Genomic DNA, 72,089 nt, shown 5'->3' on the forward strand with positions numbered 1-72,089 from the left:
TCTTTGGATGGTGTACAGATTTCCTACTCACTTTCTCTACCTGCACCCTACTTACAATACATTGCAACTTTACACCTCACAATACAATATGGCAGTATGTGGCTACAATTCAAGGCCAGTAGATTGCGGGTAGAGAGTAGTAGGGGGGGTACATACATGCATACATACATACATATAATAAAAATAAGAATATTATACATAATAAAAAGTATTATATATAATATTTTTATATATAATAACTAATTTTTATAATTCTTCATTTTATATGTTAAATAAAAAATAATTATATATATTTTTATTTTTATAAAACATTTGACTTATAGTTGAACTTAAACCGAACTGAACTTGAACTTACGAGCTTTTAACTCAAGCCAATTCGAACTCAAGTCTCTATCTTGAATTGAGCTCAAACCTAATAGTTTATTGTCAAGCCGAACTTGAATAGCCAAATATTCGGCTTGGCTTGAATCCATCCTTATTAGAGTATGGGTAAGAAATCCGATTTGCTTTGGATGATCTCTTCCAATAAGTTCTTCAGCCCAATTCATAATAGATCACTAGCTATGAATGCACAATAAAATGGCCCATGCTCTACATGGGGAAATTCTTTTAATTTTTTATAGGATCATTTACTAAAATACACCCTATAATTTTATGAATTTACTATAACCAATCCTATAGTTTGTGTTTTGCTAAAACATCCCTTATATTTTGTAATCAATTTGCTTAGTTGACCTTCCCTTAGATGAAAGTGGAAAATGACAGTTTTAACTATAACATCCATTCAAATAAACTTAATCAAAAGAAACTAAAAACAAAAATACCATTTTTGCTCCTAATAAAGCACAAATAACCACTTTGTTTTTCTCTATAGTTTGTGTTTTACTAAAACATCCCCTAATAAAACCTATCCTATAGTTTGTGTTTTACTAAAACATGCCCTATATTTTGCAATCAATTTACTTAATTGACCTATATATCAATTTACTTAATTAACCTTCCATTAGATGAAAGTGGAAAACAACAATTTTAACTCTAACGTCCATTCAAATAAACTTAATCAAAAGAAACTAAAAGCAAAAATACCATTTTTACCCCTAATAAAGCACCATGGTTTTCAAAATCGGACCGGAAAAACCGGGAATCAGTCAGGTGACCGGTTTCGTTTTTCCAAAAAATCGGATTTTTCCCCAAAACCGTTGATTTTGGTCAGCAAATCGCTGACCCGAGCGGTTAACCGTCCGAACGGTTTTGACCATTTTAATTTTTTTGTCAAAATGGGCTGACCGTTCAGTTTGAATGATCGGACCATTCGACCCAGGAACTGGACCCCTGACCAGTTCATTCTCCGGGTTGGTTTTAAAAACCATGCAAACAACCACTCTATTTTTCTCTATTTGGTCCATTTTGTTTCTTATATGAAAAAGTGTTAGGGGTACTTCTAGAATAAATAACCATAGATCCATACCCTTGAATATTTTCCCACTGATATCTTTGGAATAAACAACCATGGGTTCGTGCCCTTGAACACTTTCCACTTAATTTAGGTGATTATGTTATTATTTTTAAATGGCAAAATAAATAGTTTTTACTAGGTCGGTTAAGTAAACATTTGCAAATTATAAGGGGTGTTTTAATAAAATAAAACTATATGACATATTTCATTAAATTTGTGAAACTATATAAGGGGTGTTATAATAAATTAACCTTTTTTCTATTTATTGTACAAATGAAGAAATTAAAAAAGTGACTTTTTTTTTTGAAGAATAACAAAATATATATTATAACAAGAAAGATGTACAAAATCTTCAGCTCTAATGCCTTCAGGATAGTAAGTGGGAGAGCTTAAGAAAGTGACTTCTTAGTTATTTGATCCAACACAACCGTGATGTGACGTCCAATCCAAATAAATCAAATTAATATGATGCATTTGCATCCCTACATTTGGGAGAGCTTATATGCGGTGGCTTTCAATTTTGGGAGGTGAGGCCCACCTCCCACTTAAAAAGCGTACAAGCAATCATATCCTTAAGTTACGGGGGGGCCTACTTCATCCTACCATCCTTTGTCATTATAATACTATCCGCAATACCGAATCATTCTCTTTCATTTGTTACATTACATGGATGTCCGAGTAATTCTCCTCTTGTTTCTAAAATTGCTTCTACCCATAAAAAAAGTTTCCAAAATTGTTGGTTCAGTCCTGTCGGAGTACATCTCAACCGTTCACTTTCCAAGGAAAACCGCGATACGTAGTTTCCAAGGACCACCCACTACCGTTGACTACAGCACTTTAATCGTGCGGACGTTGTTAATCCAATAGCACAACGAGAATTTGGGTGGGTACTCTTCTTCGTTCCGCGAGCCGAGCAGCGAGTCACGGTTCACGGATCTTGCGCTCTCGGACACCGTGCCGGTGGGATCCATGACCACGAGGAGGGCCAAATTGGTATTTGGATCCGTTTCGAACCGAACCCGAAACCGACGGAGGACGTTGATTATGAAGTTCTCAACTTCTCATTGAAGTAGGCGATGGCACCTGTCTCAGCTGGGACTGTCAATTCCGAAACGTATCGAGTAAACGAGAGAAAATAGAACTCCAGCAAACAATCGAAGTTCGTCCGTCCAGCGTGGAGATGGAGTGAGTCAAACAGTGAAAAACCACGTTTTTTTTTCTTTAAGAGGGGAATCTGAAAGCAAGCAATCTCTGTCTCTCTGCGTCGATTTATCTGAAAACTAGGGTTGATTCGGCATCAGGCTGCCTTCCAAGGATAATAAGAAACAACAAAAAATATAGAGAATTAAAAAGAGATATTTCTTTGATTTTTATTCGGAACTTTAGAGCTGTAGATGGTCGTCTGGTCTTCCGGGGACCGCTAGAGAATCTGGTACGTAATTCTTTTGATTTTTCTTTACTATTTTCTTCATTGATCGAGCAGGTTTAATTTTTCTGGACACGATTTGCTTTCTTTCTATTTTGCTATTTGGTGTTAAAGGGAGATGGGATTAAAAGGAACTTTTGTGATAATGATGGAATTTTATTGTCATTCAAGGTTGATTTTTGGTGATTGTGTAGCTCTGTTTTTTGGTTTAGATTATAAAGAAACTATTTTTCTTTTTTTCTTTTCCTTTTTGTATCATCATTTCAGTATTAAATTTTGGATTAGTTAGAAGTTACTTTCGGTGATTGTTCATATTTTTCCTTTTTCACGTTGGCACAAATTTTATGTTTTAATTTAGAAAGGTTCCCATTTTTTATGACTGGTGATGAATTAACGTTGGATGTTATTTTGTTGCTTTTTGTGTCTCATTGTTGCAGCGCGTAATTTGGAAGCTGCCTGAGTAGTCTATCAGAAGCTATAGTTATTTATATTGGATAAGTTTGTACAGATTCTTTTGAGTATTTGATTGAAGATGAGAACAATAACTCGAGCTGTTCGCCATGTTCGGGCTGCTTCACGGCTTCGTGAAAGAGATAATTTTCTTAGTAGTTTGTCGAGAAGGCAAACAACCTTGGTCAATCCAGTTTCAGTTAGTACCTACCGAGGATCCTATATTGATGAAATCGGTGGATACTCACAACCCATTATGATATCAAGAACTCTGTGCAGCCCTGCCGCCAGAGACACCAGTGGAGGTTTGTATTCCCGCTACAACTTAATTAGTAAATCTTCGAACATACAAAACACAAATTTGTCATTGTTTGTTGAATTTCACTTGGACAGTTCGATTGCAGATGTTGGAAAAGCAGGTCCTCTTGTAGAGTATGAACGAAGAATTGCTGCAGGGGAACTTGTGGATGGCGATAGTTGTCAGGTAAATTTATCAGTCTCCAACGGATCTTTCATATTTGTGTTGAAGTTTGTAACAAGTTTTTGAGAGAATGAATCTGGAATTGATTTTTATTTTTTATTAAGTGTTATTGGTTGCTTACATCCTTCTAATAGGCATATATGCCATCAACTTAGACTGTCCAATAATGGGTGATTCCTACAGCATCTTCAAAATCACAACAGTGATGATCCTAAATATGTGATGACAATGGTTTCCTTTTTCCTTTTCTTTTACTTTTCTTTTATATGAGCTATTCTCATGATGGCAATTTCAAAAATAAACAGGTAGCCAATTAAAAGGATCCCATTGGTGTGATTTTGAGACATGGGGATCACCCATCAATTTGAAGGTTTGCACCAAAGTGCTAGCTGTATGTTTAAAAGCTGCCTGTACCATTCACTGAATTATATGAGATTCTCAAGAGGCCTTATTGCTCAATGGTTTTTGCTGTCCTTGTTGGGAAAATATTCTTACAGCAATGTTTGCAGGTTGGAACCTTGAGAGAACTTCAAAGACTATATGATAGGCTTGTTGAATCTGCTGATGCCTGTCAGCTGGATCGCTATGCAGCTTCTGATAAATCTTCAAGGTGTACCATCCATTATCTCATTACCCTATCTTGCCACTTTCTTTACTCCAGGCCAGAACGTTTTTTTTTTAAAGGAAAAATATTTAGTTTATTTTTTCTTTCTACATCCATGTCCTGTTCTGTAGTGACTGTGCATTCCATCTTGTTCCAGGAGTAGGTGGTTGTGGTCCAGATTCATTCCACAGTTTTCGTACTCACCTGTCAAAGGACTTTACCTCTATGGGGGAGTGGGAACGGGGAAGACAATGCTGATGGACTTGTTTTTTGAACAATTGTAAGTTTGGTATACCTCTATGATTGCTTCGTCCATAGAACCCCAAAGCAAATTAACATTGGGAAGGGGAATGGGTTTGTATTCTAAAAAGAGAATTTTAGTATACTAAATTGTGCCATTCCTTTCCCATTTTGATCAAATATATGTCCTTTCAAGCTAAAGCAGATCCAATACTAGCAAGGGGCCCCTGCTTCTCAGGAAAAATGAGAAGGGAAATGGTACTGGCTACCTCTAAATATTGTTGTATTAAAAAATGATTTTTTATCCTCTTGAAGACATATTTGTTACATATACAAAACTTACAGGACTTATACCTTAGCTATAAGTCACCCCAGAATTCAAACATGTAAATGTAGCTCAGTGACTGAGAAATCAGTCAATTTGGTGTTTGTAATGGGGGGTCCTTAGGAGTCAGGCCTACCTTATTGTTGGCAGGTTTCTGTTTTGTATGCTTAAAGTTTTAGTCTAATAAATTTACCTTACCTTTTCAAAAAAAATTATACAAATAAAAATTCACGTCTAAAATTAAAAAAAGAACAAATGAAATTTATATTAAACCAACAATAAGTTTTTATATTAGACTAATAGTGAATTATACAAATTTACAAATCTAATAGAGATCCCTTTGATCAACTGGTCATTTCCTTTGTGTCCAGAAGCTGCAAAATAGCATGGTACTACTATTTTTTTTTTTTTTTTGAAAAGGTAAGGCAAACTTTTATTAATAATGAGAAAAGAGAATGATACAGGTCTCTCATCTCAGAATCTTAGGCTGCACAAAACCAGTTACAAGATACAAGAGCTGTAGAACTTATCCACTACAATATAGTTTATCCTTTTCCACCCCCTCTTCTACCTTCTTGCTAGGTGGAACCTCTGTGAAGGGTCCTATTGCAAAGAAAATGATCCTCTGTGACTCCAAAGGTGGCACATATTTTAGGGGGATAAGTTCTGTCTTTCAAAGGAAAAACATTAAAAAAATAAAAGAATACAAGGAAAAGTAAATAAATCAATATCTATATGTATGCTCAAATTGATGCCCACCTACCACCTCAGTCCCTGAAATTGTCATAAGTGACTCCAGAATGGGGGCTCAAGTGGATGCTCAAGTACACCCCACCCACCACCTCAACAATCATTCAACTTTGTTGATCAACATTACAATGGGGGCTGTTTAGCTTGAAAAACCTTGTAATCCTTTGTTTCCATCCAAACTAACAATGAGTAAAATGCAAGCTGTTTCAGAAAATCTTAAACAAATAACAAAGCTAGTTTATCTTTTTTGATGGTTCTCCAAGTACAGCATGAAATGAAACTTATTGGAGTGATAACCTGTGTAGTTGTATGATCAAAGTAGACAGGTTCCTTAGGTGTATCTACCAAATGAATTATAGTCAGATGGGTTGAGACTGCTTTTAAACAATGAACAGGTCATGTTCAGAGTATAATTGTATGAAAAAAGAAGAAAGTTAATAAAACATTATAACGGAAAAACAGTAGCTCAGGTGATTGAAATGCCAAATGCCCAATCCTTTCCACTGTAAATTCCAGGCATTTACCTTGGGTGACTAATACTTGAGCTTAAGACCTAAATATATAATAGTATAGGGAAAGTGAATGAAAAACCAGGAAAGTAGAACTATCATTGACTCATAGAGCAGGGCATTAAGGAAAACAACAAAATAAAATTTGTACAAGAAATGGATGAAATGATCATTATGACATGTAATGGATGCATAACCTGAATTTCCATTTCCAAGCAAGCAGTTCATATACCCAAGAGAAATGATCTTCATTGCAACATATCTAAGACTTTGATTGTACTAAATTGTAACCCTCATCTCCACCAGTGATGATTGGGAAAAGTAGAAAATCCACACCTTTCTTCTCCACTGAGTCTCTCTCTCTGACAGCAATGCGTTTCCATTTATTTTCTGGCACTCCTTTACTGAAATGGCTGAACTGAATGACTTATTGCTTGTTTATGCATTAAGAAGAACTGAAGAAAAAATGAACACACTATTTTCTGTTGATGATTATAACTTGAAAAGGTACTTAGAAATATGGTATTCAAGCTTGTCAAACACCACAACGTTTATGCATCCTATAGATCCATTGATTCCTTAAGATTGAGATGCAACACACTATACGTGGCATATATTGTGGGAATTGGTCTATAGTCTATACCATCCAACATTTTTTATTGGTCTCTAACCATAATTATGTTATAATTCATAAAAGTAAAGAAAATATATATAACCATAGAAACAGAATACTAAATAAAGAGACATCAATAGTCAAAATTTTAAAGTCTCACAAACCACATAGGTGATATATAAAAGATGGTCTTCAATTCAAAATAAAGCAGGGAATGCCCCAAATCAAATGAAATAAATTAGTGAAAAACTAATAGGCTTACATGGTTTCTTTATAATAGTATTACTCATCATTAGGGAAGTCAGAGCTTTGGTGTCCAATCTGAATTTGTCATTTAGGTTGATACCAAGGTGAACAGACTATATGGTCAGCAGTCTAGCAAGAGCAGGTGTGAGCAAATATGACCCAGCACCAGTTATTGTTCCAAAAGGGATCCATAGGTATCTTTATGCATACATGAAGGGCCACATATTGTTCCTCAAACAACATCCCAAGGACTAATGCGATAATAGGTGGCAACTAAATAGGTGACTTGTGAAGAAATTTTTAAGAATGCTAGAAATTTCTGGTCAAGAGCATCAAATCTAGATATGTTCAAGACCGAGTTATGAGTCTCTCACCAAATTAGATACTTTCTTTGAGTTCCAAGATATTACAATTGTAGGCTTCACTTGATGCATTCAGCAAACAACTACAACTATAATTTATGGGTGTAGGAGTACTAGAGTAGATATATTGCCACAGCGTCGCATAAATCTGCTACCATCCTTTAGTTCTAGATCTCCAGGACTTGCAATGCTCTGAGTTTGTGAACTATTGAATCCTATGGAGGGATTTGCCAAAGTGTGGTCTCACAATGCTTGTTGAAGTCGTGAAATGGTGAATCTCACAGTAAGACTCACGAAAACCTAGTCTCATGTTACGTGTGAGAGTTCTAGCAGTTCAGATTCCACCACATGGTGAGATTGTGTAGGAGATAGGGAAAACCATGTGGGATAGTACCTGGTCCCCTCTGGATACGTGTCTCCACCCGAGGTAGCCTAGGATTTGCATCTGTATTTAACAACTTTTAGAACATTCTGGAATATTCAGGGGATAATTAAGCCCACATGGACAACTTTTCTCTATAATTAGGGGATTTGATCTCCTTAGAGAGGACTTATCTGAAGCATTCTCCCTTTCAGCTGATTCCCTATAACCTTTTTTACCGCCATATCATCCTTGGCATCTGAACCCAACTTTCAGAACCTTACAAACCATTGTTGTCTAATCTTCTTACAACAGGGCAACAAACAAATAATTGTATTAAGACCTTGAAGGAAAAAAGAAGTTTCAGAATGGGGGTGTCTTCAGAGATTTAAGGGGCAGTATAGTTGCTTTGTTCTCTGGTCCTGTTGGTGAGGGGGACTCAATCCGAGCTAAGTTTCAAGCTGTTTTGCAGGGGGTACAGTTGGCTAGAGAGTTGAATATTGATAAACTAGTCATTGAGGGGGACTCGAAGCTGGTGATTAGGTGGAAAAGGAATCCAGACGCTGTTGTTTGGACCTACAAGGAAGCTGTGAAGAGGTTTAAGTGGTTGACCTCCAGTATGACAGTAAGGATTCAATGGGAAAGGAGATCGGCTAATGGGTTAGCTGACTGTCTGGCTAAGCAAGGGTTGCATAGGGATCATCTTTTCTGGGCTAAATTGTAATTTACTTTTGTTTTTGAGGCTGCACCTTGCGCCTTCATGTGGGAAGCTCATTGTACAAGTTGTTTCTGCTTAGTTTTAATAAAAGTTCCCTATTACCTATCAAAAAAAAAAAAAAAAAAAAGAAAAGGAAGTTTCAGAAGTAGTATGGTATTCAAAATTTAAAAAGAAATCTTCATAATTCATAAATACATCTTGATGTTTCCAGTTTTCACCAATAAAGCACAAGAATACATTGATACCTCATATTGAAGGTACAAGTAGATTCAAGGAAAGCTTTAAGTCCCTTAAACTCAAAAGGAAACATGTGGTTACATGAATACCTTTTCATAGTGAAATCTCAGAGCACAAATATACATTGATACCCAGTGATTTAAAAGGTGCACCTCAGGCGTGCCTAGGCGCACAGGCGAGGCATATTTTGGGGTATGCGCCTCACCCAGGTCCTAGGCGCACAGGCGAGGTGCATTTTGGGGTATGCGCCTTGCCCAGGTCCTAGGCGCACCCCTTTGAAAAGGTGCACGCCTGGTGCGCCTAGGCATGCGTCTGATGCACCTTGCACCTCAGCCCAGTTAAGAGCCTTTTTAAAATTTTGCGCTTTTTGCCTTTTTTTCGAGACTAATGGCTGGGCCGGGGGAGAATTTTAAACCCTAACATAGACTTGTTCGGGCTTGCCTCAAGGGGCGTAGTACAAAGGCGACTCATAGTATCAAGAATGCAATATGTTTTACATCACATTAGCAACTTGAAGTAATGCAATTAAGGGAAAAAAGAGATTGTGGGTTTTACATGCTTGAAAATGTTTTATATGTTTATGTTTATGTCTTTAGAGATGTAAGGGGCAGTATAGTTGCTTTGTTCTCTGGTCCTGTTGGTGAGGGAGACTCAATCCGAGCTAAGTTTCAAGATGTTTTGCAGGGGGTACACTTGGCTAGAGAGTTGAATATTGATAAACTAGTCATTGAGGGGGACTCGAAGCTGGTGATTAGGTGGAAAAGGAATCCAGACACTGTTGTTTGGACCTACAAGGAAGCTGTGAAGAGGTTTAAGTGGTTGACCTCCAGTATGACAGTAAGGATTCAGTGGGAAAGGAGATCGGCTAATGGGTTAGCTGATTGTCTGGCTAAGCAAGGGTTGCATAGGGATCATCTTTTTTGGGCTAAATTGTAATTTACTTTTGTTTTTGAGGCTGCACCTTGCGCCTTCATGTGGGAAACTCATTGTACAAGTTTCTGCTTAGTTTTAATAAAAGTTCCCTATTACCTATCAAAAAAAAAAAAAAAGAAAAGGAAGTTTCAGAAGTAGTATGGTATTCAAAATTTAAAAAGAAATCTTCATAATTCATAAATACATCTTGATGTTTCCAGTTTTCACCAATAAAGCACAAGAATACATTGATACCTCATATTGAAGGTACCTACAAGTAGATTCAAGGCAAGCTTTAAGTCCCTTAAACTCAAAAGGAAACATGTGGTTACATGAATACCTTTCCATAGTGAAATCTCAGAGCACAAATATACATTGATACCTAGTGATTTAAAAGGCGCACCTCAGGTGTGCCTAGGCGCACAGGCGAGGCATATTTTGGGGTATGCGCCTCGCCCAGGTCCTAGGCGCACAGGCGAGGCGCATTTTGGGGTATGCGCCTCGCCCAGGTCCTAGGCGCACCCCTTTGAAAAGGTGCACGCCTGGTGTGCCTAGGCATGCGTCTGATGCACCTTGCACCTCAGCCCAGGCGAGTGCCTTTTTAAAATTTTGCGCATTTTGCCTTTTTTTTTGAGACTAACGGCTGGGCCGGGGGAGAATTTCAAACCCTAACATAGACTTGTTCAGGCTTGCCTCGAGGGGCGTAGTACAAAGGCGACTCATAGTATCAAGAATGCAATATGTTTTACATCACATTAGCAACTTGAAGTAATGCAATCAAGGAAAAAAAGAGATTGTGGGTTTTACATGCTTGAAAATGTTTTATATGTTTGCTTTTATTTTTAAATTTTCATTTGAATATGCTTTACATGTTATGTTTATGTATTTTAATTTTAGATAATTGGTTTTTTAAAACTTTTATTTTAAAATTTATGTTTATATTTTTTATTAACATTATGTTAATATTTTTTTGATTTTTTTGCAATTTTTTGGCATTTTTTGAATTTTCTGACTTTTTTTTATTTTTTAGCTTTCTTTTTTGTAGTTTTGCGCCTTTCTTAAAAAGGCGCACACCTCGTCTTGTGCCTTGTGCCTCAGGCGCAAATTAGCCCTTGCACTTTTAAAACACTGTTGATACCTGGAACTCAAAAGAAGTTTCAGAAGTAGTTGGCATTCAAAATTGAAAAAGAAATCTTCATAATCACATCTTGATGTTTCTAGTATCCACTAACAGAGCACAAATATACATTGATGTTTCGTATTGAAGGCACCTACAAGTACCTTCCACTATCTGAGGAGAAGCTTGCCAAGCAAGCCACTCCCCAGTCCCCACCATGCCCCCCTCCATGTGCTTGGGCTGGCTGTTTCATTTTCCATGCGCAGAAATGCTTCAATTTTCTTGAACGCTTGATGCTCCCACATGTAGATTCCTTTTATCAAATCCTCACACAGCCATGTATCGGTGTTTCCTGCAGCCCCTTACAGAATATGGATACATATGTAAGAGAAATTACAGAACCTTGCTCCCTCACCTATGGGATTGTTTCCGTTTTTCTTTGGTGCCCATCTTTTCATTTTAATGATCATATCCACAGTGGGAGATAGCAGAATTGGAATGTTACTCTTTCCCATTTGTTTCTTTGGAATGTTTGAGAGACCGATTGCAATCACCATCTCTGGGTTTTATATTTAAGTATAATACCATAACCTTCAAAGAATTCAAAGACCTATTTGTTGGTCACTTTTTTATTTTCATTTTGTTCAATTCTGCAGAATTTGAATTTGCAAATTGTTTTTTACTTGTATTTTTCACCTGCTCAGGCCAACTAGCTGGAGGAAAAAGAGAATCCATTTCCATGACTTTATGTTAAATGTCCATAGCCGCCTTCAGGTAAGAAAACAGATCTTTGAGTTTTCCGTTATAGTGATCTATGCATCACTATAGGAATACTTGAGTCTTATGTCCATGCAATATGATGCCCACAGAAAATGCTTTTTTGGAATGTTTGGTTATAGGTGGGAAGCCACATTTATACCATTATAAAAGTAATTCTAGTTCGATAGTCCTCCATTCTCAACTGTCCAATGTTTCAGACTGCCAGTAACCTTTTTCAGCCACCAAGTTTCTCCTTATCTTTGCTTTTGACTGGCTGGCTGAGATGGTTGCAGGTTGCATCCTCTTGGTTGGCTATGGTTTCATCCAAGAAGGCATCAAAGATGAAGTCCTCTTGTCTTTGTTCATAGTGTCAACTTTCACATTTCTCTTGTAGACCCAAAATGGCTTTGCATTATGCATATGTAACCAATAAACTTGAACTCTGTACAATTGCAGAGGCACAAAGGTGTGACGGATCCACTTGAAGTTGTCGCAGGAGAGATATCAGATGAGTCTATCTTATTATGTCTTGATGAATTCATGGTGAGTTCAGATAGCATTGTAACCATGCTTAGTTATCTTGTATGGTAGCAAACAGTTTCTGCATTTGTTCAATTTCTTGCTCATGAGACTTATTACAGGTGACTGATGTTGCTGATGCATTGATATTGAACCGACTTTTTGGACATTTATTCACCAATGGTGTTGTAAGAAGTTTATATCCTTCTCTACATTCCAGATCTTTCCACTATTCCTTGAATACAACATTATCCTGTTGATTGTCTGCTTGAAAAATTCGTCAATCTTATGTTGTGTAAATTCTGAATTTTGGAGATTAGGTTCTTGTTGCCACTTCAAATCGTGCTCCAGATAACCTTTATGAAGGTGGCCTGCAAAGGGATCTTTTCTTACCATTCATTTCCACTTTGAAGGTACTTAACAGATATTGTTTTGATTATTGAATGACTGAGATTTGCATTTACATTTGTTATTATTTGATGATTGCATTATTTCCAGAATAATGTTACTATTCTTCCTCCCCTTCTCTGAATGTTTCGCCCTTTACTTACATCTTGTTATTTTAATGGCACAGGAAAGATGTGTAGTTCATGAAATTGGTTCCTTGATAGACTATAGGAAAATGACTTCGGTAAAATATTTGTTCCAATTATGGATATATTTGACTGAAAAATTTTGCTCTTTTCAGCCTCTAAGTCCTTTTTCCTTTTTAGTACTAATTTGATTTTTTTTTCATGTCCATACACTTCTGTAGGCTAGGCAAGGTTTTTATTTCACTGGAGATATGTCGTCAGGTCATCTTAAGGAAAAGTTTCATCAGTTAATTGGGGAACAAACAGCAACTCCACAAGAGGTGGAAGTTGTTATGGGAAGAAAATTGCAGGTTATAAAAGGAACTTTTCTCACAATTATTGCTTCACTTTGTTCTATGGCAGTTCATACCAAGTTCTGCTTTCTTTCCAGGTTCCACTTGGAGCCAATGGATGTGCATATTTTCCTTTTAAAGATCTCTGTGACAAACCTCTAGGAGCAGCGGATTATTTTGGATTATTCAGTGAGTGTAATCTAGAGTTTGTCCTATTTTATGATTTTTTTTTTTTAAATATCAGAGAAAGAGATGGTTTATGGCCTGAGTTCTGTAAGATCACCTATGGTGTATTAATAAACAGGGAGGTCTGCGACCAACTTTTCAATTGGGCAGACCCTCTTGTCTTTATGGTAGAAGTTTAAGCCAATATAATAATCATGTAAAGTAATTTACATGATTATTATAAAAAAAAATCATGTAAACTAATTGTGGTTTTTTTTTCTGGATATATCACCATTTTGTATTTTTCTTTTTTCCTAATGTATACCGAAAAGAATTTCTGAAAAAGAAATAGGAAATGTCTGAATTCTTTATTTGTTACATATGGTTTGATGCATATCTTAATGGTTTTGATATTTTCTTTATGTCATGATTATTTATTTAGTTTCATTTTTTTTTTCTGCCAGAGAATTTTCATACCTTGGCATTGGATGGTGTGCCGATTTTTGGGCTCCACAATAGGACAGCAGCATATCGGTTTGTGACTTTAGTTGATGTCCGTCACAGTTCTTCTCACTGCATATCAACTATTGTTTTAGATCTATGAGAGTACTTGCAATTTGAAAGGACTGTGCTTCCCATCCCTGATGCTACCAAATCATTGAGATTGACTATATGTGTTTGCATGCTTGCTACTTGTTTAGTCTTATCATGTGGAATTGGATTATGTGCTATATTTATTGCTGTTTAATTATCACAATACAACATTGTAGGCTGCTCTGCATCAACACCAAGCGCTCCTAGAAGAGATTATAGCTAGAGCGGCTCAAAGACACCATGAGCCACAGATCTATATTCGGCATCTACACTTGACTTGGCCACCATTGACTACTTACTTTTATAGGAGACTAGTACAAAAATCTGAAGCGGACTGCCTATCATCCAAACATGTCTATGATTGACATGTCTATGATTGACACACAATACATCTCAACCTATATGCTTCTTCAAGTAACTAGTATTCTATCAATGGCACCCAATGTGTCGCCTAAGGAGCATGAACGTATTGGCTTACCATACTTACTGCATAGCATGTCTCTAGCCATGTCATGCATAAACACAACGATTTTCCCACTAGTCTCTGATACCTCCCCACATCTTTAAACCAATTCCCCATCAAAAGCATTAACCCTATGATTTTGATCAATTGGAGTATCAACTAGTTTCACTTTAAGCTTCCCTATTTCTTGTAGTAAGTCCAAAACATATTTACGCTGAGAAATAAAGATCCCATGTTTAGACCTTGTCACATTAATTCCTAGAAAGTATTTGAGTTCTCCTAGATCTTTTATCTCAAATTCATGTCGCAAGGATTTCTTAAGAACATCTATCTCCTCAAGATCATTGCCTATGACAACAATATCATTAACATAAACTATAAGGACCGTTAACAATGATCCTCTACTTTTCACAAAGAGAGTATGATAGGACTTTTGTCTATATAACCAAATTTGCTCAAAGCCCCTTTCAATCTATCAAACCAGGCTCTAGGTGATTATTTCAAACCATATAATGAGTTTCTCAGTCTGCATACCTTCTTACTATCAACACCATTGTAGAATCTTATTGGCCAGTCCATATATACCTCCTCCTGCAAGTCCTCATTCAGAATGTAGAAAAGCATTCTTAACATTAAGCTGAAATAGGGGCCAAGAAAAGATGGCAGCAAGTGAAGGAAGCACATGAACTAAACTCATTTTTGCCACAAGTGCAAAGGTCTCAAGATAGTCAATACTATAGGTCTATGTCTACCCCTTTGCAACCAATCTTGCCTTGTACCTCTCTATACTACCACCAGCCTTGTGCTTCATTGTAAACAGTGTTTAAAAGGCATGGAAGGGTACGCTTGGAGGTGCACATCCAAGCAAGGCACCCTAAAATACTCTTAAAGTGTAAGCCAAAGGCGTTGACACCTCTGAGGCATACGCCTTAGGTGCAAGAGGCATACACCTCTTACGCCTTCTTCCTAAGGCATGCTAGAGGTGTACACCTCATGTGCCTCATGCACATCTCATATAAAAAGACAGAAAAAAAGAAAGAAAAAAAGAAAAGAAAGGAAAGAAATGGAAAAGAAAGGGAAGGGAAGGAAAAAGAAAGAAAGAGAAGAAAAAAGAGAAAAGGAAGAAAAAAAAGGGAAGGGAGCCATATAGTTCTCCTGCACCCATTTTGCATGTGATGCACTTGCATCCTTTGGCTTTGTCGTGTCCCCAGTGATATACCCCACCTTCTTGTATCAATAGCTATCCTTGTAGATTGAGCCCATTCCAAGTAGTTTGTAGTTTGTACCATTCAATTTCACTGTAGTTGTTAACCCTACATTCTGGGTGTCTCCAACACTTGTCAGAATCATCCCGTGATCAATGGAACACTTTTTATCACTCCCACCAGCATCATGGCTTCACAAACAATTTCAAGCACCAAATAAAGGTAATAGGAATACTCCTGGACCTAATTGACCCGAGTATGAGGTTGTTCCAAGGCAAAACCAGTAACCCTGGATCATGGTAAAAGGGAGAAGCTCCAATCAACCTCTCCAGATACACCAAAACAAGCTTCTTACTAGATTGATCTCACCCACAAAATAAAACTAATCAAATCAGATCGAAAAATTCCAAGGGAAAGTTTGGAGAAAAATCTGCTTTGAAACCGTAACCTGGGAAGAGATAAACAGGTCCACCGATCACTCCAGTAAAGTCAAAAGCTGCCCTGGCAGAAATTGATTCTCCATTAGGAGTCAAACAACTCCTGAAAAGTCAGTCACCTCTTCAAAAAGGATCCCAAAATTCAATTCTATCAAAATCCTTACTTTCCTCTCTTTGATCTTCTTGTTTTGGGCAGTAATCTAGGTCTGACACCTTGGACAGCAGAAAGAAACAACCGAACCTAAGAATTAGGCACAAAAACTGAGGGTGATCAGTCTTCTTTCTATTGCATGCAGTTGGCTGATCCTAAACTAGCATGAAGCCACACCAAAAGCTCCTAGCTAAGCTCTGATAACAAGTAGAATTATGTAATCTGTGAAGAAATAGAAATAAAAAAAGAAAACTAAGCAGAAAATAGGTTTCAGCAGTAGAATAGAAGAGGAAGGAGAAGAGGAGAATAGAGGAGAAAAAGGGGGAGCCAAAAAAGCATTGGGCTGCCCCATTCTATCTGTATTTATACTTAACTATGAAGTGGATGTACAAAGACAAATATGCCCCTCGTAGGGCGGCTGTTAAAAGAAATAAAGAAAAGCACTATGGACCAAGGCCTAACAACTGTAAAGGCATTACAGAAATAAATAGGGCTCAAAGAGGGATGAATAGTCAATGCTAGGAAAATATATTTATTTATTGATGCCTAATAGTTTGTCTGGTGAAGTTTAAAACATGAATTTGGTTGGCAAATAAGAACTACTGCACTTTTCATCCTTTATCTGAATCATGACCATGATGTTTCATGATGCTTATGGTGTTAATTTTAAAAGATCTAGTCTACTTGATTCTCAGAATGTGCTATTTTCAGGTAATAACATTTGTTGTCTCTCATGCTCTTTATTTTATTGTGTAGGCCTCATTTCATTAGGCAATATACCAGACAACTAAGAAAAAGGCCATTACACAAATGTTGGTCCCATCTATCTGGAGTCTTGTGAGGGGTTCACTGGATGTGGACTTAACTTTCGGCATCTTTTTGCACAAAGTGGCTTCTCTTAGACATGAACCCATGTTCTTATGCTTGCCAGCCCGAGATTTTACCATTTAACCAAGCAATGGCCCCTAGTGTACTAGATAATATCTTATATTATATAGTTAATCACAAAGGAAATAACGTAAAAAGCAGCAAATCATATGCAAATTAATAAAGAGCAACTATCTTATATTAATTATCCTGGACAATTTAAGTTAATGAAAATGTCATCCTTCATTTAACTCTTCTTAGAATGAGCATTGCCAAAAAATCTGTTTTAGAAATTTTATAATTGGGTCATTTATTATGCAAGTTAATTTTTGATCATTATTATTTATTATGCAAGTTATTTCGATTATAACAAGCCAAAATGACCTTTTTCTCCCCTTTTTTTTGTAATGTTTAACAGGTGATGTATGAAAACAGGGCCAGACTATTGTGTACGGCTGAGGGGACTCCAACTGAGCTTTTTGAAAGAATAGTTACCATCTCTGATGCCCAAAACATGGCACCTAGAACCTCTTCCAGATCAAGGAAAAATGATGATTTTGACCTTTGCGTGGACAATGAATTGGGATTTGCAAAAGATCGTACCATTAGTCGGTATGGTTCCATGCCATAAAACAGTTGCTTAGTTTCTGCAGAGCCATAGTTTGTCTTGATGATTTCATGGTTTCAAGAAGTTTCTTTCAAAGTGGAAACTGTGTACTTTCTATAACTCCTGCTTTTATTACCATCTAGAAATCTATCGCTCCTTCAACATTTGAATGGTGCAACAATGATTTCTTTAATTTAAGCCTTATATAATTTATAATTTCTACATATGATTGAGTGCTGGACATATAAAATACTCTACAATACAGGATAAGCTAAAATGCTTGTCTGTGGTGTGCAGGGCACAAAAGAAAAGTGGCATGATTTTATTTATTTGATTCTGAGATGGGGGATGCTTCATGATAAAATCCAAGTTGCAGTTTTACTGTTAACTTTTGACATATTAGACTGCAAATGGATTGGTATGTATCAGAGGAAAAAAAAGCTGCAAATTCTTAGCAGCCATGACTTTTAAAGGTGGATAACAAATCCATATCTCACGGTTCACTTCAGCAACCACTCTGACAAAATTCCTATCCACAAATGGAATAGGACTTTTGGTTATACCAGGCTCTACTTACAGTGAACCATGAATTCTTTGACATGCATGTTCTACTTGTTGAAAAATGGCATGATATTGTAATTGACATGTTGATTAACTACAGCTTTTCAATCAATGGGAAACTTGGACAATAAATATGGAAAGAAAGAAATCTTCATGTAGAGGGCAAAACATTCTCAACTTATTCATTTTTCTTCTCATATAATCTGATTCTACTGATGTTTGCCAATTTCATGGGTGTGGAACCATTGAGTGGCAGAACTTGAGCTGTGTTATACCCGTCATTCCAAAAGAATGATGATTCTTTGCCTTATATAATTTTGATTCAAGTGTTTATCCTCAAAGTTGATATATACTTTTCTGATGAAAAAAATCCTGTCATTTTCTAAATGGTACTTGGAACAATACTTTCCAGTTGCTTCTTCTGTCTTTGCCTTTTAATCAACTAAGAATTATATTAGTTTAAAAAATTGTCAGCTGACCATTTTCTAAATAGTATATGCCCATTCTTTCTTAATATAAATAAATTTTCATAGTTACCAATAAAAAAGAAAAGGAGAATAAAATTAGTTTAATAAAATACAAGCTTGCTATCCTGCCTCAGTTGTTTAGTCCTTAACTATTATTATTATTATTTTTAAATTTGGTTTCAAAAAAATGTTAAAGATTGTGGACATTTTCTGCTCGTGTGTCTGTTGATAACTTCAGGAGTGCTGCAGGTTAACAGAGATGAATAGCAGCGAGTACTTAGAGCAGCATGCTGCCATGTTGTCAGAGAAGCAGTTTGCGCAGGAAGAAATCAAGGAGGATGCTTTACAAGCATGATTCCAAGAAAAATATAATCCCCACCAAGCGCAAGTGATTTATTTCCATTGACAATGTTGTCTGTATTGTGGATTAGAGGTTTACTACTTAGCAACCCTGGTGTGTTGGTGATTTCCAACCTGGTAGACTGACTTGAGTCAACTGAAAAAAGAAGTAATTTATTGTATCAACATTTAGCTTACTCCGAGTGATTCCTTGTCATTAATAATGCTTAGTCTATGGTTGGCAATGTGGGACAGCTTGGATGATGCCCAGCTACATACACAAATATTGTAAAAGCTGTTTTGAGGTTATTGAATAAAATTGAAAGGAATCTTTTTTTTTCCTGTACCAGCCACTTGGTGTGGTAATAACCTTGAGCTGTATTTTTCTTTCAAGTTGTGTTTATAAATATAAATCCTCCATAGTTCTCATTGTTTTCTTTCGGTAAAACCATAATTGTTATTGTTTAAGATGCAACTTAGTAAACCTGCATCATAGCCAGAGATGCTGGAGCTTGTGGAAGCTATGATCATCTAATTGAAGCAATCACCCTTCTTTAGTAAGCTGGGAGATATTTTCATGTTGGGAAAAGAACTATAATTCAACAAGCATTTTATCATGGAACACCGATTTTGCATCATAACTTGTATGTGGCATTAGTAACAAAGAATCAATATTTTGATCTAGTGATTGATGAAAATTAGAGCTTGGGCTGATCAAACTTAGCTGCCTCGCATTAAGCCATATGGATTCGTTGTATTGTTTCCTCTGCTCACTAAAACTGCCTCACTCTAAATTTTAGTTGAGAGATGATCGAATTAAAGATGTGGCGTTCATGAATAGTCAATGGATTGTTTGTAAAGGGGGAGTTTCCTTTTGGTATGATAATTAGAGTGGTTCTGGTCCACTGATCTATGAGATTGAAGACACAGAGGTCTCCAATTTCAATCCAACTTAGAAGTCCCAATGCACATAAAACAATATTCAATTCAGTCATGTTCCTTAGGCTCAGTTTGGAAAGAGGATAAATACAAGGTTTTGCACTTTATATATTTGTATTTGTACTTCTTCCGAACTGAGCCTGAGGATTTGATAGAGAAGATCTCCCCAACTTGTGCCTTAGGCTGTGCAAATGGCTTGAGTGTAAATTCTGATCCATCTTTGATTCAAATTTTAACTTACTTTGTTTGGTTGCAGTGCAAATGAAGTAAATTAAGACATGAAGCAGAATAATGTAAAATCATTCGTACTAGTTTAAATAAAATTTCACTGCAACCAAACACAGTCTTAGGAACATCTCCCCAACTGTCATATAATTTTTTTTTTTTTGGTAAAAGACTTGAATATATCCTGAGTTTTCAGAAAGCGACTTGAAGATATCTTGAGATTTTAAAATGAACTTAAACATGCCTTATGACTTTTTTATCCTCCATTTTTTTTTTAAATTTTCAAAAAAAAAAAAGAAAAACCAAAGAGAAGATAAAACCATTTTCTTACTTATAATTTCAGTCATTTAGAACTCTTTCTATTGTTACTATTAGGTTGTGAGTTACAAAAGCCTAATTTGAAAAAAAAGTCATGAGAATAATTCTTCTTGATGTATTATACAGTTGTTATTGGAGCTGGGTTTTGGGTTTACCTGGGTTTAACAATTGAAGCGGCATTTTCTTTTGGGAAAACATGCAGCCTGATAGAAAACCTCTGGTTTTAGATTATTGATTGTTCGGCCTATTGTATTTGTATCATGAATAGCTGGGTTTTGTGGTTCACCTGGGTGGTGGGCATTTCATGGTTCACTTGGGTTGAAATTTACTTACTGTCCGGTTGAACTCGATCAGGTGGTGTATTATTTTGGGCTTTGGCAGTAAACATAGACAAAATAATCTCATGTTTACTGTAATTGGTGTGAGTGTGCGGGTGTAGGTAAGTCAATTTCAGATTTTCAAAATAAAAGGACTCATCTATTAAAAAACATAGAAGGGCAAAATAGGATTTTTTATTTATTTATTTTTTGAGTTTATATTTAACTTTCGCCAATGGAAGGTATGCTCAAGTCTAGTGGTATATTTAAGTTCATTTTAAAATGTTAAGTATGTTTAAGTGTTTTATCCATTTTTTTCTAAATTCAAAATTATTCTTTTGTGGTCAAATATGCCCTTCATTGATTTTTAAATTTTCAAAATTAAAATTAAATGTATTGAAATTTTCAACAATGCCTCTTACCTTTACATTGAATGTATCCGGTCGGTAATCGAAGGGGTGTAAATGCGATGCTTCTACCTGCTCTCAGGAGGCATTGGAGAGGTAGTTTAAGAGATTTTCCCAAAACTTAAATACGGTAAAATCAACAACATCAAATGAGGTAGTTCCTGCAAAATGTCTAATGGACAACTCTTTCCCAAAACTAAAGAGAATACACTAAAACTCATAAAATCCTAACTCCTGATTATTGTACATAACTCCAAACACCACCATATACAAAGTAGTCTTTCAGATTGCAGCAAGAAACAGTAGAGTTGGGATCACCTACCGACAAAAAAAGTTCCAACACCCTCCCAGCACGATCTGATACTGCACATCTTACACAGCGCATTGGCGCCCCACATTCACATCTAGCATGCATCCTGAGATGTACAAGTGGGGTGCCCTCGCATCCGCCCCCCACTAGATTGCCTCCCAAAAACATCCTACGGACTCACAGCGCGCCGCGTGTCCTTCCACACGCGATTTAGACTCTCAACGTGCGGAGCTAACCCACTTCGCCCAAAAGGTCATTCCCTCTCAAACTCTCACTCCTCTCTCTCTCTCTCTCTCTCGAATTTCATCCTCACCTGAACCTTCGACCTTCCGTTTTCAGAACTGAAACCCGCCGGAGCTTTCTCCCCTCGAGTTCTGCCGGTCGACGCCGACGATCATTCCGGAAGATTTATTTATCGGAGGTAATTTCCGTTCTCATATCTGTGTTTTTATATGCAGTCATATTTGACACTTATTCATTGACTTGCAGGCTCATCTGATCCGATTAACTCATCTTTGACACTTTTTAATCCTCAGAATGTTTGGATTAACATTCTTGCAGCTTCAACAGCAACCTGTATCCCAGGATAGTTCATACTCTCCACCTGTCCCTCCCTCTGCACCCAATACAGCTTCAGCACTTGTTGTTGCAGCAAGGCCAAAGGTCTTGCTCCTGTGGGATCATAGTACAGGTGGGGTGGGTAAGACTTTGGTTAACTCGTTGCAAAGGCCAAAGGCCTTGCTCCTGGCGGAACTCGAAGGGGGGCAAGCTCCGACGGGTTTCTGAGGACGGAAGATAGAAAATCAGAAAAAACAAAAAACAACGTAAAAAATGAGAAAAAACAGATATGAGAACTGAGAATAAAAACAAATCTGCCGGAACGATCGTCGGCGTTGACTGGCGGAACTCGAAGGGGGGAGTTCTGAGAACGAACGCGCTGTGAGTCCGTGGGATGTTTTTGGGGGCGAACCTGGGGGGGGGGGGGCGAACCCATATATGAAGCATGTATTATCTTCCACTTTTTAAATATTATTTAAATATTTTGTTATCAAATGGCGCTTGTCTCATTTATTATCTCCCACTACTTGCATTTGAATCATTTCAATTTTACTATTCACTTTCTTATTCTTCTCAGTCCTTCTGTTCATGCTGCATTTCTTCTACGGTTTATTACAATTTTACAAGTTTAAGTCTTTTTGATTCTTTATTTTTGAATTGCATTTTTTATTCCTCTCTCTTTATGCATTTTGTAGAGTTGAACATAGCAATACCAAATAGCAGAACACACCAATAGCGATCTCTCCATGATTGTTGCAGAACACACCAACATAGCAATACCAAATCGATGGCTATTATTCAAAAACATTTTTTTTGATTTGTATTTTCTTTTTTTTCTTGGAGGTTGGATCAATAGAGAATGAGAAAAAAATTTGAACAAGAATTCTTCTTCCTCATCTGGAGAAGTCAGAGAGATTTTCGATTTCGATATTCGATTATATAAACGAATTCGAATTCGATTTAGTGTTTTCAAAAACCATCGAATATCGAATCGAATTCAAATGCTTATATTTTTAATCAGTTTCAAATTCGAATCAAGCCTAATTCGATTTGAATTTGCTCTATTTACACCCCTAATGGGAGGGTTTGGATTCTCAAAATCTAACTTGCTATAGGCTTTGGACTAATTGTGTATGGATTGGGAGGTTTAGAGAGACAGGTAGGGTCTAGAATTTATAAAACCCTCCCCAAACTTGCCTCATTTCTGTTCTAGGGCCAAGGGTAGATTGCAAAGGAAATGGGTTTAAGTGCTCATAATTTAAGAATGAATATGCCATTAAATATTTGACTCAAAAGAATATGACATTAAATATATTGACATTTCAAAACAGGACTAATGTAGTCAATTTTGTATAATTGTGATAGCTTAGATGATGATGGTGATGTATTCTATAAAGAAACCAATATAAATTTCATTAATATTTATCATTACTTATTTTCCTTCTTTTCACTTTTATAGAAAGTTTAAAATGCGGCTTAAAATGTTAAAAACTTAAAATAAGTTGTATTATATGGCACTCTGAATCCAGTGCATTTGGACTCGAAGGGATTCCACTAAAACTTTTATACATCATTTGGTGGTCAATTAACCATCACCTACAATTGCCCAAAGCTTTAATGTTGCTTATGACTGAAAAAATTATTTCTAAATAAAAAAATGATAAGATATCAACAGAAAACTCCAAAACCCTCCCTTTCTCGGATTTAAACCTTGCTCCCCCAACCATTAACAACAACAAGCCTTCACCAATGTGTTCAAACGACAACAGAGTGGATTTTAACAACGATGAAAACGGTATTAATGGAAAGTTTCAAACGTCAAGAGTGTTCAAATTAAAGGGTGATTTGCTATTTGTATGTGTTTAGGGTTTTTCATCCTTCCTTCTTGAACCGTTGGCTTTGCCTTCCCATTAACAGTTGGGGGAGCAAGGTTTGAGTTGTGTTTGGACTGAGAACGTGAAGGTTTGTCTTCCATATTCAAAGCCACAACTGTGAGGAAGATTTTGTCTTCCCACTAATGGCTGGAGGAGAAGGGCTTAAGTCTGAGAACGTGAGGGTTTGGAGTTTTCTGTCAATTTTTGTTTACAAAGAGTTGATATCTTATCAATTTTTATTTAAAAATAATTTTGTTAGTCATAATCAGCATTAAAGCTTCAACTAGTTAGGTGATGGCCAATTGAGCATCAAATGATATGTCAAAATTTTAGTGGACTCGAAGGGAAAATCCCTTTGAGTTCAAACGCATTGGATCCAAAATGTATTGCAATATAGTGATGAGGATTTTATTTTTTCATGCGAGTAGTTGTGGTTGATTTGTGTTAATTGTATAGAAGTGATTTTCTTATAATAAAATATATAATTTCAAAAATACAATATTTATAAAAAGACAAATTTTAGTAAAATGTGCAGTAATAGCAAAAGTGCACAATAATTAATAAAACAAAAAATTTGAAAAAAATATAACGAATTAAAATAATAGATATAAATTCATAAGATCATTGCAGATATAATTAACAAAGGATTAAAGAAATTTCATAAAACACAAAATTGAATATAATTTAGAAAAATACTATAGGAACTTAGAACATGAAAACACAAAAATTAGAAATTGGTAGAAAATATTAGAATTTGTAGAAAATAACTAAAATTTATACAAACCATATATTTTTATAAAGTACTGTTTAACCTTTAGAAACATCATATATTCATGAAAATAAAAAATATTAGAACAAAAAAAATATTTCAAAAAATAAAAATTCATGAAAAAATAACTATAAATAATATAGGAAATTGAAGAAAATAGGGAAAATTCACAAAACCCATATATTTCACAAACATTGAAAAGATTGTATGAAACAACATAGAAATTATAAAAATATATAAAAAATCTGAAAACATATACTTCAAAAAATTACAAGAATTGCATATATTTATGGAAAAACTTCAGAAATTTTATAAAATACAAGATAAAAAATTGCATATAACTTAGAAAAAATATTTTGGGAATTTTACAAAAAACAAGAATTCATTAAAACCCTAAAAAACATAGAAAATCCAGAAATTTATAGAAAATAATAGAATTTTCAGAATAGCAAAAAAGTTCATTAAAATCGTATATTTCAAAAAATTGTAGAAATATTTAAAAAATAGAAATTCAAGAATCACAAAAATTGACAATAAAAATGTATAAATTGCAAAAAAATGAAAAATATAGAAAATGTATAATTTATAAATAAATTCATAAAAATTAAATATTTTAGAAGAATTAAAATTTCTTAAAAGTGTAGATACCACAAAATACACATAGATTATTAAAAACCATATACTTTTAAAAAGAAGTATATTATAATAACTGCATAATGTTTAGAAACAACTACGAAAATATCAAAAAATCACAAAAACTATAGAAAATAAATTTAATTCATAAAATATTGCTTGCTAAATTATGAAAACAAAAAAACTCTAAAAGTAACCCAAAATATAGAAAAACTAATAAATAATAAAAACCAATTTTTTATAAGAACAATGAAATCCTTATAAAACATATATTTCAAAATTTTGCCACGGTATTGATTTTAGGGGTCTTGGATTTAATGGTAATGTTCGGTTGGTTACAAAATGCCTCCAAGAGTGGAGTCTAATTAAGGTGAGACATATTTTAGCCAATGAGCGGTCATAATGGGATCTTGTTTTGATGAATGGTTAGATACAAGGTTTAAAGTATTGGAAACATCAAGTGTATCACAAAGATAATTTTAAAAGATGTATTGAGATATGCCTTGGATACATATGTGTATCGGAGAAAAATTAAGATATGCATATATACATGAAAACACTATAAATACTTCAATAAATCATAAAAATACATCTATAACACTAAATATAAGGCCCCAATGAGGTGTACATACATTAAATTAATATATTTTAATGGTTTTTTGAAAAAATTATATCGTAGTCAATTATAATTTTATTAAAAAACCCTATACTTAATTATAATTTACAAATTATAATTCTTAAGTTTTAAAGGATGAGAAAACCCAACTATCCTATCCAACCATAAAACATGGATTTGCATAATTTCCAAGTGCAAATATAATTAATAATTATTTCTTATTAAATAATAATTATTTATTATTTATTTTAAAAAATTATAAAAATAAAATACAAATAAACATTATATAATATATTAAAAAATAATTATTGAAGAAGAAATTTTAATTGCTCTATGGATATAGTAGATCATCCATAGATCTATAATATAATCAATCCTTGTGATTAGATCATAAAATATAATTAATTATTAATTACTTTTAATTCTAAAAATATAAAAAATAAAAAAAATGTTGAATAGAAAATTGCAATTGATCTATGGACATGATAGATAATCCATATATATATATATATATATATATATATATATATATATAATAATAAGTCTTTTTAGGTAGACGAAAAAATGATTTCATTTTTTTTTTATCTTTTTAGATTTTTTTCCAAATCTCTTCACAATATTTTCATAAATCTACTTATAACACATAACATAGATTCAAATATTTTCAAGCATTAAAGGAAAAAATTACCTATTTTTGTAATATTTTTCAAAACTTGATAAACTTTCAAAAAACATTAATGATTCACACTTTTTTTTTTTTTGCATATCTAGCACTTTATGAATGAGATTTGGAGTTTTAGAGCCATTGGGGGGGGGGGGGGGTAAAAGAAGGCTTGTGTCAAGGGAAAGATGCCTTCTTTCCCCTTTTATTTTATTTTTTCTTGTTTTTTGCCCATATCCTTTTCTTAGCATATCGGTTGATACGCTATCAATACATTCAATACACTTCCAATGCGGCCCAATATATGGATCCGATACGGTGAAAAAAAAACGATACCATCGATTTTCCATCATATATATCTTGTATCAGAATTTGAAAAATACAATACGATACGCTTTAAACATGTCGAAATTTCAAATTTTGGTTAGACAAACAAGATTGTGGGCAAAATTGGAAGAAGTATATATTTTTTTAATGTTTTGGATTCAATGAAGTATCTAATTAGCCTAATGGTGGGTTAAAGAGATAGAATTGGGGCTTAGTGTTTTAGTTAGTGAGAAAGGTTGAGATGGTATCAAGGTCCAACCATTTAATTGAGAAGATTGTGAGTGAAATTGGTGGATGGTTTGTTTAAGGCAATGTTTTAAAAAATGACTTGGAAATGGAGCCACTTTTCCTTTGAGGCCATCGGTCATGAGCTGTTCAACCGTTTAGGGCAGAATGGATTAACCCATTATGAAATAAATACAAACAAAAAAAAAAATTAAAAGCTTGGTGCGGTTTATATCCTTAATAAATTTGGAGGAGGATTTGCAAACCAGGTTAAAGGAGGTTTTGGTCTTTGACAAGCTTCAAAGATGAATAAAGCTCGTTTTGCAAAGCAATTGTTAAACCCTTGAGTGGAGAAGAGGCCCTTTGGTTGATGTAGATGAAGCCAAATATTTAAAAGAAAGAAGTTTCTTTAGTTGCATAGCAAAACTTTCAAACTCATTGTAGTAGAAATGCATCTTGATCATTAGAAAGGAAATTGGTGACCGTTTCTTCTAAAAGTTGGGAAGTGGTGGTGAGAACAGATCTTACAGATGGCTTAATGGCTTTGTACTAACAGTAGTAGCTAGAGAAATAGACTTTGTACTTAATGGCTTTGCATCTTACAGATGAAAACAAAGAGAAATAAAGTAAAAAACAGATCTGCAAGATCTAAAGGATCAAGTTATTGCATTTATGAGAATGTTAACATAAAAGAAAACAAATTGAAAATTAAAAAGAAAAAAAACAAAATAGGAGATACATAAGGTTTTTATAGAGGTTCCACCAACCTTGCCTATGTCCTCTACCTTAGACCACATTAAGGGTTTCTATTAACTGACTAGACTTTTTGGGTGCTAGCCAAACATTTACAACCAGCAAGACTTCATGGGTGCCTATAATACTTGAAACTAGTTGGACTTACATGGGTGCCTATAATACCTAAACCAACAAGGCTTCCAAGTGCCTGCAACACCTTGTAATTGGGGTTATAGAGGTGCCAACAAGAATTTAATGGCATTCAACAAATTAAACACTTACGTTCTCAAAATATCATTACATCTTTAGCACTAGAGCAAATTTTTATGTAAGAGAAACCTTTCAATTGACAAATTTTATACAAGAACAAACTAAACTTGAGTTATCAACAAATGCTTAGCCTAAGGAAGGAGATCACAATAAATGGATAAGACAACACAAACTCTATGACTTCTCAAACAAGCTCACCTTTAACACTATTGAAGCTTAGGGATATTTTCTTCAAAATGGCTCTAGCCTAAGTTGATTTTTGGAAAACAACTATTTACAATATGTACAATGAATGCACAAGTTATTTTTTACAAGCCTTGGTTCAAACTCTTACTTTTGCATTTGCTTCTTTTTAAATTAAGTTGAACTTTTTTATTTATAGAGGATTTAATAGCAAATGACCATTTTTTAGCCATGGGAGGGAATTTACTCTCTAATGGTTTAAGTTTGTCTAACATGATAGAAGGCTTCCCAAGAATAGTAATAACTGCTTTAGAGCCTTCTAATGGTATCTTATTGCTTATAATATGACTTGTTAATTGGTATCTTATTGTTTTTCTCCATCCATGATCTTGCCCAAAATTTATAATTTTTGACATAAAACAGATTATATTTTATGATCTCTAGTTTGGCAATGTTATCTATCATTTTTATGCAGATGTTGCCTTTCATTGTTGAAAAGTTGGCAGAGCACCAAACCATGCATAAGTATTTGGCTAGTTACCATTTATTTCTACCTTTTATAATCAAGAACCAAATGAAATCATAGAAGTCATTTGGATGGTTTGGCTAATTACCTCTAAAGCTAATATATCCAAAATTATTAGTATGCATCCATCAATTGAAATATAGACAAGCCGTTTCACGGGGCGGATCAAACCTCCAACCGGAATCCTAAAAATTAATACAGATGGTGCGTGGAGTGTTTTTCACTCGGCGTTAGGAATTGTTATCCGAGATCACAAATTTATAATGGAGATTTCATTCTAGGAAGATGTGCTCCCCTCCAATGTTCTTCCCCTACAGAAGCTGAAGCCTTAGCAATTTTGGAAGGTCTGAGATGTTCCATTGCAATGGACATCGCTTCTTTAGTTCATCATTGAAAGTGATGTAAAGCACATTATTGACATTCTCTCTTCGGGTGCAGACCCTCCTTAGCTTGGAGATTACATTCTACCATTCTGGAATGTAGGCATCTTGCTTCTTGCTTTCTTTCAATCAACTATATTCATACATCTCGCTCTTGTAATTGTTTAGCCCACGGAGATACAATTGTGCTATGACCTGGTTGACTACTCTAGATTTCGTTAGATCTATTACTCTGGATGAGATGTAACTTGTTCTATGATATAAATTTTATTTCCTTTGGCTTCAAAAAAAATAATAAAGTAGAAAGTAAAAGCTTGAGGAAAGATCACATAAAATAAGTATTGACCTAAGAATTAAAAACATAGCATTGTGTATAGGAATGAAGCTGAAGAAATCATTACATTAATAAGATAAACAACTCGTGGGAAAAGGAAATAAACTCCCTACTCCACACTAATAATATAGGAAGAAGCAACTAAAAGCTACCTTGAAAACATATAACCTATTATGTGGAGTACAGAAATATATATATAATTAATTCATATAAAACAAACTAAAAGATTACAACAATAGAATTCTTTTAGAAAAGGAGGGAAAGCATCACACTCATACATTTTTATAATGGAATAGCTTGAATCACATTCCTAACACATGAATTCAACGTCCAAACACATGATAATCTTGTCAACTTCCATCTAGATTAACCATGGAATAGCTTGAATCACATTCCTAATTTCTGCATCGATGGCTCTGTCAACTAGGGGTGAGTAGGTAAAATAGTTTCCCTCTTAAGTCTTTATCTTAACTCCTAATTTCTCAAATCCTATTCTTAATAGAAATAGCAATTTGAAAAAAAAAATGCAAAACCCCTTCCTGCTTCCCCTTTGAGACTTTGTCTTCCCACCCAGGCGTCAGCGACCTTTTGGCTGGGCTTTAGCCTGCATCTTCTGTCATCTACCACCAGCGAGTGGCGATATCAGTTAATCCAGTAGTGGGCGGTAGTGGCGAGAACACAAAACCCCTTCCTGCTTCCCCTTCGAGACATTGTCTTCCCGCCCAGGCGTCGACGAACTTTTAGCTGGGCTTTGAAGCCTTCATCTTCTGTCATCTACCACTGGCAAGCGGCGAGCGGCGGCATCAGTTAATCCATCAGTGGGTGGCAGTGGAGAGAACGCAAAACCCCTTCCTGCTTCCCTTTCGAGACTTTGTCTTCCCACCTAGGTGTCGACGACCTTTTGGTTGGGCTTCATCTTTTATCATCTACCACCAACAAGCAGCGAGCGGCGACATTAGTTAATCCAGTAGCAGGTGGCAGTGGTGAGTTCCAGTTTAACTTCACTAGTGAAGAGTGAACCCACCTATCTCTACAACTGTACGCACCCTGTGAACATTTGCAACAGTGAGCATCTAAGAATCTATTCGGTGATGGTGGTTGCTTGGGCGGCGGCGATGTTGAGTCAATGAGTGACAAGAGAGGAGAAGATGAGAGATGACTGATGAAGAAGCAGAGGATGAGGGATAGGAGAATATGAGAGACGATTGACGAAGTGACGAGAGAGGACTGAGGAGAGGCGGAGTAGCAGAGGATGAGGGGCGGTGACTGGTGATGGTGGTTGTTTGGGTGGCATCTGGTGATGGCGAAGGGAGGGACGAAGGGTTAGGGTTTGAAAGATGGAGAGTGGAGATTGGAGAGAGGTAAGCTTCAATTTTGAATCTTCGAATGTTATTTCTCATTTTTTCAATTATGAAATTGTTTTTTTCTTACTTTTTTAACCTTCTTTTTAGTTATATACTTGTATAAATAATCGGTTGGGATATTTATCAAATAGAATCTATGCATATCCGAATTTGATATGATAATTTAATTGGTAAAAAATGGTATTCAAATTCCACCGAATATCCGATTCGATTATGCCGAATCTCAGATTCGAATTTGGGTTTTGGAATTCCATTTACAGGCCTAGTAATAGGTTTTAAACACATGGATGTATTAAAACACCTTGAAATGTAATTCATTTTTTCATGTTAAAATCTTTTATTTGAATTTTGAATTCGAATTCCATCTTTTATTATGAATGGAATATATCGTGCTTGTATTTGATATAGGAAAAAAATGCCATCAACCATATATCAATAATTTTAGCTACGAATAGTTAAGAGCTGTAGCTATGATTCATGTTTTTTTTTTGCTATAAACTGCCTAGCTGTAGCTATAGGTTCTTATTTTTATTAGCTACAGACAAGCTAAGTCCATAGTTATTTAATTTTAGCTATGGTCAAAGTAAATTGTAGCTATAGATTCAGATTTTTATTTTTAGCTATGGTAATTTTAAAACCGTAGCTATAGATATAAATGTTATAGCTTTGAGCACTTTGAAACCGTACCGTACCTATAAAGAAACATTTAGCTATGATTGTAAAATAAATTGTAGCTAAAGAGTCAATTTTGTAGCCATAATTAATTAAAAATCCGTAATTAAAACTTTAAATATAATTATTAAATTGGGCTTTAGCCACTGACATAGAAGGTAGTATAGGTTAGTTTTAGCTAGGGCTGATAGCATCAATAACTATTAGCTATAGCCACCTCCATTGTAGCTACTGTTTTCTGACCGTAGTTATAGACCTATAGCTACAGACAGTTTTGTGGATTTATAGTACAGTTTTATCCATAACCACAGGTATATTTTCTTATAGTGGTAGTAGCAAACTGAAAACATTTCCAAGATGAAACCCAGCCATAGCCGCAGGTGTCTCCTTTCTCCCCCACCCCTTTCCCACTTTTTCAAATTTTCGAATTTTCTTTTTTTTTTTTTTTTTTTTTTTTTTCCTACGTCTGTGTGCATTTATTCCTACATCTATACCAATGCAAAAATGTCATTTACTAAAAACTAACATCATGTCCACTCCGTTCAATGCATCTCTCATCTCTACCAAGTGATCTTTCCTCTTCCACTACATTTCTAAGAAGAAAACCAACAACGTTCTGAGTTGAAGATCTGTGTGCATGAACTGACTACTGGCATTTTCAAAACGTTTGAAGAGCAATTCCAAGCTTATTCGGTCATTGGTCCACTCTGTTCAAAGCATCTCCCATATACTAAGTAAGAGATCTCTGTGCATGAACGGGAGTACTGTCATTTTCAAAAAGTTTGAAGAGCATTTCCAAGCTTCTTTTCCAGTGTGGTTTTACGGCTCTCCTTCATTGATTTTCTTGGTTGTTTATCACACTCACTGAAAAGTTTCTCATCTCAGTGAACACAGAAGAATAAAGCCACATACCAGGTTTGTTTTCTTCGCTGGATTTTTTTTTTTTTCAGATTCATTTTCGATTTTTGCTTAATGGTTCTCATATGTCGCTTCGGGTGTGTTCTCTGGTGTAAAATACACGGTTCAATTTGGTTCTCTGGTGAAAAATACACAGTTCAAGTTGGTTCTCCGGTGAAAAATACAAGTTTCAAGTTGGTTCAAGAAAAAAAAAAAAACAGGTATGATTTTCTCAACCATTAACGTTTTGTAGTAAAAAATATATAAAAAACATACGAACTGACCAATTACACGTGAAAGAAATCCGAAAAAAATGAAAAAAATGCTATAAAATAAGATACGGCGTCGCATGACCCGTTTCACCGCACGGGTGGAGATGACGAACTAAGGGAGTCGTCTTCTACCCGTTTCCGAAAACACGTTTCGGGTCATATGGACCCGCCCGTGTAGAACACGGGTTAGTAATGCTGTATTTATTAATTAAGTTATTACAGTATTTAATTTAATTAAAGTATTTACTAAAATATTGTTTTCCAAAATCCTGTATTTATTAATTAATAAATACTGTCATTATTAATTAATAAATATATAATAAATATTAATTACAGTAATTAATAAAAGCAGTATTAATAAATATTAATTACAGTATTTACTGAAAAGCAGTTTAATAAATATATTATTTAAATACTGAAAATTAATTACAGTATTATTAATTACAGTAATTATTAATTACAAATTGTTGAAAATACTACAAATTACTGCAATTAATAAATATAATTCCCACTAATTATTCATTACAGTATTTACTGAAAATAATAAAAAAGTATTAAAAATTTAAAATTAATTTTTTATTCTGAAATATTATTATTTTTTAGTTATTAATAGTAAATAATATTAATTTTTAATGAATAATTAATACTGAAAATTAATGAAAAAAAACTAATATGCAAAAAAGTCTAAAAATACTGAATAATAAAGAAAAGTTACTGAATTATATTGAAAAAATACTAAAACTTGTATAAAAATATGGAAAATTATGAAAAACCTAAATGTTAATTTAAATACTGAAAATAATAAAAAAATAAAATTATCTGTATTTATTAAAAATAGTATTTTATTAATTAACAGTATTTTCAATACATACAGTATTTAGTTAACTCATTTGAAAGTTTTTTGTTTATTTATGTCATTTACGTGATTGATATGTTTCTATTTTGTTGTTGGAATTTTTTTGGATATTTTGTGCTTTTGATATGCCATGTATTTGAAAACGTTTGGATTACTGTTTGTACCTTAAATTAAAATTACTGTTAATTACTGAAAATTAATGAAGAAAATACTAATAAGCAAAGAAGATTGAAAATACTGAATTATATTGAAAAAAATGCCGAAACTTATATAAAAATATGGAAAATTATGAAAAAACAACAAGTCAATTTATATATTGAAAATAATTAAAAAATTAAAATGAACATATTTTTTATTAATTACCTTATTTAATAAAAAGTCTATAACTAAAAACTAATATTATTAACTATTGATAATTATTAATTATAATTGTTTACTATTATTAATTATATTAATAATTAAAATAATTATTAGTTATAATTTTAAAATTAATATTCTTTACAATTAAGTAAAAATTAATTTTTAATGATTAATAATTTTTTACTTAGTAATAAATTTTAATTATTAATAATTATATTAATTATTCATTTAATTAATAATTATTTTTAAGTAATTGATTGAACTCAAGAAATGAAGAGAAGGTTGTTTAAGATTCTCTTCTCTAAAAAAATAGGAGTATCAGTAACACTCAACTATTTACATCAATTTTAAAAAATTAACATGGAATTGGAATCATTTGGCCACTGATTATGCCGTCAGTGGTTTGACCGTTCAGTCTGAATGGATGATTCACTGCAATTTAAAAAAAATAAAGAATAAAAATGGCTAAAACAGTTTCTTGGCTCAAGCTGATTGATAGTTCAGGAACTGGTTTTTAAGAAAAAACATTCATGCTTTCAAGACCCGTTTTTCCCAAAAAAAAAAAAAAAAAAAAACGCTTCTGTCACATAGGCAATTAGCAACACTATACTGTTTCGTAAGATGATTTTCATCACTGTTTTTCATGTATGTGCTGACAAGTAAGTATTACATAGGATACACATTAATCAACTGTTGGGGGAAATGGTTCACCGATATATGGGGTTTCATACTGCAGTGGGTCCTGATTTTCGAGGCATGCCCGAATTTTTAATAATCAGCACCAAACAATGAGATACATGGGCATTTGTTGAAATGGCTATGTAAATCTAACGTGACACCATTTTTTTGAAAAATGACCATGATTCTAAACATCCCCTCAATTACCCAGGTCAATGGATTACTGACCAAGTCAACAGTTCTTGAAAAGATTATGATTTAGGATTAAACGAAACCGGTTGAGTAGCTAAACGATTTCTGGGCCAAACTGTCCAACCGCTGAGGTCAACGATGATTAAAAAACCATGATGAATTGAATGATACAGCAAATATGGATGAGAAGTAGATGTAAGATGTCTTTCTTTTTTTATTTTTTTTCACAATTTATGATGTCAATTGATTTAGATTAATCTCCATAAAACCCTTCTACGTCCAAATAAATACAACCTAAGGCCGCTATGCTCTATGCTCTAGTAGATAAGATTCATTTATGGGAATGGGAATCATGGATTTGAAATTCGCACTAATAAAATTCTTTTGGTTTACGAGAGATAAAAAAAAAAGGAGAAAGGAAAGCAAGTCGCTAATGCATAACGTAAACTTGTAAAGGCTAAAACCTAAATATGTTTCTGAAAACAAAATTCTGTATTATTGAAAAGGGGGCTAAAAAGAGTTATCGGATTCCTTTTGATGTCATTATATTAATGGGGATGACGAAAGCCGTTAATGTCGCTAAGTGCAATTGGTAAAGACAAAAACAGAAGATTCAAATAGCCAATCACTTGTATCAGCGTCTATGTGATGATTAAGATTTGTAATCTGAACTACAATCTTAGAATTTTCTATAGAAAAAGAACCACTTTCATATATAAATACAATAAGATGATAAATACTTGATACAATGTATTTATATTGTGTTGGAGGGAGATTTAAAATTTTAAGAATATCTTTTCTTTCTCTTGTTTTTTTTTTTTTTTTTTGCTTTTTCATTTTTCTACCTTTGACTTCATAGGAATACTTCATGAGCGAAAGTAGAATATATTTGTAATTTTGTTTTTTTTTTTGTTTATGGGTAGGAATCCATAGGATGAGAGCAATATAGATATTCCATGCATGTGAGGGGGGAGGGGTTGGGGGTGGTTTTCATACATTGTGTTGGAGGGAGATTCAAAATTTCAAGATCCTCTCTCCTCTCTCTCTTGTTTTTTTTTTTTTTTGTTTTTTCATCTTCCGACCTTTGAGTGCATAGGAAGACTCATTGTTTCACATATTTTGAAAAATGAGTGGAAGTAGAGTATATTTGTAGTTTTGCTTTTTTCACACGCATACGTTGAGTCGGGCCAGGCCCAGGGTGCGGGTGTGGGCGCATGCACATGTGCGTGTGCGGGCTCCTAGTTTAACACAACTCATCCACTCAGATGAACTCTCGAACTGTCCCAACGTACCCAAGTTTTGACCCTTTCTAAGGATCTCATTGATTGGCATATCAAAAACAACCCAATCCGACATCTAGTGCAGTATCATAATCGAGTCTAGGGGTCAGGTGTAACATTCCAGTTTTGCCCACTAATCACCAAGGTCGAGGGCAATACTGAAATTCTGGTCCGGTTCAGGGTTTCAAGAAAACCCACACTGCATGTACTTCGGGTCTCACCCTACTAGTTGAGACAAGCCACCCCAACCAACTTGGCGGTACATCAGTGTTAGCCTTAGCAGGATAGATTTCCCTAGATTAATCCAACGGCTGTGAAAGTTCTAAACTAACACGAGTCTCATAAGTGTCCAGTTTAAGGGTATTACACAGAAACACACCACTATAACATGAATCAAATATGTACTTTATTCATTTACAATAAATGTCATAATGTACATCAATCTGATTGGAGCTAAGGGCATACACTGTCTAACAATACCGTCATCCCAAGAATCTGATTAATTGCCCCCAGATCCTTCATGTCAAACTCCTTAGCTAAACAAGCTTTGAGTGTTGAGATACTTCCTTTATTAGTACCTGCAACTAGCATGTCATCAACATATAACAACAAAATGATGAAGTGATCATTACTAAAGTATGTGTAGACACAATGATCTGCTCCGCATTTGGTAAAGCCTAAGCTCACAATGAAGGAGTCAAATCGCTTATACCAACACCTTGGCGCCTATTTAGACCATAAAGTGATTTGGTAAGCTAACAAACCATATCCTTTTTGTCGTTATCGACAAAGCGTTCAGGTTGAGTCATATAAATCTCTTCTTCAAGATTACCATGCAAGAATGCGGTTTTAACATCTAATTGCTCTAGCTCCAAGTTAAGTATTGCAGCCATACTTAATAGAATACGAATAGTACTTAATCGAACAACAGGAGAAAATATTTCGTTGAAGTCGATACTTGATTTCTGAGCATATCCTTTTACAACCAGTCGAGCTTTGTATCTTTCGATATTCCCACTAGTGTCCCTTTTGAGTTTGTACACCCATCTACAACCAATGGCCTTTTGATTCTTAGGTAGTTTGACTAAGTCCCAAGTTTTGTTTTTCTTCAGAGCTTCCATTTCTTCCTCCATTGCCATTTGCCAATGAGGAGCATTTGGACATTTGCATGCTTTCTGGTATGAACAAGGCTCGTGCTCTTCTGTAATGCAAGCATAAGCTGTTACATAATCCTCAAGCCAGACAGGAGGTCTTGTAGTTCTCCTCGATCGACCTTGATCACCGTGAGTCTCTCCTTCAAAATTTTCAATGTGCTCTTCAGGTACATCAATAGTTGTGTCAATTTGTTACTCTTGAATCTTTTGAAAAGATTCCACTTCAACTTTCTCTGTTGTCTTAGAACTTGATTCTTTTTGCATCAAATCTTCATTGAACTCAAGTGTGACCAACCAGTCCAGCTGAAGCTTCATCTCTGTTATTAACTGAATTCACTAGAAAATCATATCCTTTACAACTGATTAATTAAGTAAAATTAAAAGAAATAACAGGATGTCCATTTTAGGCTACTGCTCACCATAACGTACACCTCTCCCTCGAATTATTCCATATTTCACAACTTTGATTGAACTCAAGAAATGAAGAGAAGGTTGTTTAAGATTCTCTTCTCTAAAAAAATAGGAGTATCAGTAACACTCAACTATTTACATCAATTTTAAAAAATTAACATGGAATTGGAATCATTTGGCCACTGATTATGCCGTCAGTGGTTTGACCGTTCAGGAAGTCAGGAACCCTCCCCGTTTTAGTTTAAAACTTTTTCAAGGCTCCAGTACAAAGTGTGTGGTTAAGTTTGGAACTTGGGTTCTAAACTTTCTAAGACTAAGACATCAACCACACCAAGTTGTCTCTGATGACAACAAGATTGCAAATATAGTTCCACATATCAACCTACCATGTCAAAGCAACAAAATTCAAATCAAAGGAAAGTTCTCCAAATCTTACAGAATCTGGTTCGGGCGAAGATATGAGAAGCCCCAGACAAGGATTTGTAATATATTTATCCGACTCTTAAAGTCTTGACAACAAATCCTAATAAACACAAGTGATAAAAGATCTTCTGTATTGGCTCTTGCCTGTCTTCCACTTCATATGAGATGGCCTCACTTTTTTGGAATCACCACTCACAGGCCAATTTGCACTTTCAGTGAGACAAAAGGGAGACCAAGTGGGCTCTCCGGTAACATTTGAAAGACCATTAAAACAAGGTGGAAATGATCAGAATGCATTAATTGCTTGTTCATTTTAGACAGAATGTTCTTCCCTCACAAAAGGGCTTCTCCAATATTCTTCCCTCTCTCTCGCTGTTAACATAATCTGTTCCAGAAGAAACACCAATCTGATTGTTTCCAACTGAATTCACAGAATGTTGTTTGAGCTTGTTTAAACATTAATTAATTACTTACCAGTTGACACATGCAGAAAGAGCTTAAGGTTATTGCATGCATCTCTTTGCCAAGGCCATAAGTCGACAGGGTCCTTGTGTGTTTGTGTCCATAACAACATCATACCTGAATATTTTGTTTTTAAATTATGAACCCATTTGAGGACTGAATTAGATAACTAAATATTGATTTATGAATGCCATCAAAAAAAGACAAGCCAATTATATATATTAAAAGAAGACGAACCTTTCATCAAAGGTTGTTTTAGCAGCTGAGTTCAATATTACATCGACTTCTTCTGCAATGTCTTCAGCTAACTTTGTTTTTATTCCAATTAGATTCACAGATGTTTCCCACAACAGGAACTAATTTGCTCAACATGAAAGCTTCATACGATTTTCCACGGGCTTGTTGATGGCACTTGAAAAGTTGTGTTCTTAAGATCTAAACATGTTTAATGAAGTAAAGAAAAATTTGAGACACCATGATAATTAATAATACTAGAACTGAACTTAAAATATAGAATCCTTCAATAAACATACTTCAGCCTTCAATATGTTCATTGCAGATTCCTTGTTCATTACATCTGGAGACATCATCAAATTTCTAACTGGAGACTTCAGATTAAGCAAAGCTCGGTCAAATGGTCTATTCTGGGAAGCTGTTTGGCCCCATTTTCTAGCAAGGGGCTGGCATTCTGAGCAGCCCAAGTCTTTCAAGATAAACAGATGAGGATAGCTCTGAGGAGCCAACAGATGAGCCAGATTCTGCTGACGTGTTGTCAAATGATCAAGCAAATACCAATACTTCCAGCCCAATGAAGGTTATCTTTGACAAGGGAGTGCACTCTGATTTGTCAGATTGTGTGCTTAGTGTTTTGGTGCAGGAGAAGCTAATGAATAACCCAGTTCCTATGAATTTCCCAGAGAACAATCACAAGGATCTATCTGTCCATATGTCTAATAACAAACATCAGAGGAAGAACCCATTTAGCCGGAGAGTGAAATCTGGCCACTCAAACTATTTAGCTCCTGTCACAAAACGGCGGAGATTAACTGCTTGTAGTCGCAGTTTGAACAATTTCTCTGTAGCTCCAGGACAGGAGGAGCCCCATTGCCAGTCAGACTCACCTGATGGAAGTGAAAACATGGTTTCTCAAATGGGTATGTCTCTGGATAAGGCATCATCTACTAGCTCTTCTGCTAAAGACAATCCGGACAAGTGCTGCGACGGCATCTGCAAAGGCATTCCTGGTCAGAACTTTTTCGGCACAGAACTACCTCATGAGAAACCAAAACCCCGGACATTGATTGACCTGAACCTACCCATGTCCCACCGGATTTTGAAATTGATGAGCCCTTTTTCATGGAGGTGACAGACAGCCAGGATGACCCAAGTCAAGGGGGTCATCCATTCCATCTGAAAGACAGCACATGGAGGAGTGTTACAAACCTCAAACAACATTGCTACCACAGAAGAGCAGCATATTGCAAATGCTAGGAGGCATAGCACTAGAAACCGGCCATTGACCACTAGAGCCTTGGAAGCTCTTGCTTCTGGATTCTTTAACACTAAACGGAGGAAGAGGAGCCCTGATGCTCTGTCGCATGAGAGCTCAATATCATTGTAGCCATGTTTCATTTTCTCATCATTGACAAGAAAAATGAAGACAATGACAAAAGCTTTTTTGAATTGGCATTCTAATTTTATCTTTATTTTTGTAAATTAGGAAGGCGAAGTCCAATATACATGGGAAGATAACCTGAAAAGCTGTTCTGCATGAGATATATATATACCTCTCAGACTTGAGATGTGTCGTTAAATATATTATTAAGGAATTGAATGGGTCCTGTCAATGTCAATTGGTTGGAAAACAAAGCCAATTCCATTAAATTCATCAGCAGATTACGTACCAATAAGCTCCTTCGGAATACTTGTTCGTAAGATGTTGGAAAACAAGCGAAGCCTTCCTAATTACAATGATGTAAATTGTTACTCTACCCTTGTTCATGTCTGGTCTGTGGGTTATATATATTAATTTGCAATTTGCTGAGATGGTGAACCAGAGACCTTTTAATATTATTCCCTCGGGACACTTGAAGATTGATGAACTGTTCAAGATTTTCTGATATTTGGGCCGGTGCTCCAAATGCAAAAACATGCAAGACCTCGGTTGACCCTCATTACCTAATTTCAAGTCTCTACCATTACCCAAGTGGCCTCTTGCAACAGTTGTGTCAAACTTGGAAGCAAAAGAATTATTTCACGGAATGCACTCAAGCATGAATTAATGCTTCAAGTGCTGTGAGGTGGGTACGAGCGACCATCCTTAATTTGAGGAGGAAATTCAGATTAATTCGTTGTGTTTGAACTAGACTCTCTGTCTCTCTGTTTAGGGTATATTTTTTTCCTTTTAATTCCTCCTTTAGACATAAGAGTTAAAACAATATTTGATAGGAGATGGAGTTGTTAATTAATTAGTACTTTTTGAAAACAAATTAAGGAAAGGTTTTAGTATAAAGCATAAGCCTCAAGGGAGGTTTAATTAGTTTTTTCAAAAGTACTTCCTTTATTGATATTTCATTAAACCAGCAAATTAAAATGACAGCAATAACAACTAACTGAAAAGTGAAGGAACACAAACAGACTAAAGACCAAATACTATAGCACACAGGGCAGGAGACACAGTAGCAAACTAGAGATCTAAAACACTACAACTTAAGGAGGACTGTTAGAACTGGTAGCCCTGTCTTTATTTAAAATATAAAGATCAATGATCGATCCATAGCAATCACAGCATCAATCCACGTATTGAGCAATCGCATGCAGTTTAATCATTTCCACATTACTGAGGCTGCAAAAGCAAATTAAAGCAACATTAAACAATTAATAATATAATCAGTACTGCTGCATGTAAGTAATTACTAGGATCTGAGCAAGTAGTCATCTAATTTAATTTGTCTCTACTTTAATTTCTGATGCATATTAAAGTAAAGAAATGAAGAGTTTGGATCGGTGGGACTTATAATACGTACCAACTCCCGAAAGGATCCACTCGTCGTCATCAGTGACGTTCCAGGCGAAAAATCCACGTAGTCTTTCCATACTAGCATATTTAACCTTGGTTTTAATTGCCTTTACATCATCATAGCAAATCCAAGTTGATCCAGAATGACAGTAATTGGTCCCCAAGTCTGCTTTGTATAATATTGCTGCTTCGTTTTTCTGAATGAAGGCATCGATTTCTTTGTAAGACATTTTACCGTCAGCGGTAAAGGGGTCAATTGCTGGTGCACCCAGAGCATTTTTTGCAGGGTCAGCGAGCTTAAATGCGAAGCCATAGAAATTCAAACCCATAACTATTTTATCACGAGCCAACCCGGCCCTAATCCAGGATTGGATGCAGGAACTCGTGCAGAGTCGGCCATGCCGCTCGTATAGAGGGGCATGAGAACTAGTAACCTGAAACGAATACGGCATGTAATAGTCATAAGCCTTAACGTTGACCCAGTCCAGATTCTCCTTCATTGAATCAACTGGGTAAGTTATTCTTGCACGGCCTGCACGACGTTCTGGGGAGTGATAAACAGATGCCGTTAAGAGCAATTCCGCCGGTTGGCTAGCGGAAGTTGCCTTGGCTTTCACGTTAGCTCTCCACTCCTTCAAAAGTAGACCCAGGTTAGTCATATCATCAGTTTCGGTATCGAGGAAATTCCAGTCAAGGTTGAGCCCATCGAATGAATGTTTTAGAGCAATTTCTATGGAAGAATCAATGAATTCCTTCCGAGAAGTGACATCACTTGCCATGGAAGAAAAATAGTCAGCTGGTATTGTGAAGGAACACAATAGTGAGCAAGAGTGCAAGAATGAACTTTTATTTTCCAAGACTACACTGCAACGTTGAGCAAGACTGAACTGTTATTCTTTTTCTTTTTTCACTTTTCGGTGAATGACCCACCTGTTCGAATTTCAGTTTAATCGAAACAACTGAATTAACCAAAAAAATTCGGTTTGGTTTGTTCGGTTTAATCAAACTTCGGTTTCCAATTCCACTGGTTCATCTTTGAAAAGTTTGGTTTGTTCGGTTCGATTTTAAACCGAACAAACCGTTTGCTCACCCCTACTGGCAGCTGCATAAGTTTTCCTATACAGATGCAATAACAGGGCAAAATCAATGGATGTGAATGTTTTGGTGCTCTATTGATCTGGGACCATTTCTGAATTGCCACATGTATTGTTGGATCAAAGCCTATGTGGTCGATTGAATCGAATTTGCATGGGTAGCAAAACAATAGTCTCCTAAGCAAACACATGAAAATCTAAAATATGAGCACCAACCAACCCCAAATCAAGAAAACCCATAAAAATAATAAAGGCCTTGTGTTTTAACATCTTACTTGGCTTCTTTTGTGGAATCTAAAATTGCTCTGTTCATGAACTCCTTACTATTCTTTTTCTGATTTCTTAACAAAACTAGGTGTAGCCATTGGTTGTTGTCTTTTGATAAATTAATGTTCCCGCCAAAAACAGTTGCATTAGTAAGAATATAAAATTGAACCAATATATAGATATAATAATAATAATCATAAGGTGAATTACACCGTCATCAGCCCATTGATCACACAAAAAAAAAAAAAAAAAAAAATCGCATACCGAGTCTGGTACTAATTGTGGGAAATTATACAGTTCATTACTTCGATCCTTCTATAATGTGCTACAATGTGTATCACTTTATTTCACTTCTTTCTGGTCCTCTTCCTTCTCTACATAACACCGATTCATGCACACAGTCTAAGAGAAAGAAGAAACAAAGGTGAACAAATTGGTAAGTTGCAGATTGATACAAGCCAAGATGATATCTGCAAGAGATCTCAAGGATGGTATAACCAATGTGTACGCCAAGGTTTCTTTGAGCAACGATACTTCAGAGAGGAGGTTCGAAACTAAGGCAGACGAGACTGGTGGGAATAACCCCAAGTGGGTTACTGAAATGAGCTAATTCCATGTCGAAGAGTCAAAGCTCCAAGAGAACAAAGTGAAGCTCGTCATCGGGCTGTACAAGAAACGGTGTCCATGTATCTGCGATAAGAAGATAGGAAAGGTGAAGATCGCCTTGAAGGACCTCTTTAATAAGGGGAATCATCAAGAGTTTCGTCATGACCGTAACCTCTCGAAGAGAAAACGAATAGTGGAGTTTTCGTATCCTTTCTCACCAGATATCGTCACTGATTGTCGTCCTGGTCTATTGAAGAGAGGGATGAAATTCGTTTTCAAGGCAACCTTAAAGATTATCAGTGCAGGATTCTGTTCAGGATGTCTTTATTTTAATTTGTTCTCTCTCTCACTCACTCACTTTGGTGTGGTTATTTGTGGGAGAGAGAAACACCCTATATGCGATTCTCTCTCTTTCTCCCTCTCATTGTAGGGTCTCTCTGTAATTTGATTCGATATCTAATCTAGCGGATATCAAATATTTCAATTCGAATTAGATTTCTATTATATATTATCGATCATGACATTTGTGGAAATACGGGAGACGTCACTGAATTCATTACCTGTTCTGGGAAACCAACAATGCCTTTACTCATCGCTTGTAGAAAAAAAAAAGCTCAGATCAGCAACTTTGGCTTGCAATGTGGATGAACTTTGCAAAGTACAACAAAGTTGAGAGACAGATATTATATATATATATATAAGCATTCCACATTAGATTTAAAGAATAGAAGAATATGGCGTTTATGTTTTATATTTCATACAACACAAAATTGAAACTGAAATAACTCAATTTCCAGATTAGTAAATGATTTTACAATAAAAACTATGAAAAGGAAAGTAACTGCTGCATTTCTAACTAAGGCTTGACCAATTGAAGCTACATGCTGCAATACATAGGACACATTAAAGTTGCTATTTAAAACATGTTTTAAAGACAAATGCATCCTTATGTATTGATTTTTTCAGCAATTTGTTTGTCTTTTCACTAGGGATTTTCTCATAGAGGAAGAATTACTTCAATCATAGTAAAGAACATTTAATAATAATTGATATAGTTGAATTATTCCCATTAGTTAATTTAATATTTATTTATTTACATTATAGGTTTGATGACAATGAAGAAGCAGTCAAGATGGCTCAACTCTATTATAAAATGTGGAGTGTAAAGTAGTTTTTTTTTGCAGAGAAATTACATTAATTAAGTCTATTTTGTTACATTAATTACACTAATACATTAGTAAAGTTTGTTTTTTTGTTACATTATTTTATTTCACATTTTTACCAAATTCCGTGCATCACATAGGTCCCCGCTAGTATAATATAAAAAAGATACAGATAAGACATATAAGCTAACTCCTGTACTTATGAATAAACCAATAAGCACAAAGTTTGTTGAAAATTTGAAATCCACAAAGTCAAGTCCGAAGGAGGATGAGTGTAACCACCTCAGAAGCAGCCTGCAACGTAAATTTTTCAAAATCAGCATCCTTTTCTGCAATTTACACAATTCTATTTGGAATCAATGCCTAGTTGGGTTTTTGGACTTTTGGAGCCAATTTATTAGGAATGACAATTTTCCCAATCCCGCTTGTAATCTAATTAATTTGGTATATATTTGACATCGATGTCGCAGATACAATATTGTTTTATCATGTGTGGGTTGGAAGTGTCATTTTCTGAAAAAACAATATTTTTTTTTTGTTTGGAAGCATTGCTGGTATGATGTTTCCTAGAACAATAACAACGTTTTCTTCTTGATACCAATGCTACAGGAAACATTTTCATCATTGGTACCCATTATCCAGTGCCACGTCTCTGCCACCAAAGACCTCATGTCTTTGGTGGCAGCAATGAGCTGCAGATCTAGGAAATGCCAATTTTGACATTGCTCCAAATCATGCCTTTTCAATTTTCAAGGTATGACTTAAAGCACTATTTTTTATGAAAAAATGGTTACAAGGCGTTTTTTAGAGCACTATTTTTTCCGATGGCACTGATATGTTGCCGTTTTTAGAGTAATTGCATCGATGTCAAACATGGTGTTTATAAAAATTGTTCTTACAGCTCTACATCTACAAACCCTACATCTAGAAATATGTAGATGTTCCCTATACACGGCTAACAAGGGTTGTAATTAATAACAGTGTGATCATTGAATCTGCCCTCATCTCGCTCGGTACCCAGCCTCCCCAACCCGATCAGCTTGGGTATGGAGATTCCTCTGACCGGGCTGGGAGTGAAGTCACATCCTTGATCCGACTGTAATGTTTTAAATATTTTTATATATAATATATATTTTAAATTTTGAAAAATATAACTTCTATTAATTTTTTTAAATATTATTCATATGATATGTTCTTAAACAAATTGTATTCATTTCAATTCAAATAGACATTAACTAAATGTTAAACTAATTTAGGCTAATGAATTTCTTTTTTTTTTTTAAGTAAATCATTTTCAAAGCAAATTTTAAATTAAAAATAAAAAAAAATTGGGAAGTCAGCAATGGCGCTCCAAAACAAGATGTGGCCATATGATGGGTAGCCTTTTCAATATCATATTTTTCTGTCATTATAGATTTTCGATATGATTGAAACTCAGTTGCGAAAAATCACGGTGATTGAAACTCAGTTGCGAAAAAACTCAGTTGCGAAGTCAGCAAAAATGAGCATAACCAATAATGTAGATGGCTTAATAAGAGCATAGCATACAAAGTTGACGTGACTACAAAGTGGCCGTTTACTTTACGAGTTGAGTTGTTCAATATCCATACATTCTGTCATCTCTTTATCATCTTATTGTATTTAATATCTGAAATTGTTTTTTCTTTTATAGAAAATTCTAAGATCGTAGGTGAGATTATAAATCTTAATTATCACGTCGACGCTAATACAAGTGATTGGCTATTTGAATCCTTTTTTTTTTTTTTTTTTACCAATTGCACTTATCGACATTAACGGCCTTCGTCATCCCCATTACTATAATGGCGTCAAAAGGAATCTGATAACTCATTTTTGCTGTTCAGTAACATATTTAGCAACTTGCTTTCCTTTTTTTTCTTTATTTTTTTCTAAAGGCTGCGTTTGGAAGGAGATGATAAAGTGTTATCTTGTTTTCTCCTCTGATCACTAAATTCAAAACCCATTGACTAGACGGCTAATGTGGTTCCAAATTTTTTCTGGTTGTCTTCCTTCTCTCTATATAACACCGATTCATACACAGTCTACGATAAAGAAGAAACGAAGATGAACACATTGGTGGAGTGCAGGTCGATGCAAATCAAGATGATATCTGCAAGAGATCTGAAGGATGGTATAACCAATGTGTACGCCAAGGTTTCTTTGAGCAAAGATACATCAGAGAGGAGGTTCGAAACTAAGCCAGACGAGACTGGTGGGAACAACCCCAAGTGGGTTACTGAAATGAGCTTCCATGTCGAAGAGTCAAAGCTCCAATATAACAAAGTCAAGCTCGTCTTTGAGCTGTACGAGAAACGGTGTCCATTTATCTGCGATAAGAAGATAGGAAAGGTGAAGATCGCCTTGAAGGACCTCTTCAATAAGGGGACTGATGAGGAGTTTCGTCATGACCGTAACCTCTCAAAGAGAAAAGGAATAGTGGAGTTTTCGTATCGTTTCTCACCAGATATCACCGCTTATAGTCTTCCTGGTCCATTGAAGAGAGGGATGAAACTTGTCCTCAAGGCGACCTTAAAGATCATCTCTGGAGGAATCTGTTAGGAATCAGGTTGTGTTTATTTTATTTTGTTCTCTGTCTCTCTGGTGTGGTTATTTGTGGGAGAGAGAAACGCCCTACATGTGATTCTCTCTCTTTCTCCCTCCAATTGTCCAATTGTAGGGTCTCTCCGTTGTCTCTGTTATGTGTAATTGTGCGTGCAAGTCTGTAATATTATGATGTATGTGATCCTTCTTTGTAATTAATAACTAAGTTAAAAAAGTAAGAATAATAAAATATTTGTACTTTTAAAATGTTAAAAATTTTTAGGCTCCGACATTTCATTCAGTGTGACCAACCAGTTCAGTTGAAGCTTCATCTCTGTTATTAACTGAATTCACTAGAAAATCATATCCTTTACAACTGATTAATTAGGTAAAATTAAAAGAAATAACTGTTGTGTTTTAATTTCATAAGAGATTAAATTCAATGGGTTTGATGGATCAATTACATGAGAAAGTGCACCTACACACTTGATTAAAAAATTAGTTTTTTCTCTTATAAAATTCAGTTTTGAACTTATCCCACATTGGAAAATTATAAGTTTTGTTTTCATTATTTTAATATGAATTGAATTACACTTTTTAGAAATAGTAGATGAGAGTACGGGGTTTGATACTATGCAACACGCATGCACACGTGTGTGCGACGCTTTAGAGGCGCTTTAACACTCAACTATTTACATCAATTTTTAAAAATTTACAAGGAATTGGAACCATTTGGCCATTGATTGTGCCGTCAGTGGTTTGACCGTTCAGTCTGAATGGATGATTCGTTGCAATTTAAAAAAAATAAAAAAATAAAAATGGCTAAAACAGTTCTTTGGCTCAAGCTGATTGATAGTTCAAGGACTGGTTTTCAAGAAAAAACGTTCATGCTTTCAAGGCCCGTTTTTCAAAAAAAAAAAAAACGCTTCTATCACATAGGCAATGTGCAACACTATACTGTTTCGTAAGATGATTTTCATCACTGTTTTTCATGTATGTGCTGACAAGTAAGTATTACATAGGATACACATTAATCAACTGTTGGGGGAAATGGTTCACCGATATATGGGGTTTCATACTGCAGTGGGTCCTGATTTTCGAGGCATGCCCGAATTTTTAATAATCAGCACCAAACAATGAGATACATGGCCATTTGTTGAAATGCCTATGCGAATCTAACGTGACACCATTTTTTTGAAAAATGGCCATAATTCTAAGCATCCCATCAATCACCCAGGTCAATGAATTACTGACCAATTCAACAGTTCTTGGCAAGATTATGATTTGAGGTGAAAGGAAACCGGTTGAATAGCTAGACGATTTCTGGGCCAAACTGTCTAACTGCCGAGGTCAACGATGATTAGAAAACCATGATGAATTGAATGATACAACAAATATGGATGAGAAGTAGATGTGAGATGTCTTTCTTTATGTATTTTTTTTTCACAATTTATGATGTCAATTGATATAGATTAATCTCCATAAAACCCTTCTACGTCCAAATTCTGTATTATTGAGAAGGGGGCTAAAAAGAGTTATCGGATTCCTTTTGATGCCATTATATTAATGGGGATGACGAAAGCCGTTAATGTCGATAAGTGCAATGGTAAAGACAAAAACAGAAGATTCAAATAGCCAATCACTTGTATTAGCATCTACGTGATAACTAAGATTTGTAATCTGAACTACAATCTCATAATTTTCTATAAAAAAAAGAACCAATTAGATGATAAATATGTGATACAATGTATCGATATTGTGTTAGAGGGAGATTCAAAATTTCAAGAATTTTTTTTCTTTTCTTTCTTTTTTTTATTTTTGTTTTTTCATCTTTCCACCTTTGAGTGTATAGGAAGACTCCTTGTTTCACATATTTTAAAAAATGAGTGAAAGTAGAGTATATTTGTAGTTTTGCTTTTTTCTTTATGGGTAGGAATCCATAGGATGAGAGCACTATAGATATTTCATGCATGTGAGGGGGGAGGGGTTGGGGGTGTTTTTCACACATTGTGTTGGAGGGAAATTCAAAATTTCAAGAATCTCTCTCCTCTCTCTACTATTTTTCTTTTTTTTTTGTTTTTTTTTGAATGCATAGGAAGATTCATTGTTTCACATATTTTGAAAAATGAGTGGAAGTAGAGTATATTTGTAGTTTTGCAAAGATCCATAGGATGAGAGCACTATAGATATTTCATGCATGTGAAGGGGGAGAGGTTGGGGGTGCTTTTCACACACGTACGTTGAGCCGGGCCGGGCCCGGGGCGCGGATGCGTGCACGTGCGCGTGTGTGCGTAGGCTCCCAATTTAACATAGATCAATTCTCAACAAGTCTTCTTCTCTGTCCTCTCTGTAACCTAAGCATCACCTTTTTTGTGGTTCGAAGAGGTCTGATAAGCGCGTGCATGCCTACTAGTAACCTGTGGGTTGTTTTATCTTGACGACTAATTTGCGATCACCCGACTGGACCATAGGGGGCAAATGCGATTTTAAGGAGAGTGACCAAGTGGCACGACTCAGCCCTCTTCCCTGTAATTCACAGTCGAAACTCTACAACATCACGTCACCGCAACTTTGGCTTGGAAAGCAGTTATCAATAAGTTCCATTATGCCTTCTTTTTTATTTTTTACAATAATCTTAAAACTGCATTATGGAACCTATCCCTGGTAACCTTTTCATGAGGAACTAGATACTGTCAACAGTTCCCAACTTCTCTATGATTGAACCTTTCAAAGAAACCAACTATAAGCGTTGGAGACAACGCTTGGCTTTTGCCTTAGAATAGTTAGGGGTAGCCTTTGCTTTGAATGAAGGAACTAGCCCGTTCTCTTGTTGCAGAACACTAGACTACAACCGATCACCTCTACACCAACCATATCCTAAACTGTTTGTCCAATGAACTGTATAATGTTTATTCTTCATACAATTTTGCCTATGAAATATGGAATGCATTGAATAATAAGTATGCTTTGAAAAATGCCAAAAATAAGAAGTATGTAATTGCTAACTTCCTACACTTCACCATGAAAGAAGACATTGATGTATTTACCCAAATAGATGAGTTCTAGGTTCTTGTGGGGGAACTAGCAAAGAAAGGCATGATATTACCAGATGAATTCATTGCCGGTTCTCTCATAGAGAAACTGCCACATGGAGTGATTTCAATACTAGTCTGAAGCATAAGAGAAATGACACTAGTTTGAACCAAGTAGTGATATGAATTATGATAGAAGAAAAGAATAGAAAGAAAGTTGAGGACCAGTTTTCCAAAACCAATCTGGTGGAGGAAAAGACAACAAAATTCAAAAAGAATCTGAATGTAAAAAATGATCAGAAATTCAAAAAGCAAGAAAAGAAAAGAAATTGCTATTTATGTGGCAAATCTAAACATTACTAGAAGGATTACCGGTACCGAAAGGACCCTGGGAAATCGAAAATCAATTTGATTGAGGATGTTATTGCAGCCATGGTAACTGAGGTAAACTTACTTGATAAGTTGAAAGAGTGGGTATTGGACACTGGTGCTACCAAGCACATCCATGGGGACCGTAGTTCCTTCTATGAGTATACAACTCAGTTTGAAGGAGAGTAGGTTTTCATGGGAAACTCACAAACTTCAAAGGTTATTGATAAAGGAAAGGTGATTCTGAAACTGATTTAAAGAAAAATTCTAATGATAAATGATGTGTTGCATGTGTTGGAGATCTGACGGAACTTGGTATCAGGAGCACTCCTCAACAAAGTGGGACTAAAGCTCACATTAGAAGCAGACAAGGCCGTATTAACTAAGAATAATATTTTTATTGAAGAAGGAGGATTATTTATACTGAATGTTTTTGATATTATTATGAATAAAACAAGTTATTCTTCTGTTTATATTGCTGAATCTTTTGATATTTGGCATGCTAAACTAGGACATCGTAGTGCTCTTTATTTAAAACGATTATGTATGTGTAGAAGCAAAATTCACTAAGAAACCTGATAAAAATGTATAAAGAGAATCTGAATTACTACAAGTTATATATTATGATCTAGAAGACCTTAAATGTCATGAAGGTAGAGGAGAAAAAATATACTATATAACATTTACAGATGATTTCAATAGATATGCAAAAGTAGTTCTACTTAGATTAAAGGATAATGCTGATCAAGATTTCATAAACTACAAAACTGAAGTAGAAAATCAGATAGATAAGAAAATAAAAAACTCAGAACAGATAACTGAATATGATGGACAAACCATTAGGAAATTCTTTGAAAAAAATAGAATCATACATGAAACCATAGTCTCCTATCAACTTAAATTTAATGGAATTGTAGAAAGACTTAACAGAACACTAAAAGAAATGATGAATGCAATGTTGATTAATTCAAATGCACATCTGAATTGTGGGGGGAAACAATCCTAACAGCTTATCACCTATATAATAGAATACCACCTAAGAAGAAAGGACAAAAATTGCTCTCACCTGAATCTGTATTTGTATGATGGATATTTTTACAAATAAAACTTTTACACATTTACACAAAATATCCATAGTAATCTATGCTTAATATTCACATTTATACAAGTATTTTCATTACAAAAAAAAAAACAATAAAAGAGAATTGACAAAATTATCCTGGTTGCATCTGAAAATTTGCTTATATAAACATGAATCTCACTCAAGACATTCACTTTGGATTATAATCTTCGATCTGCCAAATCAACAAAGAATAAATACGTCATAAACCAAATGCAAAAGGTATTTGTGTTTTAATGATAAAATGACATAGAGATTCAGCTCACAATGATAACAAGGACTTGTACAGGTGTGTCATTGAATCCAAGTGGGAAGTGCTAGTTAGAATAAATGTCCTTTTTAGCTTATTTTGTTTTACCTTTCTCTCACATATATATGGAAATTTTTTCATGTAAAGGAGGCCTTCTTGTCTATCACTCTACATCTTTCTACAAGTACATCGATGAACTTTCTTGTTATCAATAAAAAGGGCATGGAGGCAAAACAATAAGAAGGCTGACCAATTATATCTATTCAGACAATTTTATTCAAAAGAAAATATTCATGATGTAAATCCGTGGATTCATGATATATAGTGAGTTTAGCTTAGTAAATTTTTCATGATTAGGTTTCTGGGACATTTGTGGGAAAACTGTGGATGCAATTGACTTCTATACCATTGAAGCTTGTTGTATCGTGGGGAGAATTTTGCAGAGGCTTGTTTGTATTCATGGTCACTAATAGAAGGGACAACTATTGTCTAAAGACAAAATTACAAATGTGCCTCAAGTTTTTGGAATTCTCTGATTTCTATTTGCCTCCATTTTCAATCAACATTAATTCTTTCCTGCACTGTGTTTCTTGGTAGTTCCTTATTTATTTTGTTTTCTCAAAACTATGTCATTTTGGCTAGCTTAAACCTGAACTTTTCTGATTTATAACCTAAATCCCTAAACCCTGCAATTTGTGGCCTACAACAAGTCTCAAACTAGGGTTTGCATCCCATATGTCCAAAAATGCATGAAGTTATTCTCAAGTTCAATACATGGCAGAACAACAACTTAGCTAGGAATATTGTAAGAGGAGCACTAGAGTAGTGAGAAAACTTTCTGAATACTAACAGTGTTTCCAGCTAAAACACCACCCTTTTATAGGTACTAAAGTTAAAACACAAAAAAAGGTAGTATTAACCAAAATCATTACGAATTAGCTTCCTTCAACTCAACTAAGAAAAGTCTTGTCCCTACTTCCTTACTATATGGGATTTGCTACATGAAAATTGTTTTTTTTTTCCACTCTATCAAGGACAATATTCATCTTCCAACATAGTCCACCAAGGCAGTCATTGAGGTTGTGACCACCAAAGTCATTCATTTGGTAATAAACAATGGATTCTTTCATTAGAGAGTCGAAACACAGTAGTTATATTAGCACATCATAGAGTCGAGATTGTCACCAAATCACATTATTCAGGACTCATGTTCATATTGGTTTCACCGAAGGTTTTTTTAGCCAGTTTCCAACCTAAAAAGCCCTTTGTTTCTCAAGGCTTCAGATTGGCAGTATAAAACTTCGTCTTGGAGGAAGTTTGGGCCAGAGGAGGATTGGCTCTGAAGATAGTTGAGCTAAGGTAAGCTTCTTTATTCTCATTGGAAGAGCAGTGTCATGGTTTTAAGAAGTTTTACAGGTGCCAAGAACTCGGCACAATAAAGATAATGGAAGACCTGTCATATTGAAGAAGGCAGGAAGTATCTTGCAGAAAGAAGAGGAAATAGAAAGAGCAACACTACCTCAGAATACAAAACATATATACATATATATATATATATGAATCCTTGGTCTAGGAGCCCTCCAGTCAAGGGCTTGCCTCCCTGCTCCATCTCTATCATTGCATTCTCAGGGTTTGTGCCAGAACCTATTTCCTTGTCTATCATTGCATGCACATTTTGCACTGCTTTAAGCAAAGTACACCACTTTCATCTTTGGGAGATTCCTGGTTAGAAGCAAATCCAATTACACTACTGCATAAGTGGCATGTAAACTGAAAGTTAGATGACAGATCCATGGTTCCATATATAGATCATATCATATCATCTTATCAACAATTAACAAAGCCATATACTACCACATATGTATGGGATGGGACTATTGTTTGAAATTCTTCTTATAGCAGATTTTTGAAGATCAGTAAGAAGATTTTCATACATTGCTCACTTACTAACATAATGAGGATGTCAGAAAGTCAGGGGCTAAGTTTGTTTTCTATTATGCTTCTTGTATCTTTAACTTAAAAACTGTTAAAAGGATAAATTTATCAAAAAAAAAACATGTATCACCATATAATACTCACTTGAGTGGAGCTCAGGGTCCATTTCCAGCAAGTGGAGAAGGACAAAAAGGTTAAGGTTTCAATCTCCTCTGTATACTTTCTGCAATGAAAGAATATTGATTCTACAACAAACTCAATGATCCTCATCCAACATAATGCTCAAAAATTAAACTAAGTTTTGAATTCATAAAAAAATTCAGTTCATTCAGACAATTTAACATTGATGGCTAAGAAATATGCAAACTATCAACAATATAAGAAAACATAATCCTCATCAGCACCTAAGCCAATTAAATACCAAAGTACAAGGAGAATTTCCCTCAAATGGTCAATTATCATTTAAATAAGCCAATAACTTTACCTATGAATAATTCTTGACTTTTCCCCATAGAGTTTCACCAAAAGACAAGCCTCATAGACAATGGTGATTGTCCTTTGCCAAAATCATCTTCACAGTCTCTAGCTAGACGAAAGTTACAAACCCAAACATCGTTTTTTTTTGTTGGCAAGGAATCATAGTATCTTGAAGAGGGTCAAAGCAACTATGAAGCAAAAGTTACCGACATGAGACGATAGATCAAAACATTAGACAGTAAAATCCAAAGACTGCAACTTCAAATAATAATGGTTTTGACTTTTGAGATAAATAGATTACTTAAAGTAATTGGAGGTATATTCCTTGGTAAATGTGCTCTTTGCAGAAAAAAGTCAAATAAACCTGTCGAGACCTAACAACAATGACACCTAGTCACTCCTCTCACTCCTGTATCCAAGGAATTTAGGAGCTTCTTCCGCTATAGATAGAGAGTGCACTCCAATAAAGACAATAAGTTTTGTTAGACTAAAACCGGCCTTCCCATGCCTTCAGCTCTCTGTGAGGAAACCAATTTCAGTGACCGAGAGAGGTAATTTATTAGAAAAAGACTAAAAATGGAAGTCACAAATTCTAAGGGTCACTTTAAATTCAGAATGGAGTTAAGCCCACCTCTCTGGGTTTGCAGTGTGAAATTTTAAAGAATTGTATTTTATTTTCTAACCAAATGTAGATGAATCTTCTACCATCGTCTAGGAAAAATATTATTAGTTTATCCATCATAGTGAATTTTTAACATTTTATAATCAACTAAGAAGTAAATGCATGATCAACAAATTCAACGAAAATCAAAACCCTAGTTCCCTCTCTTTCTTTCTTTGTATATATCTATTAATTAAATACCCACATCAAAAATCCAAATGATTAAAACTCACATAATTCTAAAAAGTTAAATCCCACTTCTTTAATTTCAAGCAGTAAATTAGTTTTTACAATGCACAATAAGCTTATCGGTAAAGCATAAGAAAAGAAATAATAGAAATTCACTCTAAAAGTTAAAGAAACTTACATTCTGATGAAACTCGACCTGCATTCAGACAAATTATATTTTGATGAAACTTGCTCGGGATTGGTTGAGCTAAGTAGGGTATAAGTGGTGACCTACAAGGCCTGCATTCCGACCAATTACATAGATCCGTTACCAAGAGCAAGTTCTTCGGAGTGATAAAGCTTGACCATTAAGCCGGCCTACCCGCATCATCCACATCAACATCGATCGGACGGACCTTAGCTCTCTGCGTAGATTATATAACCGATGGAGATATTCTCTCCCAACCTAGCAGAAATAGCGCTCTGGGAATCTGGAACTTGTTACTGAGGGTCTCTAATCCCTCACACCTATATAAAGGTCTCATTTCCTTTTCAAGAAGTATGCACGATTCAACTCTCACACTCTCTAAGCTTCCAAGCACTCTAATACTCTCTAATTCTTTGAGAAACTATTCACTAACTTAAGCATTGGAGTGCCCTCCCTGGGTAAAACAGCCTGGGCACTCTAATATTACTCTTTTGCAGAATTACTCAGTTTGGCCAAGCTTAGCTTGGCTTTTGACAAAGAAAACCTCCAACTCGGTGTCCAAGTCACCTGCCAAGTGAGAGCCATCAGATCATGCACCATCAGATACAATATTCAAAATTTCCTTTAGGTTTAAAATTGTCTACTTTTGTGGTTCCAAAGAAGTTTAGAGAATGGAGAAAGTATTAGACCAGTAAAAGAGAAAGATGAAACTATGCTTTACATGGCTCTAAATGAGAACCCACCCCCAACAGAGAGTTTTACATGGATTAATTGGAGCATTGGATTGCCATCTATGAACGGTAGACTTGGAGATTAAATGAGAGCCTATGTCCTTTGGACTCTTACCACTAATAAACCTCTGGTCCAAATATGGATGACCAATTTCTTTATGTCATTCTATTTTGGTCCATTCCCTCTTAAGCAAGGTTTTTAAAACCGATTTGGAGAACGAACCAGTTAGAGGTCTGGTTCCCTGGTCAAACGGTCCGACTGTTCGAATTAAACGGTCGGCTCATTCTGACAAAAAAAATAAAAAATCATTCAAAACAGTTCGAACGGTTTGAATAGTTAACCAGCTGGTTCAGCGGTTTGCTGACCAAAATCAACGGTTCTAAGAAAAAATCCAATTTTGAGGAAACACAAAACCAATCACCTGATCGATTCCGGTTTTTCCGGTCCAGTTTTGAAAACCATGCTCTTAAGATATGACTTATGATAATGGTGAAATGAGGTTTGATGTATGGAAAGTTTGCTTTTTAGGTCTAGTTTTGGAAGGGATACAAGTACGTACAAATATTTGGAGTCTGTGCATGTTTGTATTTGCTCTTGCCAAACTGAGCCCGAACCCTAAGATTGGACTAATTTGATAAGGGGTGGCATTTCAGATGTTTGTATTTGGACTAGTTCTTGTCTAATTCCATCACCACTGGATGAAGGAAGATGAATCAAAGACCAGCTATGCTGTAAATTGGTGATGATGCTGTTAATGCCGTAAATAGGTGACAAGGGGTTTTTTGGGTAAAGAAAACCCCCCTGTATGTTTCAGTGAAAAAGGCCCCCTAAGCTTTTATTTGTGAGAAAGACCCTTTGAACTTTCATTTTGTAACAAATATCCTGTGTATTAGAGTTCCATCGGTTAACATTACAAAAGATTCTCACTCAGTTGTTCAAAATTTTTTTAGATCTCTAAATCACTCCTTTTTTCTTTGAACGATTTATAATTCGATTAATTTTTTAAATATAATATTGAAGTCCTCTCGATTGCTTTAATAAATCCTTACAGATTTTTGGTTTGATTCAATATTTAGATATAACTTTAAGGTTTTATTTGATATTTCTTAGTTTATTGGAGAAAGGACTGGATAATGTTTATATTTTAAGATGAAGAGAGACATTGAAACTTGTTTTTTTACGTCAATAAAATGAATCTTATTATTTTAGCTGGTTTAATTTGGATAAAATGGAGATTTTTGGGGATCAATTAAGGTTTAAGAGAAGGAAAAAAAAAAAGAAGAAGAAAAATTCAAGTGAATATTTTAATAATTTAATGCATTCTGTGACCCCAAAGTACGGAATGGTTTTGTGGGCTTAGCAACAGTAGGGAATTAATCATTAAGACCAATATCATACTTGTGGAAACCGGATACCTCAGCAAACATGGAAGCTTTTTCTAGTTTCAGTAGTGGTGTATTCATCAAAATCATCAAAATTATTTAGGGGTGTAAATGGATCGGATTATTATTTGGTCGAATTGGGATAATTTCTATTCGGATCTAGATCGGATCAGATATTAGGATTCGATTAAAAATCGGATTGGATTCGGATCTCTCTCCTATCCGATCCGAAAAGATCCAATCCAACATATATTATATATTTATATATATATGTATGTATATAATACATACATATGTTATTTATTTATTTATTTATAAATATATTTTTTACATTATATTATTATAAAATTGTTATATTATTGATTTTTTATAAAAAAAAAATATATATATATATATGATAAAAATAATTAAAAAATACTTGTATTTTTTGTTTGTATTTTATTTAAATTAGTATATTTTAATTTTTTAATTTAAAGAAAATAAGTCAACTCGGATCAGTTCCAAATATCCAAGTTATCGATAGGATTCAAATTCAAATCGAGTCCTATTAGATCCAATCAGATCTTTGGATCAAATTAGATCCAACATAAATAATATTGGATTGAATTTGAATATTCCCTGATTCGAATCTGATCCAATTCGATCCATTTACATTCCTAAAATTACCCCATGCCGGTAGATCTTTAGAACTCGTGCTGATTTTAATCTTTCGGCTGAATCACTCTCATGACATCCTAACTGCTCGATTTGAATCTGACCCAATTTTGGCCCTAGTCTTACGAGTATTTTGAATTTATATTATAAGTATAAGAACACAAGAAAAAGGTCAAATGATGGGTTCTTTCTTACAAATGAGCCTTTAAAAAATTAACCATAAGCCTTCATGGGCCTAGGGCATTCGTCTAAGTGGACATAGTCCCTTGCCCAAGGATTCAAGTGCACTAGGCCTAAACAGGCCCATGTGCTATTTTTTGTAATAAAAATAGTGTTTGACAAAACCACCAATTCCTACATATTGGAGCCAACTTTGACCAACATTCCACACACGTGGGATTGATTAGCAAGTGGCCTGAGGTGGCAGCCCTAGCTTAGTACTGCCTAAGGAGAAGAAACACTTTCTTAATTCTTTTCAATTTTCACCAACACTTGTAAATTACAATCAACAAACACTTGCAAAAGTCTACTATAATTCCACTTCAAGTTTAAGAGAGAAAAGAGAAACCACTTCTTACCTTTCAACTTCACACTTGGATTCAAGTTTAAGACAGATGCACTTTTCACAATTAATCAAACGCAAAATAAAAAAAAAATGGAGTGAAGAAATTTACATCAACTTTTCAAGTAATATGAAAATCGTACCAACAATCCTCATCTTCAGCATTATTGACCATTAATCAAAGGTTGTTCATGTAATTAAGCAGAATCAAAAGATTCAAATCACTTTATATTTTTCTTTTTTACAAAACTATTTTGTAATTTATTTCTATATGTTATGATAATTATATACATAAAATTTGTGTTGACAATAAGATTTAGAGATGAATTTGACCATGATAATTATAAGTTTTTCCAACATGATGTTGAAAAAACTTATAACCACTCAACCAATATCATAAAAGTGATAATTAATTAGGTGGCATTCATCAAAATTCGCGGGGGTTTTGATTGATCAAAACTCTTTCCTGTGACATCATAGATTAACCCTTCAGAGATTGAGGTTGAGTAGTAGGGGTGATCGAAAACCAGACAGGCTGGGCTAAGCTTTGGACTGGGCTTGAAATGATAAGCCCTAATGGGTAGATTATATGTAAAATGGAATATGTCAAATTCTAACAGATTTGAGAAGAATTTGGCGGATAATTGTTTCCTTGGGTAATGTAGATGTGGATACATTTGTACAAATATGGGTTCAATATCCTTTTTATTACAAATGGGTTGGATTGGATTTCCCTAATTTGGTTTTTATCGAACTCTATCAGATCCAATCCACCAAATAGCCCCAATTTTGGATTGTGAGATGCTTTTTTCTTCTTCTTTTTTTTTTTTTCTTTTTCTTTGTTTCATGGATATCACATTCTTGAAGCATAGCTATTAGAGTTCTTATATAAGCACTGTGCATTTACAAACAAACAAATAAATAAATAAGGGCTTGAACAGGGAATTGTATCACAAATATTTTTGTTTTGGTTTTATTTATTTTCAAAAAAAGCAAATTTGTTAAACTACCCTTATGATTTAGCTAATTGACTAACTCTATCCTTATTGTTTACATATTATCTTAGAGTACCCCTACAGTTTCTGATAATTGACATCGTCATTAAGTGTTAACAAAAAAATGAAATGTCAAATTTGTCTTCCATTATTTCTCAAAATTTTAAAATAAAACCCAATTGATGAAATTTTTCAGAAATAGGTAGCAGATTGATACTCTATCTTCGTCTCTGTCTCTGCCTTCGTCTCCATTTTCCATCTGTCTCCATCTTTGTTTTCTGTCCATCACTGAAACCATCTCTTCAACCGTCCACTACTTATGCTAGGTAATGGTGGGGGGTCCATTTCTACAACACCTCTCTAAGTCTTGAATTCGTTCCCTTGCAAGCTGGCAAATGATTGGAAGTGCCAATCGTGGCAGGAGGTCTTTCCATGTTACTTTTTTGTGAAGGGGAGGTGGACGAAGTCGGAATTTGAAGAATAATAAAGGGAGAAAAGAGGGTGCCCATAAACCAAAGAGAGAGAGATGGGTGATAGAGGTGTTTGTATTAAATGTCAAACCAACTAAATCGGCCCGACTCAAATCAAGTTGATCTGTTTTGATTTGTATGAAAAAATAAATCAATAACTCGGTTCAGTTTCAGTTTTCATGTATGAAAACCGAAGTCAAATCAAACTGAATCTATCCTTTATTTTTAAGTAATTATTAATTAGTCCCTACCTTATATGTTAAATGTTGATATATTTTATTTGTGTTTTGTTTGAACTTTGAAAAAAAATGGTTATTTATGATAAAAACTAAAAACATAAAACCAATACAAATGTAATACAATGGTACAATATTTAATTCAATTTTGTAAAAAATTTAAATATATATTGACAAAAAAATCCGTTTTGCATAAAAAATTAATCAATTTAAATATATATTTTGGTTTTGCATAAAAGCTAAAAAGAAGTAAACTTAAATATAAATAGATATTTAGATATAGATATTTTAGTTTAAAATATATATAAATCGACTAAACTGATAAATCGACCCAAATCAATCCTTCATGCTTGGATCAGTTTTATTTCAGAATCAATGGTTTCGGTTTAGTCAATAAGTAAACCCACTAAATCAAATTCATTGAAAAAATGACTCAAACTGACCTAACCCTACCTGTGAATACCCCTAATGGGTGATTCAAAGGGCAAGAGGAGTGAAGTGGGTATATAGGCAGTGACAATGGTGTTATTCTTGTTGTTGATAGGAGGAGCGAGGGAGATACAGGGGGAGGATACACCCTTCTCATTTTTTTGTCACGGTCTCCTTTTTGTTTTTCTCCCTCGGCCCTCCTCTTTTTGGATTGACTAAAATCACCGACACCTCTGCAACTTTCAGAAGCCATGGTGATCTTCTTCCTCTCATTCTTTCACATTTTTGTCACTCTCTTCTCTTCCTTTTTTTTTTCCCTATCTTCCATTCCCACCGTTTCACCCTCTTTTCCATCGAGATAGAACCGAATCTGCCGAATTTACTGTTCATTAACCCCTATGATTCTCCCTCTCCCCATATATCTTACTCTTCCTCGTCACATTAGACAAAAGGAAAATGCAGTCGCTGTGACAAACCTGCCCACGCCATTGCCTTCGTTCTGTGACACACCAGGAGGTGCTGGCATAAAAGTAGAAGTAGAACTTGGAGCTTGCGCTATGGTGTCGTTGATGCCACAGTACTTGGGAAGCTCAAGGGCTTGTGTGATGTTGCTGACCAAAGCTTTTAAAGAGGGGCTCCTATAGAAATTGCAGAGGTGGAGTTAGAGTTTGAGATGGAGAGGGAGACAAGAATGGAATCGGAATCGGTCATTAAGAAGGAGACGGAATCAGAACTGGAAACGAAGACATAGAAAAATCGAAATTGTCTAAAATCTCTCTTGCCGTTAATTTTTCGTCACACTCTATTCATTAAAAAATTGAAATATATTATTAAACCGTAAGAAGCAAAAACAGAGCATTATCTATGAAACCTTATATCACCGGTTGAAAGCGTGCTCTTTAAACCAGAAATTCAAGAAGGCATTTCCAGTTTCAGTTTTGAAAAAAAAAAACCACATATACAACCAAAAAAATATTTTCTGTGTTTGAAATGGTTTTAATTTGTTTATAGAACTCACAGCAAGAAAGGCAAAAAGCATTAAAAACTCACAATTCATCAATCCCATATCATATCAAAAATCCGAAATAGAAAGAAAAGCATAAGAGCCTCTGAACTTGGTTTCTATTTTATGGGTGAGGCCCATTTTATCTTTGGTGAGTGCATGGCCAGGCTGGATTGGGCTCCATGTTTAAACACCAAACTGAAGGTAGGTCTGAAAATTGGCTAGGACGGCCCATTAGCCTTCACTGCCAAGTGCTTTTGGGACCAGGGTTTGAGTATAAGGCCCATCTTACGGCCGTAGGCTTATTTTTCTAACCAAACTAGAATTTGTTTTTGGAAAATTGGTAACCGAAACTAAATCGAAGCTGATCGGTTAATCGTTGGTCCAGTTCATTGGTTTTTCAGTTTTTTTATTTTTATAATATATTGTAAATAAATATATAAATATAATAAAAAACTAGATATACATTCATATAAAATATTATATTATAAATAATAAATAATATATTATATGTTATAGATATATATTTATATAAAATGCATATATATATTCATTTATAATATATAGATAACCACCAGTTTTTTATATTGGTTAACCAAAACCAAACCGATACCTTCAGTTTTTTGTACATACCAAACTTATCAGTTCAGTTAACTAGAATTCCATTATAAAATGATCACCCCTAGAGAATTCCATTGTAAAAACAAATGAACAGCTGTTTCTTCATAATGATTGCATAATTCACAATGACTATATATATATTTGCAATTCCCCGCTTGATCAGATTATTTCTGGTTGTTGGAAGTCTATCATGGGCCAATAACCTTAAGAACATCTTAATTCAAGGTTGACACTGAACCATTTATGATATCTTCCAACCGGTATTGTGGTCATCATCAGAACTTATAAGGTTGTACTTGGTACCATTGCTGTTTCATTTTTTTTTATATATATATACATATAGCAAAAGATGAGCTACACAAGCCTAGGAGTAGCTCTTCCCCTACATCTGAATCACAAATAAAAATAAAATCACTAAAATTAAGACTCCTATCACCCCCCTTGCTGAAAAGAGCTTTACGAGCTAGCCAGTCTACCGCTTGATATGCTTCTCGATACGCATGCTTGAATTTGATATTTAAGTTGAAGAAGTTCACTAGGTTTCGACATTCTTTGATGACACTTTCCAATCACCATGGAGGCACAAGTCTACCACTGAAGCAGTCGATAACTAGCTTAGAGTCACCTTCAATGATGATTTTCTAATCCCTAAAGTTGATAGCCATATTAATGGCTTCCCAAGTTGCCTCAGCTTCTACAAGATTGATAGTTGAAATTCCAATTCCAGTACCTTTAGATTCCAAGACTTTGCCTTGATGTTTCCTAGCTATGCAACCAATTGCACAGTTTCCACCATTTAAGCAAGAGGTATCGAAGTTAATCTTGATGCAGTTGTGTTTGGGCCTGAACCACTCAACGTGGGCTACCATTTTTTTGTTATTGTTAATCAAACACGAGGATATCTCTTTAATCCCATTCCAGTAGGCCAAGGCTCTATTAATGATGGTCTCCACATCACAAGTACAACCAATAAAACATTTACTATTTCTATTCTTCCATATGAACCAAGAGACACAAGAAATTTTTTCTCTAATGAAGCAATCTTTGAAGATACCAATAGGTTTGCATAAATTATTCCACCACCTGTCCATCGAGGTAGAAGAGCCCATAGGAATCGGCAGTTCCCCCGAAAGGCAACTCTAGACTTGCTTAGCCACACTACAGTTAATAAAAAGGTGGTAGATATTTTCAACTTCCCCGCAAAAGACACATGCAGAATCTAGTCCAAAACCCCTAGAAATGAGGTTGTTTTTTGTAGGAAGTCTATTATTAAGTAAAAAGAATAGGAAAATTTTAATTTTTGGCAAAAGCATGAGATTCCAAAATTTTTTTTGAAAGTCAGAAGCAGAATCTGCACCACCATTAAATCGACATTCCTCTTCATAGGCCGATTTAACAAAGAAGTTCCCATCCGGGGTGAACTTCCAAACCCTTTAATCTTAAGAATCCTCATGGGGAATAAGGATAGGTTTTATCAATTGCCAAATCTGCTAGTTGGCAGCGACAAAATGCTATCCTCATTCCATATTCTTCTTTCAAAATCGATTACCCTACAAGCAATCATATTCTCATCAATAAGAACACTACTGTCCCTCAGTTCTATTAATGGGCCTTCTCCAGCCCATGAATCCAAAAAAAAATTCACACTCCTACCATTGCCAATCCTCCACATAGAGCCCTTTCTAATAAGATCTCTTGAACCCATAATACCTTTCCAGGCCCAAGACCAACTTTTCTTCTTATTTGCATCCCAGAAACTACTGTTTCTAAGACTTTTATTATTTACAACCTTGACCCAAAGATTATCATGACAATTTAAAATTTTCCACCCTAGTTTAGCAAGAAGAGCTTTATTAAACCATTTGAAGTTTTGCACACCTAGTCCACCCCACATTTTGAGAGTACAAACCCTATTCCACTTAACAAGATGAATGGCGTTTTGACAACTCTCTTTTGCCCAAAGGAAATCTCTTCTCTTTTTATCCAAATCAGCAACAATCACTACTTGGGAGAGATAGAGAATTTTTTTCCAACCCACAAGTTTATTAGACATTCTCTCATTCAAATATTTAAAAGTATCCTTTGATACTCTACCCTCAATGATAAGGGCTCTAAGATAAGTCTTATTTCTATTCCCAATTGGAATTTTGAGAATTCAGGCCATCACTTTTTGGAGTCTAAAGGGGATGCTATTGGAGAACATAGTGGATGATTTTGAGGCAAGCATTAATTGAGGGCTTTGCAAAGATAATGCAATCATCTGCAAACTGGAGAATTAGAATTGTCGGACCTCCCCTAGAGGCTTTACAACCCACCCCATTTGTATCACATTCAACCTTCCTATTGAGATTACTTGAAAGAGCTTCAACACAAAGGACAAATATGTAGGGGGACAGGGGGACACCTTGCCGAATCCCCCTACTAGCTTTAATGACTCTAGTGGGTGAGCCATTAATGGGAATCTTGAAGGAAATGTAACTAATGCATTCCATGACCCAATTAATCCATTTGTCATGGAAACCAAATTTAACAAGCACTTTTCTAATAAAATCACATTTCAGCCTATCATAACTCTTCTCCATATCAATCTTGCAAGCAAGCATCCCCAACTTGCTTTTTTCTTTTTCATAGTGTGCACCATCTCATGGGCAATGAGATTGTTGTCTGTGATTTGTCTATTGGGTATGAAAGCATTATGAAAGGGGAAAATAATGTCATCCATGAATGGTTTGATTCTATTCACAATGATTTTAGAAATTATCTTATAGATAACATTACAAAGACTGATAGGCCTGAAATCATTTACCCCCTCTGGGTTTTCTTGCTTTGGGATAAGAGTAATAAACGTCCTGTTTAGATCCCCATTCAATTTCCCAAAATGAAAAAGGGCTTTGACAATTTTACATACAGCATCCCTAGTAATATTCCAATACCTTTTGAAGAAAAAACATTAAGACCATAGGACCCGGGGCCTTCATATCCTTCACCAAAAGCAAGGTATTATGAATTTCTTCGTTTGTGACCTCTTTACAGAGATTATTATTAAGAGTTTGAGAGGCACAACAATCAATATTTGAAATGAAATTGTCCACTTCCGAAGTGCCCTCAGAATTAAATCTATTTTCAAAACTGCAACAAAACTTCTCCTTGATCCCCTCAACATCTTCAATCCAGGATCCATCCTCATTTCTGACTTTTCTAAATTTGTCCTTATTTCTCCTACTTGTTGCAGTGGTGTGAAAGAATTTATTATTTTTTAACTCCAATTTTAATTCAATCAACTCTGGAATTTTGAGCCCAATAAACTTCTTCTTTAGCCAGAGTGTTGTTGAGAAGTTTCTAAAGAGCTTTCTCTTGATTGATGAGACTTCTATTATTTGGATCCCTTTCTAAGTTGTCTTGGATCATCTGAATTTTTAACAATAACTCTTCTTTTCTTTTTCTAATATTTCCAAAATAATCTTTATTCCAATATTTGAGTTCTCTAATAAGGTTTTTTCTCTTTTTACAAAACTGCATGGCCCTAAAACCATTAATGTTGATATCCCAAGCCCTTTTGATCACATTATCAAGACTAGGATCTAGGCACCACATGGCTTCAAATATAAAAGTTCTAGGCCCAAACAAAGCCTGAGAATTAATATTAAGTATCAAAGGAGTATGGTCAGAAGCCAAAAAAGGCAAATTCGTTTAGTCTACATTCATTAAATTCACATCTCCATTCAGCATTATTTAGGACCCAATCAATCCTTTCCTTAGTAGTACTATTCTTGCAAGTGTATTGGCTACCTTCTATATCTAATTCAATAAGATTACAATAATTAATCAGTTGATTAAAATTCCTGGTTTGAGAGAGCCTTACCTCCACACCACCAACTTTATTCTCTTTCCTTCAGAGAGCATTAAAATCCCCTATAACACTTCATGCCCCAGAAGTAATATCAGCTATGTTTCTAATCCAATCCCACACCTTAATTTGATCAGTTTTACAAGGAGGAGCATAAACAAATGTACTAAACCAGCTTTTATTAAATTCTAGATCAGTAATGTAGGTGTGGATAAGCCTATCATTTATAGAACAAGAAGAGGAATTCCATAATAGCCATTGGCCACTAGCAAAACCAATAGGATCAATAAGATGACATTTATCAAATTTAAATGTAGACACAATTTTTTTTTTTTTTTTTGCTCTATTAGGATTAACCCTTGTTTCCATTAAACAACAAATATTGGGCTTAAATTGCCTACATAACTCAGAAAATTGGCGTCGAAGCTAGATTCTACCAGCCCCTCTAACATTCCAAATTAAGATCTTCATTTAAAACCCTTTGTCACCTTCGAACCCTGCTCGTCTAGCCCCACTTGAACAACAGAGAAATCAGAGATGAAATCTGAAGTCCCTCGATCAAAGTTTTCAAAAGCCATCCAATTATTATTCTCTTGACCATCCCACTCTCCTTCCATGTCATCTTCGTTGACACCTTCCTCATCTTCAAGTTTCGAATCTGTAATATCATTTTCTTCTTTTTCTTTTGTGCTGTAACTGTTATCAGGAACTGAAATTTTGCCATCCTCACCGCCACTAGTGGCCTCAATACAATAGGTGGGTTAGCATTTGAAGGGGGTTCCAGCTGTAAGTATTATTTCTTTTGAACCCAGAAACCCTTTTTGTTAATCAATTTAGCTGGGAGAATTATTGGGTTAATGAAGCGGGCAGTATAGCCCTTAGCTCGATCAACTCTTTGCTGTTTCAGATGGGAGTGTCCAGGAAATTTAATGGGAATCTGAGTTTGTCTATTTCTCGTTACCTGAATAGACTGTTTGAGCCACTCACCTTTGATAGAACCAGAATTCTGTTTTCTATTCACAACAGTCCAACCAACCGCATCCAATTTAGTATTACCCACAGCACACTGGTAATACTTGTGACCAAACCAGCCACACGTAGTGCAAAGATCATGAACATTTTCATAGAAAACTCTAAGCTTGTCATTGTTACCATATCAGTGATTGGAATATCCAGGATGAACTGTTTAGTGGTGTTAACACGAATGCATACACGGGGAAATAGAGAACGCAAGGCCCTCTCCGTATCCCTGTCAATTTTGATAACAGCACCCACATCTCTGAGAATAATTTCAAGATCTTCTCTGGACCAAAATTCCAAGGGCAGACCTGGAATCCTGACCCACACATCCGCTTCTTCCAGTTTGGCTTCAAGTGGGTTGAAGCCAGGTCTCCATTTCATGAAGACTAAGTATTTCCCATTGATGACCCACGGACCCTCCTTAAAAATTCGACTGAGGTCATCCTCAGACGAGAAGGAGAAAAGGTAGAATCCATTGCCAAGGATTTGGACGTCCTGCTTACTGGTAATCTTCCAATCTTTGATATTTTCAACCAGAACTTTGAGAGGTTCCGGATCTAGCTCCGAGAAACTTAGCGAACAGACAGAGAGCACCCTCGCTCTCCATAATCTTCTTCCCCTTGAGCTCTTCGAGATTAACTGGGCGGGCTACACAAGCAACATTGTTGCCTTTGTTCGAATTAGTTTCTTTAACAGCTTCTGAAAGGAATGCTTCGGAGAGAGATCTCCTCACCTTACTCGAGCTACCAGACATTGTTGCCTTTCTTCAAATTAGTTTCTTTAACCGAAACGTTTTCAGTTAATCAATATAAATAGTTGAGACATAACATTACATATGAATCAATTCAGCAGGAAAAATGGATGGGTTGATTTGATCAATGTTTATTGTTGAAACATCAAACTGAAATTTCAGGTAGAAATAACAATATATATTTCTCCAATATAAGCATATTTTGTTTCTTATGATCTTATGACCCCAGAAAAAGCCCAATTTCTTCTTATCACGCCATCCACTAAAGACTTAAACGATTTCAAAGCATTGCATAAGATGGTTGGGAAAATTAGACTGATAAGACTTTCATGCCCAACAAATCATACCTTTGTAGATTGGTAGGAAAAGGGATAAGTACTTTAATATTTGAAGAAACTACTTATATAGCCAATAATTTTAGAAACTATTTACATATATCTTGTTGACCTTTCAAACATTAACTGCAATAGATAAAACTTAAAGACCAAAATGTCCTTAGTTGTTCATTAAATTTCATAACTTACCATTTTCTTCTTCTTCTTCGTAGAGATTAAAGTTAAAGTAGTAGCATTGAAACAAACAAAACAATAATGCATGAATTGCAGCATATTTGCACTGAAATTAATAAAGGCGTTGCAAGCACAACTTTCAAATACATAGAATTTACAAATTCGTTAGGCTGCGCAAATAAGTGTGAGTACAAATTTGTAGAGTGTAAAACGGTTTATATGGCTCAGTTTGAAAGGAATACAAATATAAATATGTACGGCACAAATACATACAAAACAATACAAAGTACAAGGTTTTTGCACTCTATATATTTGTATTTGTATTCCTTCCAAATTGAGCTTATATTGCAAAGTTGGGTTAGTTTTGTACTGACAATTTTACCTTCTTACCAAACAGATTTTTAGCTGTAATGGATGCAAATGCAAGTTTCAATAAAGCATATGCTTTTTCTTATCAAAAGCCCATTTTAATGCAAATTTACTTATTTTTTATTGATGTACTTTTACATCTTATTATCAATGTAAATATGCATTTGACTGTCATTTGTCAATACATAAATGTAATGTTGTCAAACACAAGCAAAAGTGAACTAGAGTGCAAATTTACCCTGAACCGGGATTTACACTCCATTTGCATCGTTTACAAACGCAGCCTTAGGAAATATAATTAAAAATCCAAAATCTTGATCAAAGTCAACTAGAATCAAACCAAAAACTGATCATCATCATTTTTTGTTTTTAAATGGTTAAGTGTTAATGTTACAAAGAGTCTCAAAGACGAACAAGAAACAAAGAAAATAAAGATTTATTGCAAATTTCAAAGCCAATACATTAATACTCTGTTTCCATGAGAGATTCATGGTAGTGGGTTTTGGCTTTAGAAAATCTATCTTGATCTAGATGAAGTGATGGTTCTCTTGGCCAAATTAAATCAAAATGAGTATAATTCCAAGACTGAAACACTTTTGAGGGGGCAAAAAAAGTATGAATCTGAAACATGAAATGGATCAAAGCACTCTTTTTTTGTAGGTAGGCAGAGAAAAAATAATCCACTAAACAAAACATTGTCTCACAATAAAAGGAAATTGGGGTCTATGAAAACAAAAGTCCCCAAAGACTTTGGCCGATTGAGCTAAAACATGAGCAGGCTTGGTAAAAACATAGGGTTTATAAACAAAATAAACAAGAAAGGAATTTAAAGAGTCATAAATAAAATCAACCCAATTTTCCAAAAACCATGAGATTGCACAACTTTCCTTAAGTAGTACTGAGTCCAACACAACTTTAGAATCTTACCATGATTATAATCCTCCATCCCTACTCTTTTGCCAATAAACAAGTTTTCCAAATTGTTTGTAGTTCAACTTCCATAGGATTTGAAGCCTTGCCTAATCAGACAAAGCACAGATACTATAAGAGCCAAAACCTTGTTTAATTACTAACCCCCATCACAAAGAAGAATCATAAACCCTTGACTATTCCAATCTTCCAGTGTAACATTACTTACAAACATAGAAACAGTACCCAAACTCCCATTTACAAACTGAATCATGCGATCATTTTTTGCCTACCAGATATAACAAAAAGAAACAAGAAATCAAGACAAAATTTTCAAAATTTCAGACTTAATCCAGAATTTAAAATAAATAAAAGACAATGCAAAATTGATTAAAATTTAAAACTCCAGGGACCAGCAAACAAAATAACTCTTGCAAACAAACAATAACAAAATAAATGGACTTCTCACCTTCTTGACAAAAAAAAAAAAAAAACCACAGATTATCCTGAGTTATCTTTTATGAAAAGATGTTTAACACATCATTTTGAATCTTAGTGGTATTTTTAGTTTCAAAACTTTCCTAATAACATTTAATGTCATCAAATTCAATTGAGATTGGTTTTCATCCCATAACACTTCATACATGCTTTTGAGTGAAGAGTGACTAAATTAAAACACTCTTCGTTTGCCCCTTCTTAGGTGTGCCCCTTGTAAAAATTAGTCAAAATTGATATCTCTTCCATTCCTTTTCACTTGCAAACATTGGATTCAAATACATAGGCAACTAAAGAACAAGGAGAGCAAGAGAGCTACCCACTGGTAAATGGCATGCTGCAGCGGGGGAAGAAAACATGAAAAAGAATAAGAAGAGAGAGAGAGAGACTCATGGGGAAGAAAATGGCATGGGAAGGTAAACAGAAAGAAAAGAAGAGGGAAGAAGAAGACGAAGGTGAAAATGGCATTATAAATAATTAGTGGGAATATGAAGTAGGTCTAAGGCCCCGTTTGGTTTGTGGGAATATGGGTTTGGAATCGGAATCAGAATGGACTATTCCGATTCTAACTGTTTGGTTGGACGGAATTGGAATTCCATTCTCATTCCTGGTGGAATGGCATTCTCCCCATTTGAGGGAATGGTCATCCCCTGCCCCTCCCTTAGGAATGAAATCTCATTCCTGTTGATTTTAATTCTCATTCCCATTCCTGTTTAAATCAAACAGACTATGAGAATAAACCATTCCGACAACGATTCTAGAGAATTTTGATTCAAATTCCGATTATGAACCAAACGGACCCTAAAGTGTTTTCTTAATGGTGGGCTTATTTATGTTATGTGGGGCCATCTAAGAGGTCAGATACAAGTTGTTTTCCAAACTACAAGGTATATATAAGTAATTATCCCTTACGAAATTTACTACAATTAAGAAGATATAAAAACTAGGTCCTTAGGTTGAAAGACAACAAATCTATCAATACACCATGCTTTAATTATTTGCCTATAATATGGGTTAAAATAATGACATTGAAATTATCATTATCATCATCATCATAATCATCATTATTATGATAACATTGTTGTTGTTTTGTTTTCTTAACCAAAAGGACTAGCTATATACATGGCACAATGAGAGAAAGTAGATAGATTGTTTGGTTACATGAATAGCACCCATTAGGCTCAGTTTGGTAGGAGTACAAATACAAATATGTACTATACAAATACATACAAAATATGAAGTTTTGCACTCTACAAATTTGTATTTGTACTCCTTCCAAATTGAGCCTTAGAAAAAAAATTAAAAGTTACAAGTTGAAGGAGCTAGAAGAGCCAAGGCGGACTTAAAATGACGTGGCTGGAAGCATGGTTTTCAAAACCGGATTGAACCAGGTAGTCAGACTAGAAAAACCAGGAACTGGTCCCTTGACCGGTTTCGTTTTTCCCCAAAAGTGTTGACTTTGGTCAGCAAACTATTGAACCGGTCAGTTAACCGTTCAAACGGTTTTGACCATTTTTCAGTTTTTTAATTTTTTATTTTCTTGTTAGAATGGGCCGATCGTTTGGGTCGAATGGTCGGACGGTTCGAATCGATAACCAGATACCTGACCAGTTCGGTCACCAGTTTGGTTTTAAAAACCATGGCTGGAAGTGATGAGAAATAATTTAAAACCCCACAATTTAATGAAGGATATAGAACTGAATAAAACAGAATGTTGAATCAAATTTGATGTAGTTGATCCAA

At 34.9% G+C, this 72,089-nt stretch overlaps 3 protein-coding genes across 4 annotated transcripts; 2 read left to right on the plus strand and 1 right to left on the minus strand.

Moving 5' to 3' along the window:
* The first annotated feature begins 2,323 nt into the window (after positions 1-2,323).
* LOC104605375 (uncharacterized) lies at positions 2,324-19,153 on the plus strand. 2 transcript variants are annotated; one of them, XR_016079426.1, is made up of 16 exons: positions 2,324-2,888; positions 3,320-3,637; positions 3,737-3,816; positions 4,323-4,423; positions 4,575-4,697; positions 11,512-11,581; positions 12,023-12,109; positions 12,208-12,273; positions 12,406-12,498; positions 12,660-12,716; positions 12,840-12,968; positions 13,049-13,139; positions 13,580-13,668; positions 17,251-17,444; positions 17,737-17,857; positions 18,717-18,855. XR_016079426.1 is itself a non-coding variant. In XM_010270113.3 (15 exons), exons 2-15 carry the CDS (start codon positions 3,415-3,417, stop codon positions 18,820-18,822), a joined length of 1,509 nt encoding a protein of 502 aa, XP_010268415.1. In that variant the 5' UTR covers positions 2,324-2,888; positions 3,320-3,414; the 3' UTR covers positions 18,823-19,153. The 2 variants fall into 2 exon arrangements, 1 of the variants encoding a protein (XP_010268415.1); XM_010270113.3 differs by lacking the exon at positions 17,737-17,857 and having other exon boundaries at positions 18,717-19,153.
* Positions 19,154-41,001: 21,848 nt separating this feature from the next.
* LOC148789789 (class V chitinase-like) lies at positions 41,002-42,247 on the minus strand. Its single transcript, XM_088894013.1, has 2 exons — positions 41,461-42,247; positions 41,002-41,279 (listed from the first exon to the last, which is right to left on the minus strand). The coding sequence occupies exons 1-2, from the start codon at positions 42,230-42,232 to the stop codon at positions 41,260-41,262; spliced, it is 792 nt and encodes a 263-aa protein (XP_088750139.1). The 5' UTR covers positions 42,233-42,247; the 3' UTR covers positions 41,002-41,259.
* A 4,418-nt stretch (positions 42,248-46,665) lies between these two features.
* LOC104605466 (protein SRC2 homolog) lies at positions 46,666-47,160 on the plus strand. The gene has a single exon (XM_010270245.1). The coding sequence runs from the start codon at positions 46,666-46,668 to the stop codon at positions 47,158-47,160; it is 495 nt and encodes a 164-aa protein (XP_010268547.1).
* Positions 47,161-72,089: the final 24,929 nt, after the last annotated feature.

Source organism: Nelumbo nucifera, chromosome 8, assembly GCF_055504915.1.
Source record: "Nelumbo nucifera cultivar China Antique chromosome 8, China Antique-T2T, whole genome shotgun sequence".
Lineage (NCBI taxonomy): Eukaryota > Viridiplantae > Streptophyta > Magnoliopsida > Proteales > Nelumbonaceae > Nelumbo > Nelumbo nucifera.

What these genes read in the sequence shown, in the direction of transcription:
- LOC104605375 (XM_010270113.3), top strand. Translation starts at nt 3,415, where the DNA reads ATGAGAACAATAACTCGAGCTGTTCGCCATGTTCGGGCTGCTTCACGG. An exon ending in ATTTATTCACCAATGGTGTT is followed by an intron (nt 12,274 to 12,405) that starts GTAAGAAGTTTA and finishes TTTGGAGATTAG; the next exon opens with GTTCTTGTTGCCACTTCAAA. An exon ending in GGTTTGTGACTTTAGTTGAT is followed by an intron (nt 13,669 to 17,250) that starts GTCCGTCACAGT and finishes AATGTTTAACAG; the next exon opens with GTGATGTATGAAAACAGGGC.
- LOC148789789 (XM_088894013.1), bottom strand. Translation starts at nt 42,232, where the DNA reads ATGGCAAGTGATGTCACTTCTCGGAAGGAATTCATTGATTCTTCCATA. An exon ending in GTGGATCCTTTCGGGAGTTG is followed by an intron (nt 41,280 to 41,460) that starts GTACGTATTATA and finishes TTGCTTTTGCAG; the next exon opens with CCTCAGTAATGTGGAAATGA.
- LOC104605466 (XM_010270245.1), top strand. Translation starts at nt 46,666, where the DNA reads ATGAACACATTGGTGGAGTGCAGGTCGATGCAAATCAAGATGATATCT.